This window comes from Ranitomeya variabilis, chromosome 2, assembly GCF_051348905.1.
Source record: "Ranitomeya variabilis isolate aRanVar5 chromosome 2, aRanVar5.hap1, whole genome shotgun sequence".
Classification (NCBI taxonomy): domain Eukaryota; kingdom Metazoa; phylum Chordata; class Amphibia; order Anura; family Dendrobatidae; genus Ranitomeya; species Ranitomeya variabilis.
In genome coordinates this window covers 885,605,125-885,669,243 of record NC_135233.1, presented here as the reverse complement: position 1 = coordinate 885,669,243, position 64,119 = coordinate 885,605,125, and the positions used below count along the sequence as shown (strand labels likewise).

Here is a 64,119-nt window from a genome sequence, read left to right as displayed (position 1 = left end):
TAATAAAATTGAAAATCTCTCCCTATCTCAGGAGCAACTCTCCCTACACTGCGTGATTCCGGAGCTGACTGTGGCAAGTATGGTGGCGACAGGTTTGATATAGGCCTGATGACGCTGTGTGGCCAGCCAATCACTGTAATGCCACAACCAACATGACTGTGGCATTACAGTCTGTTTCAGACAATCCCTGCATGTTGATTGGCGCTCTAAAGAGTGCAAAAAATGCAGGATTGTGACCCAAACTTCCGCCGAGCAAATCCGGAAATACTCGGCGAGTTCCGAGCATTTTTTTACTGTTTAACAGCTCAATTCACAGAACAATTTCACCACCACAAAATGATAAGGGATATGGCATGCTGTATCACGTTTAGCAACTGAAAAAAAAAGATTTGGAAAATCTACTCATGCATGGAGCAGAATAAAAGCAGTGCACAACACACTTCTATGCGCTGTTATAGTGACAAAATGGCGCTGAAACAAGATGTCGGCTCTTTATACAGAGAAGGACGTAATTTCAGCAGCCAATGACACAAGCCGTTGTGTCAGGACATTGTGCATGTTTCCTTTGCCCTGATTGGATAGCCTCATTGTGCACACATAGAGTGGGTACAGAAAGTATTCGGACCCCTTTTTAAACTTTTCACTCTTTCTTTCATTGCAGCCATTTGGTAAATTCAAAAAAGTTCATTTTTTTCACATTAATGTACACTCTGTACCCCATCATGACTAAAAAAAAAGCAGAAATGTAGAAAATATTGCAAATTTAATAGAAAAGAAAAACTGAAATATCACATGGTCATAAATATTCAGACCCTTTGTTTAGACACTCATATTTAAGTCACATGCTGTCCATTTTCTTATGTTTCTCCTTGAGATGGTTCTCCTCCTTCATTGGAGTCCAGCTGTGTTTAAATAAAATGATAGGACTTGATTTGTAAAGGCACACACCTATCTATATAAGACCTCACAGCGCATGCAATACCAAATGAGAATCATGAGGTTAAAGGAGCTGGCCAAGGAGCTCAGAGACAGAATTGTGGCAAGGCACAGATCTGGCCAAGGTTACAACAGAATTTCTGCAGTACTCAAGGTTCCTAAGGCCATGTGCACACGTTCAGTATTTTTCGCGTTTTTTTCGCGTTTTTTCGCTATAAAAACGTGATAAAAACGCGAAAAAAAACGCTTACATATGCCTCCCATTATTTTCAGTGTATTCCGCATTTTTTGTGCAAATGTAGCCTTTTTTTCCGCAAAAAAAACGCATCGCGGAAAAAAAAGCAACATGTTCATTAAAATGCGGAATTGCAGGGATTCCGCACACCTTGGAGTCCATTGATCTGCTTACTTCCCGCACGGGGCTGTGCACACCATGCGGGAAGTAAGCAGATTATGTGCGGTTGGTACCCAGGGTGGAGGAGAGGAGACTCTCCTCCACGGACTGGGCACCATATAATTGGTCAAAAAAAAAAGAATTAAAATAAAAAATAGTCCTATACTCACCTTCGATATCTTCCCGCCTCTCCACTGCACGCTGTCGCTTCGGTTCCTGTAGCTGGTGTGCGGTGAAGGACCTGCCGATGACGACGCCGTCTTGTGATTGGTCGAGACCGGTCATGTGACCGCGACGTCATGGAAGGTCCTGCGCGCACACACCATCTATACGGAACGGACGCCGGTGAGGAGATCAGCTGTCTGTGGGTGAGTATAAGCATTTTTTTATTTTTTTAATTATTTTTAAACATTCTATCTTTTACTACAGATGCTGCAAAAGCAGCATCTATAGTAAAAAGTTGGTCACACTTGTCAAACGCTATGTTTGACAAGTGTGACCAACCTGTCAGTCAGTTTTCCAAGCGATGCTACAGATCGCTTGGAAAACTTTAGCATTCTGCAAGCTAATTACGCTTGCAGAATGCTAAAAAAACCGCGAAAAAAATGGAAAAAAAACGCAAAAAAAAAATGCGGATTTCTTGCAGAAAATTTCCGGTTTTCTTCAGGAAATTTCTGCAAGAAATCCGGACGTGTGCACATACCCTTAGAGCACAGTGGCCTCCATAATCCTTAAATGGAAGAAGTTTGGGACCACCAGAAGTTTTCCTAGACCTGGCTGTCCAGCCAAACTGAACAATCGTGGGAGAAGAGCCTTGGTGAGAGAGGTAAGGAAGAACCCCTAGATCACTGTGGCTGAGCTCCAGAGATGCAGTAGGGAGATGGGAGAAGGTATCACAAATCAACTATCGCTGCAGCCCTCCACCAGTCGGGCCTTTATGGCAGAGTGGCCCAACGGAAGCCTCTCCTCAGTGCAAAACATATGAAAGCCCGCATAGAGTTTGCTAAAAAACACATGACTCCCAGACTATGAGAAATAAGATTCTCTGGTCTGATGAGATGAAGATAAACCTTTTTAGTGATAATTCTAAGCGGTATGTGAGGAGAAAACCAGGCACTGCTCATCACCTACCCAATACAATCCCAACAGTGAAACATGGTGGTGGTAGCATCATGCTATGTGGGTGTTTTTCAGCTGCAGGGACAGGACGACTGGTTGTCATTGAAGGAAACATGAATGCGGTCAAGTACAGAGATATCCTGGATGGAAACCTCTTCCAGAGTGCTCTGGATCTGAGACTTGGCCGAAGGTTCACCTTCCAACAAGACAATGCCCTGAAGCACACAGCTAAAATAACAAACATAGTTGATCCTGCTTGGGTTAGAACGTGCCGGTTTGATTGGTTTGCTCCTGGACGGCACTGTCTCCGGTACACTGAAGCTTGCTGACAGGCACAGCTGCTAGTATGGAAACCTGCTTGTTTGCGGCTCACCACTGGAGATAGTGAGTCACTTCCGGGGGAGAGGCTGAGAAACTTGGCGAGTCGCATTTCCTGTGCAGCCTCAAGTGCTGACACACACAGTTGCTGTTACCTTGGCGACTTGGTTTGTTTGTGGCCCAACCACCGGAGATATTGAATCATTCCTGGTGTGAGTGGCTGGGGAACTCGGCATGTCACGCTTCTAGGGCAGCTTCCATTGTTCATGTGAGATTGAATGCTGAGTCTTGATTGGTTCTAAGGGGTTTTTAAGGTCCGTTGTCTCTCTTCCCCAACACGCCCCCTGAAGAAGTGTGGACGAAAAACGCATCAAGGTGGAGGGACACGGTATCGACTCCACACAGCTAGTAAGTAATATCTAGTGACTTCATGCTTAAAATCTATAAGTTACGATTAGCAGTAATTGGCCTGTACAGGGTTTATTGCTCTCAAATTCAGGACTAACACTGGCCATTTGTTCCCGGTAGTGGTCTATGATAGTAGTAGAGATATACCCCCTTTTTTCAATTGGCACACGCACTTTAATATAGCATGAAGTTGCTTGAAGTATTATTTGACATGAGATGTTTATCATCCCTAGAACATAGTATTATATATTAACATATTATAATACATATCTCTTTTCAAAGGTGTTTAATGGAGTCCTTAGCCATGTCTGTCTCTCACATCAGAGGTCACTAGATGTTTTTAAATAAAATGTATTGGGTTTTGTATGTAAAAATAAATAAAAGCTTTTTGATTGTAACTCAAAAATTGTTTCAATTAGTGCTTATTCTGTTCACTCTATCTCCTACAACCATGGGGGATTATAGTGTAACGGACGGATCATGTATTGCTTGTTTAGCACTTGAATAAGTATTGGATCATTGGTTGATGTTATTGTGTATTGAGCAGTGACTTATAGTGTAATGGACGGATCATGTTTCAATACACAGTAAGCAGCTGTAAGCATTTTGATTAACAGCTCACTCGATAATAGTGCTTGGGGGTCTGATAAGTTCACTTTAAGCTGTGAATGCTCCAGGCTAATCTTGTTTCAATACTCAGAATACTTTCTTATACAATAAAGGGGTTTTCTGGGCTTAAAAATTAGTCTAAGTTACTGCAGCCTGGTGAATCTTGACAGTGTGGAATGAGCATACTGTTGCGATTTCCCTGCATTTTCAGCGTAAATGAGTGGTCCTGTGACTGCATGCATGTTGTCACATTTCAACTGGATTGTTAGCCGTTGCCTTCAATAGAACAGGCCACGGTAGTGATGTCACGTCTACAAGCACACATAACTGCTGATGCCAATCGTTGGCTCTTTGTAGCTTGGTCCAACTACTGCGGCATCACCGCTGAGCCCGGTGATTAACTTGTGTGGTGATCATCAGTCACCTGACCAGATGCTGTAAAATGTTTCACAGAGGTGGGTGCAGTATTCAAATAGAAAAATTCAGAATTGTGTGCTTTTAATGTCTTTTGTGGAGGGTTTTCTTCCAAATTACTCATGCCATACCCTGATGCTGTATTATGGAGATAGTCTCCTGCTTTGCATAGATTATAGGGGAGAATATCTCATTATCTGTTAAAGTAGACACTATATGGCAGGACAGAGTGCCTATAGCTCTGTAGCATGAAACCGCCTCTTAAATAGTATAAAAAAAACTATGGACCCTTTTTGTGTACATGGGAACTAAAAATGAAGTAATGTTGACACTTATGTTAACGATATTCAGATTAGGCTGTTATACAAAAGAGAGTGACAAAGGATGCTATTTATTTCACCAATTTTTATTTTCACTCATTTTAACATTTCCTCTGCTCTGGATTCTTGCAGCCATATTCTTGCTCTAAGTTACGCAAAAAGAAGATCCTTAATGACTTTGTTTAGCTCTACCAGTGGTTCCCCAGGGCATGTACTAAGTTTTGAATGTTCACTTGGAAATTCAACACTGTCATACTTTCCAAATTTTCCAGGGTGTTGTGGTTGTCCAGGGTGTTGTGGTTTTCCAGGGTGTTGTGGTTTTCCAGAGAATTGTGGTTTTCCAGGGTGTTGTGGTTTTCCAGGGTGTTGTGGTGGGGGAGGTAGGCGGAAAATAGAGGGAACTGGCACACTGTTTTCATCATCAGAAAGAAAGTGAAACTGAACTGACCCCTTTGATCTTTTCTTAAAATCTTTTGTTTCAGCATTTTCTTCGGATGAGCTGCCATCATCAAAAGAGGTATGATTGTGATGATGATGATGATGATGTGATGGATCATGACTGTGATTACCATTTTTATGATCATGATGATGGTGATGGTGATGATGGTGAGGACGGTGCCTTTGATGATGGTGAGGATGGTGATGGTGATGATGTCGGCATCCATGGTGTGGGCAGTGCCCATGCCTACGATGTTCACAGTCGCCAGGTGCATCTTTGCCTTGTCCTTCCTCTCCAGCACCTTCCTGTTTTACTTCTGTCTCTTCTGCCTTTGGGGCATCAGGTTTTTCTTGCTGCTTTCCAGGTTTTGAGCTGTCTGGTCCATGACCACATTGCCTGTGTCTATGACCATGATCATCTTTATCAGGCTAAAAAGGAGAAAGATATTCATATTGTTTATTAAAAAGCTTGTTCCAATTGAAAAACACTGTGTACATGAAAGCTGTTTTTCCGCTTTACCCTAGCTGGCATGTATGTAGCAATCAGGTTACCACCAAATCCAGTAGAGACAGCTTTCTGTATACATTGCATAGCACTTATTATGGCAGCCTAGACTGCAGGAGCAGTCATCGTTTGGGGGATAATAGGTTTTTATTTTCATCTAAATAACTTATCAACTGCAGTACTGCTGCTGGCGTCATCGCAACAGCTAGGCGCAGGAGTGCAGCTCATCTCAAGCTAAGCACTAGGTCCCTCATATATTGGGCTATTATTGCCTTTGATAGGCACCTAACCTCACCTTACAGCATCTACGTACCCCTTTGGGACTCCTTTGACCACACTTTCTCTTTAAGACCCTTCCTTTGGAAAAAAGCAACTCTATGATTTAAAGGGAACCTGTCACCGCCCTCAGGCATTTGTAACTAAAAGAGCCACCTTGTGCAGCACAAATGCTGCATTCTGACAAGGTGGCTCTTTTATTTATGCTCCCTGTACACGCTGAAATAATCACTTATAAAATGTGCCCCCTCTTACCCTGAAATCGCCAGGGAGGCAGGTCTTTCCTTTCAAATCAGACGCAGCACAGCCGATACTCCGGGCCTGTGCGCGCCGGGCGCCGCCTCCTCTTGCTGCATTATCGTCCCCGGCGCCTGCGCATTAAGTTTTTTTTTCGGGTGTGCTTTGTACTTACAGCGCAGGTGCCGGGGACGATAATGAAGCAAGAGGAGGAGGCGCCCGGCGCGCACAGACCCGGAGTGACGGCTGTGCTGCGTCTGATTAGGAAGGAAAGACCTGCCTTCGGGACGGTTTCAGGGTATGAGGGGGCACATTTTATAAGTGATTATTTCAGCGTGTGCAGGGAGCATAACTAAAAGAGCCACCCTGTCAGAATGCAGCATTTGTGCTGCACAAGGTGGCTCTTTTAGTTACAAACGCCTGAGGGGGGTGACAGGTTCCCTTTAAGATCCGGAAGGATCGAAACGTCATTTTAGTTTATTTGGTCGCTTTTTTGTGTTATTTTGCTTTATTTCTACTGATGTCTCGTCAATAAATACACCTTTTTGCATATATTCAAGAGAGTGTGCAGTGAATATTGACTTTTACATTTGATTTGATAAAGGACGCCTTGAGCGTTTGAAACGCTTTGCCGCATCCTTAATATGTGAACCTTTTCTACCATCTATTTTTAATGATTTTCAAAAAAATACATCTTGGATTTCAAGTAGTTGGAACGTCATCCTGTTTTTTCATGAATATCTTCCAATTGCAGATCTGATAACTGTATCAGAATTCTCTCTTATGTTAATTTGTTAAGCTGTGTATGGCTAGACAGTTTTTTTAAGCCTCTGTAGGTAAACAAGAGTATTCCAGTAATTGACAGGAATCAAAGCTCTTAAAAAAGTGCGGAATTAAAACACAAAAGGCCCGATCCATCAAGCATTGTACGCACCAGTCTTAAAGAACAGGACTGCTGGATTAAGATGTGCCTAAGGGTACTGTCACACAGTACCATTTTGATCGCTACGACGGTACGATTCGTGACGTTCTAGCGATATCGTTACGATATCGCAGTGTCTGACACGCAGCAGCGATCAGGGATCCTGCTGAGAATCGTACGTCGTAGCAGATCGTATGGAACTTTCTTTCGTCGCTTGATCACCCGCTGACATCGCTGGATCGTTGTGTGTGACAGCGATCCAGCGATGTGTTCGCTTGTAACCAGGGTAAACATCGGGTAACTAAGCGCAGGGCCGCGCTTAGTAACCCGATGTTTACCGTGGTTACCAGCGTAAACGTAAAAAAAACAAACAGTACATACTCACATTCCGGTGTCTGTCCTCCGGCGTCTCAGCTTCTCTGCACTGTGAGCGCCGGCCAGCCAGAAAGCGAGCACAGCGGTGACGTCTGACGTCACTGCTCTGCTTTCCGGCTATGGCGCTTACACAGTGGAGAGAAGCAGATCGCCGGGGACAGACACCGGAATGTAAGTATGTACTGTTTGTTTTTTTTACGTTTACGCTGGTAACCACGGTAAACATCGGGTTACTAAGCGCGGCCCTGCGCTTAGTTACCCGATGTTTACCCTGGTTACCGGGGACTTCGGCATCGCTCCAGCGCCGTGATTGCAACGTGTGACCGCAGTCTACGACGCTGGAGCGATAATCATACGACGCTTGTTGTGAATTTGGATTCTGGGCTCCCCCGGTGGCCGCTTGTGGAATTGGACTTGTCATCCTCTTTCCTGTTTCACCTGGTTCCATCAGTAGTGGGTGTCGCTATTTAAGCTCATTTCTCTGGTGGTTTCTTGCCGGTCAACAATGTTATCTGATGCCTCTCAGTGCTTGTTCCTGCTTCTAGACAACTACTAGATAAGTTGGACTTTTGTCCATGTTTTGTTTTGCCTATTTGTTCCAGTTCACAGCTGAAGTTTTGTTACTGTGTCTGGAAAGCTCTCGTTGATCAGGGATTGCTACTCTGGCGTTATGAGTTAATGCCAGAGTTTAAGGTAATCTCTGGATGGTGTTTTGTTAGTGTTTTTCTGCTGACCATGAAAGTATACTATCTGTCTTCTGCTATCTAGTAAGCGGACCTCAAATTTGCTAAGACTATTTTCCTGCTGCGTTTGTTGTTTCATCTGAACTCACCGTCATTATATGTGGGGGGCTACTGTCTTCTTTGGAATATTTCTCTAGAGGTGAGCCAGGTCTTATATTTCCCTCTGCTAGCTATTTAGGTCTTAGGCCAGAGCTGGGCATCTAGCGATAAATAGGAAATGCTACCTGGCTATTTCTAGTTGCGCGGCAGGCTTAGTTCATGGTCAGTATAGTTCCATCTTCCGAGAGCTTGTCCCTCTATAGGCTTGCTATGATCTCTGCCTGCAGAGATCATGACAGTTTGACCGGCCAATAAAGTGTTAAAGACCCAGGTTGAGAAAGGAGAGTTATAAGAAGTCTGCTGGAATTTTTTTTTTTTTTTTTTCCCTCCAGTCTGCCTTGCTGCAGTCTTTTTTCTCTCTCTCCTCCTAATCTCTGTATGGCTCTGTGTGCACCTGACAATAATGGATCTCCAGAGTGTAACTGCGGGTTTGAATAATCTCATCACGAAAGTACAACATTTACAAGATTTTGTGGTACATGCTCCGGTATCTGAGCCGAGAATTCCTTTGCCGGAGTTCTTCACAGGGAATAGAGCTAGCTTCCAGAATTTCCGAAATAATTGTAAGCTTTATTTGTCCCTGAAGTCTCGTTCAGCTGGAGACCCTGCTCAGCAGGTTAGGATTGTGATTTCCTTGCTCAGGGGTGACCCTCAAGATTGGGCCTTCTCATTGCCAGCAGGGGATCCTGCGTTACGCGATGTGGATGCGTTTTTTCTGGCCTTGGGCTTGCTTTATGAGGAACCTCATTTGGAACTTCAGGCAGAAAAAACTTTGATGGCACTATCTCAGGGGCAAGACGAAGCTGAAGTTTTCTGCCAAAAATTCCGTAAATGGTCTGTGCTTACTCAGTGGAATGAGTGCGCCTTGGCGGCAACTTTCAGAGAAGGTCTCTCTGATGCCGTTAAGGATGTTATGGTGGGGTTCCCTTTGCCTGCAGGTCTGAATGAGTCCATGACAATGGCTATTCAGATTGATAGGCGTCTGCGGGAGCGCAAACCGGTGCACCATCTGGCGGTGTCTATGGAAAAGACGCCAGAAAGTATGCAGTGTGATAGAATTCTGTCCAGGAGCGAGCGACAGAATTTTAGACGGAAGAATGGATTGTGTTTCTATTGTGGGGATTCTACTCATGTTATATCAGCATGCTCTAGGCGTACAAAGAAGCTTGATAAGTCTGTTTCCATTGGCACCATTCAGTCTAAGTTTATTTTGTCTGTAACCCTGATTTGCTCTTTGTCATCCATTGCCACGGACGCCTATGTTGACTCTGGCGCCGCTCTGAGTCTTATGGATTGGTCCTTTGCCAATCGTTGTGGTTTTGATTTAGAGCCTTTGGAGACTCTTATTCCTCTGAAGGGGATTGACTCCACCCCATTGGCTAATAATAAACCACAATACTGGACACAAGTAACCATGCGTATCAATCCGGATCACCAGGAGATTATTCGTTTCCTGGTGCTGTATAATTTACATGACGATTTGGTACTGGGATTGCCATGGTTGCAGTCTCACAACCCAGTCTTGGACTGGAGAGCAATATCTGTGTTGAGCTGGGGATGTAAGGGTATTCATGGGGACGTACCTTTGGTTTCTATTTCGTCGTCCATTCCCTCTGAAGTCCCTGAGTTCCTCTCTGATTATCAAGACGTCTTTGACGAACCCAAGCTTGGGTCGTTACCTCCGCACCGTGAGTGCGATTGTGCCATAGATTTGATACCGGGTTGTAAATATCCAAAGGGTCGTTTGTTTAATTTGTCTGTGCCGGAACATGCTGCTATGCGGGAATATATAAAGGAGTCTTTGGAAAAGGGACATATTCGTCCATCTTCTTCTCCCTTGGGAGCTGGGTTTTTCTTTGTCTCAAAAAAAGACGGCTCTTTGAGACCATGTATTGATTATCGGCTTCTGAATAAGATCACTGTTAAGTATCAATACCCATTGCCATTGCTTACTGATTTGTTTGCTCGTATAGAGGGTGCTAAGTGGTTCTCTAAAATTGATCTTCGTGGGGCGTATAATTTGGTGCGGATCAGGCAGGGGGATGAGTGGAAGACCGCATTTAATACGCCCGAGGGCCACTTTGAGTATTTGGTCATGCCTTTTGGTCTTTCTAATGCCCCTTCAGTTTTCCAGTCTTTTATGCATGATATTTTCCGCGATTTTCTGGATAAATTTATGATAATATATCTGGATGATATTCTGATTTTTTCTGATGACTGGGACTCTCATGTCCAGCAGGTCAGGAGAGTTTTTCAGGTTCTGCGGTCTAATTCTTTATGTGTGAAGGGGTCTAAGTGCGTTTTTGGGGTCCAGAAAATTTCCTTTTTGGGGTATATTTTTTCTCCCTCTTCCATTGAGATGGATCCCGTCAAGGTGCAAGCTATTTGTGACTGGACTCAGCCCTCCTCTCTTAAGGGTCTTCAGAGATTTTTGGGCTTTGCCAACTTTTACCGCAGATTTATTGCTGGTTTTTCGGATGTCGTTAAACCACTGACTGATTTGACCAGACAAGGCGCTGATGTTGCTAATTGGTCCCCTCATGCTGTAGAGGCCTTTCAGGAGCTTAAGCGCCGTTTTGCCTCTGCCCCTGTGTTGCGTCAGCCTGATGTGAATCTGCCTTTTCAGGTTGAGGTTGACGCTTCGGAGATCGGAGCTGGGGCAGTGTTGTCGCAGAAAGGTTCCGACTGCTCCGTCATTAGGCCTTGTGCCTTCTTTTCTCGCAAATTTTCGCCCGCAGAGCGGAATTATGATGTTGGGAATCGGGAGCTTTTGGCCATGAAGTGGGCGTTTGAGGAGTGGCGCCATTGGCTCGAGGGGGCTAGGCATCAGGTGGTGGTATTGACTGACCACAAAAATTTGATTTATCTTGAGACTGCCAGACGCCTGAATCCTAGACAGGCGCGCTGGTCTTTATTTTTTTCTCGCTTTAATTTTGTGGTGTCATACCTACCGGGTTCTAAGAATGTTAAGGCAGATGCCCTTTCTAGGAGTTTTGACCCGGACTCTCCTGGTAATTCTGAACCCACAGGTATCCTTAGGGAGGGAGTAATTTTGTCGGCCGTTTCTCCTGATCTGCGGCGGTCTTTGCAAGAGTTTCAGGCGGATAGACCGGATCGTTGTCCGCCTGATAGACTGTTTGTTCCGGATGATTGGACCAGCAGAGTCATCTCTGAGGTACATTCTTCTGCATTGGCAGGTCATCCCGGAATTTTTGGTACCAGGGATTTGGTGGCAAGATCCTTCTGGTGGCCTTCCCTGTCACGAGATGTGCGAGTCTTTGTGCAGTCATGTGACGTTTGTGCTCGGGCCAAGTCTTGTAGTTCTCGGGCTAGCGGACTGCTGTTGCCCTTGCCTATTCCTAAGAGGCCTTGGACACACATCTCGATGGATTTTATTTCAGATCTGCCTGTTTCCCAGAAGATGTCTGTCATCTGGGTGGTCTGTGACCGTTTCTCTAAAATGGTCCATTTGGTTCCTCTGCCCAAGTTGCCTTCTTCTTCTGAGTTGGTTCCTCTGTTTTTTCAGAATGTTGTCCGATTGCACGGTATTCCTGAGAATATTGTTTCTGACAGAGGTACCCAATTTGTGTCTAGATTTTGGCGGGCATTCTGTGCTAGGATGGGCATAGATTTGTCTTTTTCATCTGCTTTTCACCCTCAGACTAATGGCCAGACCGAGCGGACTAATCAGACCCTTGAGACATATCTGAGGTGTTTTGTCTCTGCTGACCAGGATGATTGGGTTGCTTTTTTGCCATTGGCAGAGTTCGCCCTCAATAATCGGGCCAGTTCTTCCACCTTGGTGTCCCCGTTTTTCTGTAATTCGGGGTTTCACCCTCGATTTTCCTCCGGTCAGGTGGAATCCTCGGATTGTCCTGGAGTGGATGCGGTGGTGGAGAGATTGCATCACATCTGGGGGCAGGTTATGGACAATTTGAAGTTGTCCCAGGAGAAGACTCAGCGTTTTGCCAACCGTCATCGTCGTGTTGGTTCTCGGCTTTGTGTTGGAGATTTAGTGTGGTTGTCTTCTCGTTTTGTCCCTATGAGGGTCTCTTCTCCTAAGTTTAAACCTCGGTTCATCGGCCCTTATAGAATATTGGAGATTCTTAATCCTGTTTCTTTCCGTTTGGACCTCCCTGCGTCCTTTTCCATTCATAACGTTTTTCATCGGTCGTTATTGCGCAGGTATGAGGTACCTGTTGTACCTTCAGTTGAGCCTCCTGCTCCGGTGTTGGTTGAGGGTGAGTTGGAGTACGTTGTGGAGAAAATTTTGGACTCTCGTGTTTCCAGACGGAAACTCCAGTATCTGGTCAACTGGAAGGGTTACGGCCAGGAGGATAATTCTTGGGTCAATGCATCTGATGTTCATGCTTCTGATCTTGTTCGTGCCTTCCATAGGGCTCATCCTGGTCGCCCTGGTGGATCTGGTGAGGGTTCGGTGCCCCCTCCTTGAGGGGGGGGTACTGTTGTGAATTTGGATTCTGGGCTCCCCCGGTGGCCGCTTGTGGAATTGGACTTGTCATCCTCTTTCCTGTTTCACCTGGTTCCATCAGTAGTGGGTGTCGCTATTTAAGCTCATTTCTCTGGTGGTTTCTTGCCGGTCAACAATGTTATCTGATGCCTCTCAGTGCTTGTTCCTGCTTCTAGACAACTACTAGATAAGTTGGACTTTTGTCCATGTTTTGTTTTGCCTATTTGTTCCAGTTCACAGCTGAAGTTTTGTTACTGTGTCTGGAAAGCTCTCGTTGATCAGGGATTGCTACTCTGGCGTTATGAGTTAATGCCAGAGTTTAAGGTAATCTCTGGATGGTGTTTTGTTAGTGTTTTTCTGCTGACCATGAAAGTATACTATCTGTCTTCTGCTATCTAGTAAGCGGACCTCAAATTTGCTAAGACTATTTTCCTGCTGCGTTTGTTGTTTCATCTGAACTCACCGTCATTATATGTGGGGGGCTACTGTCTTCTTTGGAATATTTCTCTAGAGGTGAGCCAGGTCTTATATTTCCCTCTGCTAGCTATTTAGGTCTTAGGCCAGAGCTGGGCATCTAGCGATAAATAGGAAATGCTACCTGGCTATTTCTAGTTGCGCGGCAGGCTTAGTTCATGGTCAGTATAGTTCCATCTTCCGAGAGCTTGTCCCTCTATAGGCTTGCTATGATCTCTGCCTGCAGAGATCATGACAGACGCTGCGACGTCACGGATCGTGCCGTCGTAGCGATTAAAATGGTACTGTGTGACAGTACCCTTATTCAATAAGATGGTCAAGTTATTTAAGAATTAGGCGCACTCTACAAATGCCGAGCACCGCCACTAGAAATGGTCTTTCAGTCAGTGACATTTCTGGCAAAATCTACACTACTAAAGTGTCAAATTGTGATAAATTAGATGGCCGGGCTTGGTCACTTCCCATCCCGCTGATACTCTGCCCATTTTGAAGAGGCTGACCTAGACTAGTGTATAAACATTAAAAGATGCAAACTTATTGCACAGTTTCAAGAGGTGATAAAGAAAGTGTCTAGCTCAAAATGTAATTGAATTCATAGTATTTCTGCAGCTCACCTGTGGGTCGTAGATGTCACAGGATCCCTTCACCTCTTCTGTGCGCTCAGGTGTGTAGTAAGAGTTACCATTACAGAAACCAACCTCCTGTGGAAAAGAACACCCACGTTAAGTTGGCTGTTTGAAAAGTGGAAAACAAGCATAGTTCAAAGTAGAAAAAAAAAAGGATGATGCAAAAGTTTGACAGTTGCGGAAAACCCCCCCATAAAATTGATAAAAGTGCTAATAGCTAATTCTTAATTAATTAACAAAATGTAAAGTGAATGAATAAAAGATTATCATAAATCAACTCAATATTTGGTATGACCACCCTTCGCCTTCAAAACAACAATTCTTTTAGATACACTTGCACAAAGTAAGGTTGTAGTCTGGTGTATGAGCAACCAAATATAGCTAATAGCTAGTAGGTGATAATGACCATCATTTTAAGATGTAGCTTGAAAAACATACAATAAAGAGAATCTGTTAGCAGCTTTTTGCTTTTTAATCTGAGAGCAGCATAATGTGGCACAAGACAGCCCGCTTTTAGGGATGTGTCACTTATTAGGCTGTGTGCTGTAGTTTCACTACAATCAATGCTTTATCAGCAGGAGATTATCACTAGAGAACTACATCTCATGTGCAGAGCAGTCAGGCTAATCTGTGTAACCCTGCCCCCACCACTGATTGCACAATATGAATTGTGAGCAATTGCCAAAGCAAGCTGCCAGTCAGGTGTGAGGGTGAGGTTGTAAGGGTGTGGACTGCCCTGTACCCTGAAAACGGCTTCATGTGATAATATTATGAGAATAGTTTTATGTGGCTTTACTGCGTTTTATTGTGCCATATGAAATGTAAATGGTGTCATGCGTTTTTTTTCAATAATGAAATATAACTAATATATAGTTTTGTAAGGTACTGATGCTGCAGTGTAAATACTGTAAAGGTAGTGCCTATTGTGAGTAACATGCACTCTGCTCAGGTGTACAGAAAGTTTAGGATATAGTTTAGAGTTCAGGACATAGAGCAGGTTAGACAGTGATAGGCATTGTAAGTATAATATGCTTAGTGCATACTGTTAGAAGATTGTGATTGAATTTAAGCAGGTGAAAGGTTAAGTTTGCCCAGCAACAAGGCTGCTGGGGCAGACAGAGTAAAGAGACAGTTAACGATTAGTCCAGCCCAAAGAGGGAGGGGTTAGGGCCAGTAAATGGCAACAACTTCCTGGTTTAGTCAGTTAGTGAGGAGAGTTCATTGGAGACAGTTGCTAGGGGGAGTTCAAAGTGCAGTGGGCTGCTAGCAGAAGCAAGTACAAGTTGTGCTGGGTGGTATGAGGCCTTACCAAACTCCCTGTGGATATTTCTACAACGTCCGGAGCTCAAGGCTCAAGTCGGTGGCTACTGAGAACACCGACAACCCTTCCATACAGAGGAAGTTGGAAGAGAGAACACGTGAGGGAAAGGTCTTGACAATACTGTGCAGCCTGATGGAAAATCTCTGGGGCTGACAGGAACTGTTACAGTAGGGATAGTCCAGGCAGAAACGAATATAAAGCAGGAAATGTACTGTGTTACTGAAACAAGAAATGGAGGGTGTTGTGCTCGATACTGCGTGACACAATCTGATGTTCTTCAACTGTCAAGTAAACTGTTAATTGTCTCTTGAGTTGTGTGCGGCCGTTCTTGAGTATGCAGAACTGAAGACAGCGGAGGCTTACGGCAAGCAAGCACCCTACACAAGATAGCACACTGAGACTTGGACACGATATATTTGTGGGGTGCCATAGCATGAAAATGCAGCCTGTCGACCATGACTACCACCAAGTGCACCTTACAAGGTTATACAGGTTATAGATAGAGCAGAAGACTTAGCTCTGCTACATCTATATCAGACAAAATAGGTATTTTGCCAAAACTGCACCAAGCAGTCCAGTAAGGCAACGTTCACATTAGCGTCATGCGACGCTGTCGGAAACGCACGCAAAAACGCACCATGTTTGACGCATGCGTCGAACGGATGCGTCGTAAAACGCAGCGTTTTTTTGTGCGTTTTTGTTGCGTTTTTCCAAAAAACGCAGCGTTTTACGACGCATGCGTTGTCAAACAATGATGTATCTTTCCACACAATTTGTCTAGACAAACACCACCAATGAATAGAAGAGGGTGGGTCTAGTGTCTAGACAATAGATAATGCCACCAATGGGTAGATGAGGGTGGGTATTAATGTTAATTGTTTGTTTTGTTTGTCTTGCCTCTAGATGCTGCAGCAGAAGTGACAAACAATCCAACATTTTCTTTAGATATGGGGGATGTTTTTATCACTGTTTGCACTGTCTAGACACTGTCTAGACACTTTTTTGTTTAATTTTATGTAACGACGCATGCGTCGCACAACGCACGCACGACGCACACGCGACGCAAGTGCGTTGTCAATAGGTTTCAATGGGAAATTGTAACGCAATGACGACGCACGAGCGACGCAAGTGCGACGCGTGCGTTTTTTTGACGCTAGAAAAATGCAACATGTAGCGTCTCCGACGCCACCCAGGTGCGGTGAAACGACGCATGCGTCGTGCCCCAATGATAAAGATAGGGGCGCATGACGCATGCGTTGTCGTGCGTCGACGACGCAGCGTCGCATGACGCTAATGTGAACGTAGCCTAAGTGATACATCACTGGTTGTAAGGCTTTCTTGCCCATATTATGCTGCTTTCAGATAGGTAAAACCTGATGACAGATTCAATTGAATTGAAACAGAAACAACTGTATAATAAGTGTAAAACTGAGTTGGGAACAGCCAAATTCAGCTACAAAGGTGAGGTTGTGGAAGACAGTTTCATGTCACAGCTCATACACAATGGAAAGATTAAGCAAAGCAAAAAGTCACAAAGTAATTGTGCTGCATCCCAAGGTCTCTTCCAGGCAACACTGTGGGTTCCAAGATGTGCTGTTCAAGCTCTTTAAAGAAGCACCAAGAATTTGACAACGTTGAGAACCGTAGACGCAGTGGCTTAATACTATTAATTATTATGAACTTGAAAAACTCTTGTGCATCTTGTACTTTTATATTAAATAAAAAAAATGCTGAACTTCAATGAAGAATTTAGGGAATTTGAAATAGTATAACTTACTGCCTCCGAGTCTTTAAGGAACTTGCAATTGGCAAGATTTACATTACTGTCTGTTTTCAAACACTCAGTTTCCTTTATGATGAAAGAGAAGATGTAAGATTGTCCTAACACATACTGTAAAGAAATGAGAAGGAAAAATGATCATCATCAGAAATGCAGCCATAATTTGATGTCCATTACTCTTTGTTGTATATCATAACTGCGTTTACCATAAATTGAATGGAATGCTCATCAATAATAGTAATAGACTTAAAGGGAACCTGTCTTCAGGAATAATGCTGTGAACCTGCAGATATGGGGTCAATCTGGAGGATAACAGCGCCATGATGCTGTCTGGCGCCTGCATGCAGTGGAGAGAAAATTAAATTTGTTCTCCCTGCCAGCATTTGGTATCCAGTCATAAGAACGGGGGCGGCACTGGTTTAGTCATCACTTTGAGTATACAGAGCATCTGCTGTAAACGCTCCCCCACACAGTAAGACACAGCCATTACACAGTACAAAGCAGGGTCACATTATTAATAGTGATGAGCGAATATACTCGTTACTCGAGATTTCCCGAGCATGCTCGGGTGTCCTCCCAGTATTTTTTAGTGTCCGGAGATTTAGTTTTCAATGCCGCAGCTGAATGATTTACATCTGTTAGCCAGCTTGATTACATGTGGGGATTCCCTAGCAACCAGGCAACCCCCACATGTACTTATGCTGGCTAACAGATGTAAATCATTCAGCTGCAGCAATGAAAACTAAATCTCCGAGCACTAAAAAAATACTTGGAGGACACCCGAGCATGCTCGGGAAATCTCGAGTAACGATATATATTGTATTCATATATATTGTATATTCGCTCAGCACTAATTATTAAGATTATCTCAGCACAGCAACATTTTTTTAAACATATCCAATTGTGGAACTTATTATTATTCCAAGGTATATTGATTAAAATCAACTTTTGCTTGTGTTTAAACCCCTTTAATAAGTGCAGAATATCTGCAAACTCAAAAACTCACCAAAAGTATATTTTGGGAATGCAGCCTTACAGTGCATGCACCACACGCTGTTTGGACTCTTCGATATTGCTGCCGAGGCCGGGTGGTCTTGTGAACATAAGTATGCATTTTCTATACTTCCTACCACATTCCGGCTAGACTTGCTCAATCGATGACATACTTGGCCAAGTGACCAGACGATCTCAGCAGCAATGCTGGAGAATACTGACAGCGTGCGGTACACATAGCATGACTACAGACTTTTAGAAGATGACCTGACAACTCCTTTATGGAATATTTATATGTGGACTTTCGGATGTTGATTTGTTTCTGCTGTTTTTTGTTGATTAGTGTAAAAGGACTAGGAAAAAAAATAGCAACAATACATGAAGTCACATGTAAATAGATGACAACATCCGTGATTGGTGGGTTCAATTCAGGCACAGCTTTATGTATTTCTGTTTTACCTGAGTTCTCACTCTTTCGATATGATCCACCTTGAAATAATTTGTCTCGTTGCTGTCTTGATTAAACTGTTGGGTTACCAGATCAGCCTTCTCTTGAATTTTAGGGCTGATATCCTTGACCAAGGAAGGGCAGTCTGGACATATCTGAACAAATGATCTAAGAGGAACTAATAATAATAATAGGGTCAATATTGATTGGCAATTACAGCCAACATCCTCGTACATGTAACCAAAACCATGCCTAAATGTTATCTCATGATGCTCTTACCTGGACTAATGGTGCAGTTGTAATTTATAAGTTTCACAATTCTCAATCGCTTAGCTATGAAAATGATGGCTTTACAGTGACCAAATACCTGGAGCACAAAACAAATAAAGTTTTTGGTTATTATACAAATTTTTATACAAATGGGATTGGATTATTTAGGAACGTGAACGTGCAGGGTGTGTTGTACATTTTGCTGCATTTTCAATAACCCATTTATTCTAGATATTCACTGCCTTGAAAAAGTATTCATACCCCCCACAAATCTTTCCACATTTTTTCACGTTACACTCACAAACTTAAATGTATTTTATTTGGATTGTATGTGACATACCAACACAAAGTAGCAAGTATTTGTAAAGTATAAAGGAGATTATGCATGATTTTCTAAATATTTTAAAATTATAAATCTTAAAATTATGACTCGGTGATTGACAACAGCCTGAGCATGCTCAGATCAGACTTCACTCTCATCTCGGCTTGGATACTGTTTTAAAGAGCTGTCCTTTCAGCTCACAAGCCCTGCGATGTGTTGATCATTGGAAAGTATATCACAAGGCTGACTTGTCAGCTGAAGGCACTCTCCTCTGATTGCTGCTTTTAAGTGCTGTGCCTTCAGCTTAGAAGCCCTATGATATACTTATCTTTCTCTATCAGATAATATATCTGATAAGATATATTACAAAGTTGCTGATTTTCATATGTACCATTGATCTAAAAAAAAAAATTGAAATAAAAATTAAAGCGACAGTTACTCTTTAAAAAGTAAGGGTACCGTCTCACAGTGGCACTTTGGTCGCTACGACGGCACGATCCGTGACGCTCCAGCGTCACTCCATTATCGCTCCAGCGTCGTATACTGCGGTCACACTTCGCAATGCACGGCGCTGGAGCGATAATTTCATGACATATTTGCGATGTAGAAGCCGTTGGTTACTGTGCGCACATTGTTTACAATATTGTGCACACCTTTGTTACACGATGCGATCTTGCCGCCACAGCGGGACACTTGACGACGAAAGAAAGTTTCAAACGATCTGCTACGACGTACGATTCTCAGCGGGGTCCCTGATCGCAGTAGCGTGTCAGACACAGCAAGATCGTAAGTATATCGCTGGATCGTCACGGATCGTGCCGTCGTAGCGACCAAAGTGCCACTGTGAGACGGTACCTTAAAGAGTCCTTTTAAGTGAGATTGCAGCAGAATTTCTGACGTTAACTGAAATTTAAACAATGGTTACTCTTTGACTACTTCTAGACCATTTATTTATTACCATGTTTATGTTTTGGATCACTGTATAAACAGCGGAAACCAAGTGCTTGTGTATACAGATTAGAAACCACTGACAGTGCTTCCTCCTCTGGACCCATTGAACATGTGATCACTGGGAACAGGGAGGAGGTAGGAGCTGCTGGTAGCTGCAAGAAGACCCAGTCAGCACTGCTTTGCAGGCAAGAGGCAGAAATTCACGTATAACTAGGACTAATAAACCAGTCCAAGTTACATGGTAAATTAGCAATAAAAATAATGTGTTAATATATTTAAGACCTTATGGTGGCACAGTGTGTAAAATAAATGGAATACATAAATAAAAAAGCAAAAATAAAATAGAAAAAAATAAATAAAACAAAACTGAAAAATGTAAAACTTTATTGCTGTTTATAGCCCTGCCTTATTGAAAAAAAATGTTCAAAATATAAAAATTATTCCTATGGAAAGGAGAATGCAATTTAAAATGTTTTTAGATATCCTTTGTGATTGTAAAACAATATATTATCCTCCAAGATCCAAAAAACAAGCAATATAAAAATGCCAAAAATTAAGCCCCATGCAATACAAAAGAAGTGTCAACAATTGGAATATCTGAACTAGAACATTTTTTGGGCACATATGATAAAACCCAGAAATGTGCTTAGTCAGAAATGCAGGGATAATGGCTCCATCATGAACTGGTTTTAGGGAAGTTATCACCAGAAAATGACTTTTTGTATCACATGTATTTAAAAAAATGTTGGCAATGTTTTTTTTTTTTTTTCATACTATGATCTTTATTTAAAAAAAATTATATAGATTATTAACAAAAATGAGTATTCTTAAAATTTTTACATTGGCAACAGGGGTGTTTTTACGCTGATAATTCCTGGCCTTTCAGAAATTGTTTACAGGAGTTTTCTTATCAGGAGAGGCATGATTACAATGACAGGTAACACCCCTATACACATCTTAAAAATAGGATCTATCAATTCACTTCCTTTCACAATGACCTTTGCACGGACTCAATAGGTGCCTCAGAACAAATGATAACAATGGGGTCAGACCATTGTGGGTGTTTCCTGAAGCAATGGGAAGCAAGGGGAAAGTCTAAAAAAATGACTCAGTGTCCAGTATGAAAATAGAAAGAGTTATATTTTTTATTTTTTATTCAGCTTGGGAAACAAAAAAGACATTGCCAAAAAAAACACCCAAACCTAAAAATCTGATTTAAACACTATGTGATTTTCTGATGACCGCTTCCCTTTTAGGGCTTGTATGTGGTGTTCTATGTTTTTTTGTTTTACTCTGGCAGCACGATGGCTCAGTGGTTAGCACTGTAGCCTTGCAGCGCTGGGGTCCTGGGTTTAAATCCTACAACATCAGCAAAGAAGTTTATATGTTCTCTGTGTGTTGTGTGGGTTTCCTCTGGTTTCCTCCCACACTCCAAAGACATACTGATAGGGAATTTATATTGTGAGCCCCAATGGGGACAGTGATGATAATTTATGTAAAGTGCAGTGGAATATGATGGTGCTATATAAGCAATACATAATAAATAAATCAATAAGTAGCTCTTATCACTTCATCTAAATTGTGACTGCCTCCCTGGTGGTATTCATGATAATACGTACAGTTTTATGGAACGGTATGTCATGGGCGCATTCTTTCCATGACTTCCCACTCAAGACATGGCAATCTGTCTCAATCACATCCAAATCCAAATAGTAGATCGAGCCTCCTGGTAGTTTCACGGACTGAAATTAGAAAATAGAAAAATGAGCAAATAATATTATTAGTAATGATTTCCAAACAAAATAAAAAGCTGAGAAGTATAAGTAATTCTGTCATTTAGCAATATCTTAGTTAGCTTTTCTGGATGTAACAAATATAAGTGACAACCAATATTACTGCCATTACAGTTGTCACTAAAGGCCCACATCCCATTCATTGAAAACTGAGTTGCTCTTAACATCGGGCGTTTTTCCAGCAGCAGAGTTGAAAAACATTGTGGATTTCTGGGCAGAGTTCTTTTGAAAACCATAAGGCTATGTGCCCACATTGCGGATTCGTGTGCGGATTTTTCTGCACCGTTTTTGTAAAATCCGCAGGTAAAACGCATTGCGTTTTACCTGCGGATTACCTGCGTATTTCCTGCGTTTTTTGTGTGTACTTCACCTGTGGATTCCTATTGAGGAGAAGGTGTAAAACGCTGCGGAATTCACACAAAGAATTGACATGCTGCGGAAAATACAACGCAGCATTTCCGCACTGTATTTTCCGCAGTAAGGGCCAAAACCAAGAGTGGAACAATTAGAGGAAAAATATAATAGAAACATATGCACCACTTCTGCATTTATCACCCACTCCTGGTTTTGGCTTTCACATCCTGATGTAAAATACTGACCAAATACTGATAGTGTGACGGCAGCCTAACTCTAATCAAATACCAGTGAGAATTGTAATAGCAATTGTTTCCTGCTGTCAAAAAGAAGTAAGAGTGCTTTCACACTGCGTTTTGGCACCCATTCGTAGATCCCGTTGGGGCTTTGGTCCAAACCCCCAGCAAAATGGAGTTTGGACTATAATGGTACCAACAGAGTGAACGTATGCTCTGTTATGCATTATTTGAGGCATGTATGCCTACTGGAGATGGACAACAAGACGCACTGATATAGCCTATGGCACCATCGGCGCATATACCCAAATCCCATTTCGATATCAGGGGTTTTTTTTGTTTGTGATAAAAAAAAATTCCAATTTTGCAGTTTGTAAAATTTAAATGACCAAATACAATTTCCTAGGTTAATAATGGTAACGTATCCATACAAACTGGATATTACACAGATGGGTTCCTTGTGTGATCCATGCTTTTTTACTCACTTTTTTACTCACTCTCATCCAAAATAAGACAATAGTGCATGCTGTGATTTTTTTTCACATGGACATTGTCTGTTATCTGAACAGCCATATGAATAATATTGCTCCTAGTGCTGTCCGTGTTGCTAGTTATTAATTATAAGGGGACCCTATGTCATTTTTTGGAGTGGTGTATTACCCCCTTCCCAAGCTATAAACATCTGCCCTCAGCTGTTCGCTTTCCCTTAGCTAGTTAACAAAATGTCGCCAATTTTTTAAGAAAATTAATCATTTATTAATTAAAAACAGGTATAATAAGCTACACAAGCACTGTACTCATTATATACCGTGTGTTACTGACATCTTTATATCTATCTATTCTATTCTGTTGGGTCACGCTGTGATTTTACTATATGCAGCTGATGAAATGTTTGGTTTTTAAGGACATGGGTTTGTTAAAAATGTCCAAATGCCGTGCAATTTTTTGATCACACCCATTGACTTGCATTGGCGAGTCTCATCTGCGATATGAGAACAATTGCAGCATGCTGCGATTTTTTTCTCAGTCCAACCTGAGCTGAGAAAAAATAGCAGATGAGCAGTGACTCATAGATTAACATTGGTCAGGGTGAAATCCAGTTTTTTTTAATCGGGTTGCACTCGTCCGTTTTTCTCGCAGATGAGTATGAGCCCGTAGGCTATGTTTCCACGGTCAGGAAACATAGCGCTTTGGACGCAGCGGATACCCTGCCCCGCCCAAAGCGCTGCCCCCTTTGTAAGTGCGGTGATTCCGCATGTGTTCATTGAACACATGCGGAATCACCACATCCTATCGATAGAGTGGGTTATTTATCTTGCGAAGACGGAGCGTCTCCGCAAGATAAATAGACATGCTGTGGTCTAGAAAGACACGCCGCATGTTCATAAACGCATGGCCGTCGGATGCGGCCGTGCGCACATAGTGGAGACGGGATTTAATAAAATCCCCTCCCCTATGCTGTAACATTTGGACGCTGCGGATGTATACAGTGTCCAATCCACAGCAAATCCTGAAGGAATACGCCATGTGGAAACATACCCTTATACTTTTCCTCTGATTGTTCCTATCTTGATTTTGGCTTATAAATATTGATGCATAATACTGATCAAATACTGAACGTGTGAACGTGGCCTTACTAGTAGGTCCTTGGTTCTGAATACATGTGAAAAAACAGACATCTTTTGAGCCCTCAGGCTATGTGCCCACATTGCAGATTCTTGTGTGGATTTACCGCGGATTCCACCTGCGGTTTTACACCTGCGAATTCCTATTGAGGAGCAGGTGTAAAACGCTGTGGAATCCGCACAAAAAGTTGACATGCTGCGGAAAATACAACACAGCGTTTCCGCGCGGTATTTTCCACAGCATGTGCACTGTGGATTTGGTTTTCCGTAGGTTTACATGGTACTGTACAACGCATGGAAAACTGCTGCGAATTCGCAGTGGCCAATCTGCTGCGGATCCGCAGGCAAATCCGCAACGTGTGCACATAGCCTCAACCATTGTTGAAAAATGCATGTAATTTTTAATTATTCTTCTGTTTACATTTTTCAAAATATTCAGTTATATTTTACCATTGCTTACCGTATACTTTTGCTTACTTTTAATAAGATGTAGCAGAGCAAATTTTGGTATTGTGCTGTGATATGGTTTTACATGGGATGAAAAGTTATCTTGGTAGGGTAAAAGTAACTCCTTAACCCCCGGAGCTTTTTCGGTTTTGCATTTTCGTTTTTCGCTCCCCTTCTTCCCAGAGCCATAACTTTTTTATTTTTCCATCAATATGGCCATGTGAGGGCTTGTTTTTTTTTCGGAACGAGTTATACTTTTGAACCACACCATTGGCTTTACCATGTTTTGTGCTAAAAAACGGGAAAAAAAATTCCAAGTGCGGTGAAATTGTGAAAAAGTGCAATCCCACACTTGTTTTCTGTTTGTTTGTTTTTACTAGGTCATTACGAGTTCATAGACACCAAACATGTCTAGGTTTTTTTTAATCTAAGTGGTGAAAAAAAATTTCAAACTTTGTTTAAAAAAAAATGATTTGAACTTTTATATATTTCTTATTTTTTTTATATTTTTAAAAACAAGAAGCTGCCATAGCCCGATTGTCTCTGCTACATACAGGCGATGATCAGATTGCCTGTATGTAGTAGAATTGCTGACTTGCTATGAGCGCCGACCACTGGGTGGTGCTCACAGCAATCCGGCACTGACAACCATAGAGGTCTCCAGGAGATTTTGGGTTGTCATGCCAACACACCGCGATAGCATGACGCAAGTCACCGGTGTGCGCATTTCTGGAAGCGCCATTTAAATACCGCTGTCAGAGTTTGACAGCGGCATTTAACTAGTTAATAGTTTTGGGTGGATCGCGATTTCACCCGCCGCTATTGCGGACACATGTCAGCTGTTCAAAACAGCTAATATGTCCTGGAAAAGATGTGGGGTTACCACCGGAACCCACATCAAAGGGATACCAACATCAGCATACTATTATGCCTGATGTCGGTAAAGGGTTAAATAACGAAAAATGGCCCACTTATGCTGATCAGACTCTGATCAAACTCTGATAAGTGTGGGATCCAATTTTCCCAGACATGGAGAGAAAAAAAACACTTCTCCACCTTCTCTATTATGTTAGTCCATGAAAATCGGACCGATTTTTTGCACGGATCCATACAGGCCAGTGCCGTCTGATTTTTGGAGGCAAATTGTGCATGCTGCTCAGCTCCATGTGCACGACCCCATAGAATAACATGGGTACAAGTGCTATCTGTTAAAACCATAGATGGCACTCGTCTGATTTAAACAGTGATTTAAACTGCGGAATGGTGTGCGGATTTTTCCGCACTGATTTTGGTAAATCCGCAGGAAATCCGCACTGCGGATTTACCGTGGTTTTTGTGCAGATTCTACTTGCGGTTTTACGCCTGTGGATTCCTATTGAGGAGCAGATGTAAACAGCTGCGGAGTCCGCACAAAGAATTGACATGCTGCGGAATAAGCCAATCCGCTGCGGATCCGCAGCAAAATCCACAGTGTGTGCACATAGCTAGAGGCTTCTCTAATTGTCTGATAAATCTCCCTCAGGCCTGTCCCACACGTCCAGATAATTCCGGTACCGGAAAAATCGGTACCGGAGTTATCCGTGTCCTTGTGTCCATGAGCTCATGTGGCACATCAGTGTGGCACACATGCGACAGCCGTGTGCCACACATGCGACAGCCGTGTGCCGCCCGTGTGCCAACTGGGTACCACACGGACCGTGCAGGAGACAGCGCTACAGTAAGCGCTGTCCCCTGCTTTGGGTGCTGAAGCCGCCATTCATTTCTTCTCTCCAGCAGCGTTCGCTGGAGAGAAGAAATGAAAAATCATTATATTTTGGGTTTTTTTTGCGGTAGAAATAAAGATCTTTGTTCCCCCCCCCTCCCACCCCCTGTGCGCCCCACCGCTGGAAGGAAAATACTCACCCGGCTCCCTCGAAGCGTCCTCACTGCGCCGCAGCTTCTTCCTGTATGAGCGGTCACGTGGTGCCGCCCATTACAGTGATGAATATGCGGCTCCACCTCCCATAGGTGCATTTACTAAGTGATACGTCTACTAGATACGTTGAAGTGTAACTATTATTAATAACAGTTAAAGGAGTATTCCAATCTCCAAGATCCTATCCCAATATGTAGTAGGTGTAATAATAATTAGTGATGAGCGAGTGTGCTCGTTACTTGGGTTTTCCGTGCATGCTCGGTGTTCTCCGAGTATTTTGGGCATGCTCGTAGATTATGTTAGAGTCGTCGCAGCTGCATGATTTGCGGCTGTTAGCCTGAATACATGTGGGGATTCCCTAACAAACAGGCAATCCCTGCATGTATTCAGGTTGTCTAAAAGCTGCAAATCATGCAGCTGCAGGGACACAAATATAAACTCTGAGAATGCCCAAAATACTCGCTCATCACTAATAATAATATTAGCAAATACCAACAATTTAGTATAGTTCTCCTTTTTGCTATGTTACTTACCCCATGTACAGGGCATTGCAGTAGCTTAGGTATCTATGGTTACGACCACTGACATAGTGACAGTTAGTTGCTAGTGGTCATAACCATGGATACCTAAGCTGCTGCAATGCCTGCAAATGGGGTAATCAACAAAGTGAAAAATAAGAACTATACTACATTTCTAATTGGAGTTATTTGCTAATATTATTATTACAACTACTACATATTCAAATAGGATGTTGGAGATGGGAATACCCCTTTAGCTTACACCCATATTTTTTGTTTGCTTTTTTTTTCAAAAACTTTTATCCTTAGGCTATATGCACACGTTGTGGATTTTGCTGCGGATCCGCAGCAGATTGGCGGCTGCGGATTTGCAGCAATTTTCCATGAGTTTACAGTACCATGTAAACCTATGGAAACCAAAATCCGCAGTGCACATTCTGCGGAAAAAAACGCGCTGAAACGTAGCGTTGTTTATTCCGCAGCATGTCAATTCTTTGTGCGGATTCCGCAGCGGTTTACACCTGCTCCATAATAGGAATCCGCAGGTAAAAAAACGCAGGTGGAATCCGCACAAAATCTGCAAAAAAAATCACGGTAAATCCATGGTAATTCCGCAGTGCGGTTTATCTGCGGAATTACCAAAATCAGTATGGAAAAATCCGCACCACTTTCCGCAACGTGTGCACGTGGCCTAATTGTTCAGAAGACTCATTAGTGTCAGCAAGAATCAGCCTCCCTATCATATTTTACTGCATATATTCAATATTTTTGACAAAAGAAATATGAGTAAACAAGTAAAATCCTATATAGTCGTACCCTAATACAAACACATAGGAAGGGTAATATGTGCAGGAGAAATTTAGGAGAAAATTCAGACATATTGTTGTATATGACAATTAAATAATTCATTTTGTTGTCATCATGAAATTGGTGCAAGGACCTGTGCACACGTTGCAGATTTGTCCTGTTTTTGTAGCAGTTTTTTCTGCACAGATTTGTCACAAAACCTGAAGTGTTTCTTGATGCCAGCAAAGTGAATGCGAATCCTGAAGTCTCATGCGCATGATGCTTATGTTTGACTCGTAGATTTAAATCCGCAGAATATAAATTCTTTCATGGTTTTTGCTGCAGATTTCACCCCTACTCATCAGTGTGGAAAAATCTGCACCAAAAACGCATGTAAAATAGCATCAAGAATGTGTCTATTTTAGGCAGCGTTCTTTTTTGCTGCAGAAATGGTGCAGAAATATCTGCACCAAATACTTAACGTGTGCACATACCCTAAAATGGTCACTTACCTCCTGCACAAAAACAGATTCAATTCGGGCTGGTCTTAACAGAAAGCCATCTTTCCGGTCTTCATTAATAAGGTCCAGTGCCAAATCTGCTTGTGCTTGTGTTGCGTTGCAGTCTAGCGAAATTAAACTGGGATTTGGAGGGCTTGTGGCAGAACACAGGGACACCAAAAAGGCTACTACAAGAATCCTCTCCATACTGACCAGGCACTGTTTGCCAGATCAACTAACTCTGAGCCTGGCATTATATATAGTCTTAATTATGGACCCTCGCTTTTCTCCTTGACCCTATTGTTAGAGAGGAACAAACAAAAGGTAAATGATTAGGAGGCTGCTTGGATTGACAAACACTGACACAATGCAGAGGGTCCTGTACTGGATGTTCATTTTATTATCTTTGGCAAATTGACGTGCACAACTAGATCCTTATCATTATGTAAATTGTCAACAAGGCCAAAAGCTGACCACAAAACTAAAATATCAGGCAAAGCTTGGGATGGTTGTGAAATATACACCTTACCCCTTAATATACAGTATATGAAAAAGACACTGTTGCCCCTGGATATTAAAAAAAATACACACTGTGCCATGGCCCCCGAATATATATAATAGATACAGTATTTTGTATGACCTCCATGATTTTTGGCACAGTACCAAGTCTTCTAGGCATGGAATGAAAATTGGCAATGTTATGCAACATCTATCTTTTTCTATTCTTAAACAATGACCTGCTATCTAGCCGTGATGCTGAATATCCTATAGATGTTCGCTTGGGTTCAGATTAGGAGACATACTTCACCACAGAATCACTTTCACCATGTTCTTCAAAAACTCATCAGATGTGTGTTTTGGATCATTGTCATGTTGAAAAAGTGCAATATAGGGCAATCTGTGAATTCATGACACCATTCATGAAATGTAGATCCCCTGATGCTAGCCCCACTTACGATAATTATACTGACACCTCCATATTTCACTGTAAACTAAGTACCATGCGTTTTTCAAAGTTCATTTTTCTAAATGAATAATTTTCAGAACTTTTTCTACCTTTAGGTTAGGTTCATTTTAGGGATGAGCGAACCAGAACTGTAAAGTTTGGGTTCTGTACCGGACACCTAGTACAGGTATGGACCCCGAACACAGACTTTTAACAGAATGTCCGGTTTGCTGTTCAGTTTTGGATACCTAACAAAGTTTGTTGGAAGGCCGTGGGCAATTCTGGCGGCATTAAATCCATGCCAAGTATGTATGTGAAGTCCCAGTCCTGTAATACAGTCATTTACCTTCATCACTCGCTCACTTCAGCAGCTGGGAATGCATCCTCTGGATGCACCACAAGCCACAGTTCTGTTCCAACGTTTGAACTTTTAATGAACATGAGGTAAACAACTCATGAGCTGTCCCTATTCAAAGATGCTGCTACATTGGCAACAGCAGCAGGAGTATCAGCTCCTAATCGGCTCCTGGGAGCTAACAGTCTCTTGGAGGGCACCTCCTTGTCCTAGTGCCCATTCCAGTCCTTTGGCATCATTTTCTCCCCTCCAGGGGTATATTATGCTCCCATCAGAGGAGCACGTCTTGCCACGGGCAAGCCTGCCCAGGCTCTGCTAGGGAGACAGTAACTTCTTGTCCCTTTGAGGCTGCTGACCCAGCCTCCTTTGGTTAACCAGTTCTGTCCCTAATCTACACATAGGCACAAATAACATATTGCAGTATACCTCACAGACATAGAATTAAAGGGAATTTCACACAGTACACATACAGCCATAACACAGTAAACAGTAGAACCATAGTAGACATATAGACACATTGATACATAGCCAACAATTAGAGCACCGCAGGAGGAACACATCCAGTATATACGGAAGGAGGGAGCAACCAAGGGTCTCCACCACCTCCTTACAAGAGTACAGTGCCAAAAAGCCATACCTTGGGAGTGCAACCATATCCTTGGGAGTGCTAAAAAATGCTATATGTACTCTGCATCCATATCTCTGGGAGTAGTGTGCCAAAAAGCCGCTGTGTGTACTCAGCACCCCTGCCTGTGGGAATACTGTGCAATTAAGCCTCTGTGTGTACTCTGCAACCCCACCTGTGGGAGTACTATGCCAAAAAGCTTGTATGCACTCTGCAATTCCACCAGTTGAGTGTAGTGCCTTTAAGCCTCTGTGTATACTGTGCAAGTTTGGCCCATATAAGATATGGCCACCGCCTTTCAGGGCTTATATACAGCATTCTATGATACTGTAGATAAGCCCCCGATGCGACCTGCAAGAGAAGAAAAATAACTTTTACTATACTTAACCGGGGGGGGCAGTCCAGTCCAATGGGAGTCTCAGGTCCGGGTCGCACTGCAGTACTTTGCTCTGCCCTCAACAGGGCAGATAAGTATGTCTGCGCAGGAGCGCAATGCCAGGGAGCAATGAAGTAAGCAGGAGGGTGGTGATCATAAGAAGATGGGAGGCCCTGGACCAGACCTGTAACACCCATCGGACCGGACCACCCTGCAAGTGAGTATAATAAAACTTACTTTTCTTATCTTTCAGGTCAGATCGGAGGCTTATCTGCAGCATTATAGAATGCTATAGATAAGCCCTGTAAGGCAGTGGCCCTATTTTATATCGGCCAAACCTGGTGACAAGTTTATTTTAAGCCTCTGTATGTACTCTGCACCCCCGCCTGTGGGAGTATTATGGCTTTAAGCCTCCATATGTACTCTGGTACCCTGCCTGTGGAAGTACTGTTCTTAAAAACCTCAGTGTAATCTGCAGCGATGTCTGTACGACTACTGTGCCAAAGCAATGTCTAAAATGCATTCTAGAATGCAGTCATCTCAATCCCATTTGTGGGCCAAAAAGCCTCTGGGAGTACTGTACCAAAAAGCATCTTGCAGTACTGTGCTAAAAAGCCTCTGTGTGTACTGTGCAAAAACACTCTGTCTGTACTGTGCCAAAAAGCCTCTGTTTGCACTGTACCAAAAGCCTCTGTTTGTACTGTGTCAAAAAATATCTGGGTATATTGTGACAATTTGCCTCTTTGTCTACTGTGCCAAAAAGCTTCTGTTTATACTGTACAAAAAAGCCTCTGGGATTACTATGCCAAAAAGCCTCTGTTTGTACTGTGCCAAAAAGCCTCTGCATGTACTGTGCCAAAACGTCTTTGTGTGTACTCTCCATTCCAGCCTATGGGCATCTGGGAGTACTGTGCCAAAAAGCTTATGTGTACACTGCAGCCATGTCTGTATGAGTAGTGTGCCTAAAAAATAATTATCGATGAAAAAGAAGAAAAACAGTGTCAGTGTCCACTTTTCCTCCCCCTGCATGCCCCTTTGAACCTGCACGTCGACATGTCGCTTGAACACACCGTGAAGGGTTTAATAAAGGACTGAATATTTGCTTTCAAACTGGTGAGTGATGCTGTTTTTCGTCTTTTTCATCGATCTTGGATGCATATAAATTTTTCTTCAGCTGAAGCACCATCTATTGATTGAATTTATTAAGGGGATCCACATCTATAACAGTGCTTGAAGCTATTGCTCTGGTGCGGTTCTGCTGTTTTCCTATGCCTGCACTTGTAAAAAATAATTATACTCTGCTGCAGTGTCTGTACAAGATGTGGTCCTAAAAAAGAGTTATACTCTGCAACAATGTCTGTCAGAATATAGTGCAAAAAAACTGAGTGAGTACGCTGAAAAAAAAAAAGCCTCTGTGGAGGGACTTTGCAAAGCAGTCTGTGTGGGTGTACTCTGCAAAACACCTGCTGTTTTTATTTGGGTAGACCCCAAAACATTGTGAATGCAAAATAGACTCCACCACTGGAGTTTGTTTGTTCTAACAATGGCTAGGTGTGTCCTGTGGGCTCCACATCTGGTTAACTTTAAGGGTATGTGCACACGTTGTGGATTTGCGTGTGGAATTTTCTGTGTGGATTCTGCATCTCTTGTCAGAAAATGCAGGTCAAAATCTGCGCTTTTTTAATGCGGATTTTGTGCGTTTTTGTTGCAAATTTAATTCGTTTTTACCCCTGCGGATTTCTATTATGGAATGGGTGCAGAAACGCTGCAGAACCGCACAAAGAATTGACATGCTCCTTCTTTTAATCCGCTGCATTTTCCGTGCGGAATTTTCCGCACCATTAGCACAGCATTTTTTTTTTGCCATTCATTTACATTGTACTGTAAATCACTTGCAGATCTGCAGCGTTTCTGCGCGGAAAAAAATGCTGCGGATCCGCAGGAAATCTGCAACGTGTGCACATAGCCTAATGAATGTGTATGTCGGGATACTCAAACAAAGCGTCATCAGTGGTCAGAGGCTGTGGTCACTGCTACAGCACCTGCACCCTCATCAGTGACACTCATTTCAGGGGCGAGGCCACTCCCTGTATGATGTGCACATTGACAGCACACTCTCTGTTGTTGGCTCAGATCAGTAGTAGTGAGCCAGCAATAGAATAGTGTCAGAATACCTGGCATGCATTGACCAGTGCCCAGGGCTGGTTTTAGACAAAGTGGGACCCTGGGCAAAAGTTTAAAGTGGAGCCCCAAATGCTCACATATTGCACCATCACACAGAAACATTCCTGTTGCATTTAAAAGCACTAAGTTCAGGCCGCTATACGAGCGCAATCAACAATATTGAAGTCATTTGACGCTTGTTTCCCGGCCTCTTTAGGGTAGGTGCACATGTTCAGTAATTGGCAGCGCTTTGGACGCAGCACATGTCCACTGCATCCAAAGCACTGCTGGCTATTGAATGCAGGTGATCCGCATGTGTTCATTGAACCATGCGGAATCACCATGTCCAATACATTGTATGGGTGAAATTTATCTTGCAGAGACTCGCGTCTTCATGAGATAAATAGACATGCTGCAGTCTTAAAAGACACGCCGCATGTCTGTCTCCACGGATGAGCTGCGGGTGTCTGTGGACGCATAGTGAGCATGGGATTTCTTGAAATCCCTCCACTATGCTGTAACATCTGGCCCTGCACAAGTACGCAGCATCCAACCCGCATCGTTTACTGACCGTGTGCACCTACCCCTACTCTGGCTGAGGAAGAATGACTGGTAGAGACAGTCCTCGATAGAGTATAATGCAGGTCCCATATAATACATATAGTATAATGCACTCCCCATGATCCTTGATAGAGTATAATGCAGCCCCCTCAGAGTATACTGCAGCCCCCTCAGAGAGTATAATGCAGCCCCCTTAGAGTATACTGCAACCCCCTCATGGAGTATAATGCAGCCCCCCTCATACGTACACTGCAGCCCCTCATAGAGTATAATGCAGCCCCCTCAGAGTATACTGCAGCCCCCCTTATAGAGTATGATGTAGTCCCCTCATCGAGCATAATGCAGCCCCTTCAGAGTATAACACAGCCCCCTAAGAGTATAATGCAGCACTCTCAGAGTATAGTGCAGCCCCACACTCTCTCAGTATAAAGCAGCCACCTCAAAGTGTAATGCAGCTCCTCCAGAGTAAAAAGCAGCCCCTCAGAATATAATGCTGCCCCACACACAGTATAAAGCAGCCCTCCCACACACAATATAATTCAGCCCCCCCCACAAGCACACTAACAGTATAATGCAGCCCCCCCACATACAGTATAATGCAGCACCCCCACACAGTATAGTGTAGTCCCCACACACAGTATAGTGTAGTCCCCACACACAGTATAGTGCAGCCCCCCCACACAGTATAATGCAGTCCTCCACACACAGTATAGTGCAGCCCCCCACACAGTATAATGCAGCCCCCACACACAGTATAGTGCAGCCCTGACACACACAGTATACTTACCTCTCCTCCTCATTCCCCTGCTGCTCTGGCTTCTGCAGAGCGTCTCAGCTCCCCTGCTTTCACACGCTGAGTCAGAGGCAGAGGGGGAGTGATGGGAGAGGAAGCGTCACATGATGCTCTCTCCTCCATCACTGCTTTCAACTCTATCGGCATCTATGATGCCGATTAGTTGAATACGCAAAGCAGGGGAGGGGTATCACCGGGCCCCTCTTACTCAGATGCTCCATAGTGGTGCTATTAATGGCACCCCACTAGCTCGGGGCCCCTGGAGGAGTGAGGACCCTACGTGGCTGCCTGGCCTGCCTGTCCCTAACTCCAGCCCTGCCAGTGCCGCTCTCGCAAGTGGCGTCACTGGTCTTTTTATGCCGGGAATTCTGACTTACTCTGTTGCTGGCTCATTATAGCTGATGTGAGTTGACAACAGAGAGTGAGCTGTCACTGTGCATATTGCACAGTGCACAGCATGCAGGGACTAGTTCAGCACCTGAAACTGAAGTCTCTGATGATGTTTTGCTTCATGGATAGGCCGAGGCTGCAGCAGTGACCTCAGCCTTTTCCCCGTCCGTCATGCATAAATTTAGGAAAATTCACGGGACACTCATGTCAATATGATGACGCTTTGTTTGAGTATCCCAGCATGCACAGGGATTGTCAAACTAAGCGTCCTCAAAAAAGAAGTGGAAAAAGAAATTAGAAAAGCAGATAGTGTAGTGAGGGAAGGGCATGGAATTATTAATGCAAGTATATTAGAAAATAGTTTAGATTATTGGAAACAAAATAGATAGGGATTAAGGGCTCGCTCAAACTGGTGCATAATATGGAGGAGTGCAATGCAAGAAAATGTTACATTGCACTCTGGCCAGTGTTATTCAATAAGGTCGGCGTCACACTGGCGAGTTTTACGGACGTAAGAGCGCAGAAACTACGTCCGTAAAACTCGCATAACATACGGCACAATTATTCTCAATGGGGCTGCTCCTATCAGCCGTATATTACGGTTCAGTATTATACGGCTTTCTACGGCCGTACAAAATCGCAGCATGCTGCGTTTGTCAGCGTATTGCGCAAAAAAATCGCCAATGAAAGTCTATGGGGGCGAGAAAAATACGGATTCCACACGGGCCAGCAGTGTGACTTGCAAGAAATACGCAGCGGTGTTAGTGAAAAGTCGGTAATTCAATTGCCGGCTTTTCATTTCTCCTTCACAAACCCGACAGGATATGAGACATGGTTTACATACAGTAAACCATCTCATATCCCCTTTTTTTTTGCATATTCCACACTACTAATGTTAGTAGTGTGTATGTGCAAAATTTCAGCGCTGTAGCTGCTAAAATAAAGGGTTAAATGGCGGAAAAAATTGGCGTGGGCTCCCGCGCAATTTTCTCCGCCAGAGTGGTAAAGCCAGTGACTGACGGCAGATATTAATAGCCAGGAGAGGGTCCATGGTTATTGGCCCCCCCGTGGCTAAAAACATCTGCCCCCAGCCACCCCAGAAAAGGCACATCTGGAAGATGCGCCTATTCTGGCACTTGGCCACTCTCTTCCCACTCCCTGTAGCGGTGGGATATGGGGTAATAAAGGGTTAATGCCACCTTGCTATTGTAAGGTGACATTAAGCCAGATTAATAATGGAGAGGCGTCAATGATGACACCAATCCATTATTAATCCAATTGTTTGAAAGGGTTAAAAAACACACACACACACACATGATTTAAAAGTATTTTAATGAAATAAACACAGCGGTTGTTTTAATAATTTATTGCTCTCTCAATCCATTTCCAGGCCCTCGCTTGGCAAAATAATAAACGCACAAGATACATACCCTCAGCTGAACCGTCACGTCCCACGAAGTAATCCATCTGAAGGGGTTAAAATATTTTACAGGCAGGAGCCCTGCTAATGCAGCGGTGTGCTCGTGCTTGTAATTCCCCGGCGAATGAATGAAATGTAGGTCATTGACCTACATTTCCTTCAGTCGCGGTGATGCGCCCCCTGGTGGATGTCCTCATATGACCTGGAGCGTGGGAAAAAGTTCCCAGGCTGCAGTTCATGAGAACATCCAGCAGGGGCGCATCACCGCGACTCAATATAAGTATAGATCACTCTGCTTTCCTTTCAGCACCCGGGGGATTACAGGCACGAGCGAGTGGTTTATCGCAGCTCGTGCCTGTAATATTAGTTAACCCCTTCAGATGGATTACCTCGTTGGACGGGATAGGACATCAGAAGGTATGTATCTTGTGCGTTTATTATTTTGCCAAGCGAGGGCCTGGAAATGGATTGAGAGAGCAATAAATTATTAAAACAACCGCTGTGTTTATTTCATTAAAATACTTTTAAATCATGTGTGTGTGTGTTTTTTAACCCTTTCAAACAATTGGATTAATAATGGATTGGTGTCATCATTGACGCCTCTCCATTATTAATCTGGCTTAATGTCACCTTACAATAGCAAGGTGGCATTAACCCTTCATTACCCCATATCCCACCGCTACAGGGAGTGGGAAGAGAGTGGCCAAGTGCCAGAATAGGCGCATCTTCCAGATGTGCCTTTTCTGGGGTGGCTGGGGGCAGATGTTTTTAGCCACGGGGGGGCCAATAACCATGGACCCTCTCCTGGCTATTAATATCTGCCCTCAGTCACTGGCTTTACCATTCTGGCGGAGAAAATTGTGCGGGAGCCCACGCCAATTTTTTCCGCCATTTAACCCTTTATTTTAGCAGCTACAGCGCTGAAATTTTGCACATACACACTACTAACATTAGTAGTGTGGAATATGCAAAAAAAAGGGGATATGAGATGGTTTACTATATGTAAACCATGTCTCATATCCTGTCGGGTTTGTGCAGGAGAAATGAAAAGCCGGCAATTGAATTACCGGCTTTTCACAGATATCGCGCTGAATGAAATCTAAATACAGAATATATATATATGTGTCTCAATGACATATATATATATATACTGTATATATGTTTTCCCGAACATTTGAGCACATAAATCCATTAGATGTCGGTTTTGCAAGCCTGCGCGAAAATCTCGCAGTACGGATGCCATACGGATTACATACGGAGGATGCCATGCGCAAAATACGCTGACACACCCTGACTACGGATCAATATTTTGGGAACATTTCTCCGTATTACGGCCGTAGTAAGGACGTATAATACGTGGCGTATTGTCTTTCGCCAAGTGTGACGCCGGCCTAAGGCAGAGCAAATCAGCCATTTTTTACTTTTGCCGATTCTGTAAGAGAAAAAATGCAGGATGGTGCAATTGGTAGCGTATCTCGCACGGTGCGTACCCATTCAAGTCAATGCGTGCAAAACATTGGACTGCACCCCGATGTCATCCAAGTTCAGTCCAATATTCCTCAAGACAGGCAAGGGAGAAGATGGAAAGATTATTCTCTCCTGCTTCTCCTCACTGATCCGATTCTTGCATGCACACTCACAGCAGAGTTTGAGCCAAGTGTCATTAGCATATTGCCTCCAATGCTTTCGCATCAGATGCTATATGCTAATGTGACCCAGGCCTTAGGAAAAAGTATCTTCGCATTTGGACCCCTAAATAATTTTTTTTCCCTTAAACCTCTGTGTATGTGCATGTAGAGTACTGTCACTGTATTACTATACACCTACCGTCATATTCCCCAATATCCAGCACCGTTCCAATCCTCTTCTCACTGATGTCACCCCTCTGCAGACTCTCTGCATCACCCTGCGCTTTGTGATCCAGAAGTGACTTTTAGGCCGAAGTCACACTACCGTAGAATACGACCTAGTACTATGTGAGAAAACATTGCATAATACTTGGCCCAGTGTTAATCTATGGGGCAGCTCACATCAGCGTTTATTTTCTCTATATTACATAGATAGATAGATGAAAAGCCAACAATTCAGCAGCCACGTAGTGTAAAAACACAGCAGGAGCTGACAGGATAGAAGAGATGGATTACATACAGTAAATGCACATAGAATAGATATATATACAGATGACTGTGACATATGCAGCGCCCCAGAGTCCTGGTCGTTGCAGTACTGTGGCTCCGCCGCTAAGGGGGGCTATGGTACGTCTGATGGCACTGAAGGAGTTCATCTGACCAGGTATCACAGACACCAATACACTTCACAGTCTGGCCTCCAGGGGGAGCTAAGGGTTCTATGTATTAGGCCACTCCTCACAATCTGGTAAAACTGGGGGTTAGGCAGGAAGTTAGGAGAGAAAGCTGACTGGGTTGGAACCAGGCAACACCTTGTGGCACCTTGTTGTAGGGGGAAGATTCAGAGGGGTCCCTGTCAGGGGTGGGATCCTGACAGAGGCCTAGCAACCAGAAAGAACGTTACGGGACCGCGCCTGCACGATATAGCGGCGGTACCCCAAGAAAGGACAAGAAGCGAGGTTTATTGTGCTGAGTGAGAAACGAGATCAACGCAACAAGGAGAATACCAGTAGGAGTCGTGCTGTAAGACGAGGCAACATCCTATTGAGGCGCATAACCGGTGGCCGGAACGCCGAGGAAGTATAGAGCTCCAAGCCAAACTTCAAACCTACGGCAGGACAGTCAGTTAGAGGCGGGCTGTCTCACCCAATCGACCTAGGAAGACACAGGGGGGGTAACAACAGGAGTGGGGCGACGCTAGAGTCCCGCAATAGCTCCGAGCCTCCCCGTCATACGGGTGCGTCCTAACCATAAGATCTGGGGGACGTGGAAGAACATCAGAATCGGGTTGTGAGGGAACACGAGAAACAGATACAACAGTTGTGAGGACTATCCCGTGGTGCTCAGCAGGGAAGGACTACAACACACAAGTGCTAGCAGGTAGGCACAGATTTCCACCTGCAAAGGGAACTCTGGAGGTGCCATCGGACCGACCAGGCTTGCGCAGCCCAGTTAACCGTAATCCGGATTGAGGACCCTGAAGCCTTCAGTAAAAAGGTAAAGAGACTGCAACCTGGTGTCCTCGTTATTTACTGCACCGCACCACCACCACCATCCACACCTATTATTTGGGCGCCCCTCAGCAGGGTCACGGACCGGGTCTAGCCACCGTGACAACCCCAGAACAGAGGCTCAGAGGCCCGGTACCGGGTACCCCCTCGGCCCTGCGACAGTGGGGGCGCTGCACATACAATTAGTGCAGTGCGTGTGTCGCTTACTGTACATATATTTAATTAATAAAAGATAATTTTTCTGCAAAAAATGGTGTGGGCTCCCGCATAATTTTCGTAACCAGCAGAAGGGAAGCCGATGGCTGGGGGCCAATGTTTCTAGCCTGGTAAGGGGGTAATACCCATGGAGCTTTACAGGCTATTAATATCAGCTCATGACTATATACTTAGCCTTTATTGGCTATTAAAATGGGGGACTCTAGAAAAAATGACGTAGGGTTCCCGTATAACTAATAACTAGCAAAGGCTATGCAGACAGCTATGGGCTGATATTAATAGCCTAGGAAGGGGCCATGGATACTGGTCCCCCAGGCTAAAAACATCAACAGTCAGCCACCCAAGAAAAGGCGCATCTCTAAAATGTGCCAATTCTGACACTTAGCTTTGCCCTTCCCACTTGCCCTGCAGTGGTGGCAAGTGGGGTGATTTCACCTTTGTTTTGTCAGGTGACATCAAGCCCCAAGGTTAGTAATGGAGTACGTCAATAAGATGCCCCTATTACTAACCCCATAGTCATGTTGTATGAACACACACACAGAATAAAGTCCTTTAATTAAAAGAATGACACAGACTCATTTAATAAATCTTAATTAAACTATACTTACTATCTCGCCCATTCCACCGATGCCCTTGTCATCTGCAAAAGAGTTAAAATAAAAAACAACAATATTCCTCACCTTTCTGCAGAGATGCTGCTAAACCATTTGTCTCATGACGGGTCTAGCTGTGCTACATCTAGAAGGCTGAGTGCATGGTTCCATGATACGACCATACAGCCTGCCATCCAGCAAAGACACTGAGCAGCGTGTGATCAGTGTCTCCCTGTAAACTCCTATTCCCTGTCTGAGCGCATCACGAGCGTGAGAAAGTTCTGCTGCTCGCAGTGCCGTCAGACAGGTCCTGGGAGTTCACAGCCAAAGAACTCACTTCACCTTTCTGACGTCAATGCGAGCGCCATGGGAGGACAGAAGAGAAGATGGAGGCTGTGGTGCTGGGAATCAGGATAAGGTGAGTATAAACTTCATTATTTTTTATAAGAACGGGCTGTGGAGCCATCATATTATGTATGTGGGGGAACTGGCGGCCATCATAATATATATGGGGTGAATTGGGACCATCATACTATATATATAGGGTGAACTGGGGTCATCATGCTATATACATGGGGAGAACTGGGGCCATCATACTATATATATGGGGAGAACTGGGGCCATCCTACTATATATATGGGGAACTGGGGCATTAAACTATATGTATGTGGGGCTAACTGGGGCCATCATACTTTATTTATGGGGGAACGGGGGCCATCATACTATATATATGGGGAACTGGGGCCATACTACTATATATATGGGGGAACTGGGGCCATTATACTATCTATATCTAACCACACTAGTAGGCCAAATGCAGTTTAATATCTGATAGTATAGGGCGAAAGCCAGAATGTGGAAGCTCAGCTTTGTTCAGTTGAGGACAACACCAGGGAGGGGCAGACACCTTTAGTAGGCCGGAAAAGCCTATTGCATTTTTTAAAATGGTAATTTGGAGCAGAAGGTTGAAGCTCAGCTTTATTTAGTTGAGGGCAACACCAGGGAGGGGCAGAAGCCGTTAGTAGGCCCTAACCACCATTTTTTTTTTTTAAAACCACTTAATGAGAGCCGGAAGGTTGAAGCTCAGCTTTATTTAGTTGAGGACAACACCAGGCAGGGGCACACAGACAGACACCTTTAGTAGGCCGGAAAAGCCTATTGCATTTTTTAAAATGGTAATTTGGAGCAGAAGGTTGAAGCTCAGCTTTATTTAGTTTAGGGCAACACCAGGGAGGGGCAGAAGCCGTTAGTAGGCCCTAACCACCCTTTTTTTTTTTTAAAACCACTTAATGAGAGCCGGAAGGTTGAAGCTCAGCTTTATTTAGTTGAGGACAACACCAGGCAGGGGCACACAGACAGACACCTTTAGTAGGCCGGAAAAGCCTATTGCATTTTTTAAAATGGTAATTTGGAGCAGAAGGTTGAAGCTCAGCTTTATTTAGTTGAGGACAACACCAGGCAGGGGCACACAGACAGACACCTTTAGTAGGCCGGAAAAGCCTATTGCATTTTTTAAAATGGTAATTTGGAGCAGAAGGTTGAAGCTCAGCTTTATTTAGTTGAGGACAACACCAGGCAGGGGCACACAGACAGACACCTTTAGTAGGCCGGAAAAGCCTATTGCATTTTTTAAAATGGTAATTTGGAGCAGAAGGTTGAAGCTCAGCTTTATTTAGTTGAGGACAACACCAGGCAGGGGCACACAGACAGACACCTTTAGTAGGCCGGAAAAGCCTATTGCATTTTTTAAAATGGTAATTTGGAGCAGAAGGTTGAAGCTCAGCTTTATTTAGTTGAGGGCAACACCAGGGAGGGGCAGAAGCCGTTAGTAGGCCCTAACCACCATTTTTTTTTTTTAAAACCACTTAATGAGAGCCGGAAGGTTGAAGCTCAGCTTTATTTAGTTGAGGACAACACCAGGCAGGGGCACACAGACAGACACCTTTAGTAGGCCGGAAAAGCCTATTGCATTTTTTAAAATGGTAATTTGGAGCAGAAGGTTGAAGCTCAGCTTTATTTAGTTGAGGGCAACACCAGGGAGGGGCAGAAGCCGTTAGTAGGCCCTAACCACCCTTTTTTTTTTTTAAAACCACTTAATGAGAGCCGGAAGGTTGAAGCTCAGCTTTATTTAGTTGAGGACAACACCAGGCAGGGGCACACAGACAGACACCTTTAGTAGGCCGGAAAAGCCTATTGCATTTTTTCAAATGGTAATTTGGAGCAGAAGGTTGAAGCTCAGCTTTATTTAGTTGAGGACAACACCAGGCAGGGGCACACAGACAGACACCTTTAGTAGGCCGGAAAAGCCTATTGCATTTTTTAAAATGGTAATTTGGAGCAGAAGGTTGAAGCTCAGCTTTATTTAGTTGAGGGCAACACCAGGGAGGGGCAGAAGCCGTTAGTAGGCCCTAACCACCATTTTTTTTTTTTAAAACCACTTAATGAGAGCCGGAAGGTTGAAGCTCAGCTTTATTTAGTTGAGGGCAACACCAGGGAGAGGCAGAAGCCGTTAGTAGGCCCTAACCAAAGTTGAAGGCCAAATGCAGTTTAATTTCTGATACTATAGGCCGAAAGCCAGAAGGTGGAAGCTCCGATTTAGATAGTGGAGGACAATTTGAATTAGGGACTGCAGACAGACTTAGTAGGCTGTCCCCTGTGGACCATGCCTCCACCACATTAACCCATTGCGCCGTAATGGACACGTAATCTTCCGTGGCCATGCCTACAGGTCCATGCATCTGTTGTCAGGTGCACCTTTGTACTCACAGATTGCCAGAGTGCATGGACAATGCGGTCTTCTACATGCTGGTGGAGGGTTGGGATGGCTTTTCTCGCAAAATAAGTGTCGACTGGTTAGCTTGTAGCGTGGTACAGCGTAGTCCATCATGGCCTTATTAATAGTAAATAAAATATATAACTAGGCTCTATGAACTTTTAAATAGGTTCCAGGGGTACACGGGCAGCATTGGTGTGGTCAGTGGAGGAGTATTGCAAGTAGGGGCTGCAGACAGGCTATCAAAGGCCTAAAATAACAAACAGTAGGCAGTCATGGCAGTTTTACATCGGTTACATGGATACACAGGCAGGCACTCCAGGCAGCATTGTGGTCAGTGGAGGAGTATTGCAAGTAGGGGCCGCAGACAGGCTATCAAAGGCCTAAAATAACAAACAATAGGCTCATTGCAGTTTTACAGCGGTTACATGGATAGACGGGCAGGCAGCTTGGTGGTGAGTGGAGGAGTATTTAAAGTAGGGACCGCAGACAGGCTATCAAAGGCCTAACATAACAAACAATAGGCTCATGGCAGTTTTACAGCGGTTACATGGATACACGGGCAGGCAGCTTGGTGGTCAGTGGAGGAGTATTTAAAGTAGGGACCGCAGACAGGCTTCAAAGGCCTAACATAACAAACAATAGGCTCATGGCAGTTTTACAGCGGTTACATGGATACACGGGCAGGCAGCTTGGTGGTCAGTGGAGGAGTATTTAAAGTAGGGACCGCAGACAGGCTTCAAAGGCCTAACATAAGAAAATGGGCTGGCTGTAGGCACTTTATAATTGGTTCCAGGGGTACACGGGCAGCAGTGGTCTGGCCAGTGGAGGACTAGTGGAAGGAGGGACCGCAGACAGGCTTCAAAGGCCTAAAATAACAAACAATAGGCTCATGGCAGTTTTACAGCGGTTACATGGATACACGGGCAGGCAGCTTGGTGGTCAGTGGAGGAGTATTTAAAGTAGGGACCGCAGACAGGCTTCAAAGGCCTAACATAAGAAAATGGGCTGGCTGTAGGCACTTTATAATTGGTTCCAGGGGTACACGGGCAGCAGTGGTCTGGTCAGTGGAGGACTAGTGGAAGGAGGGACCGCAGACAGGCTTCAAAGGCCTAACATAAAAAAATGGGCTGGCTGTAGGCACTTTATAATTGGTTCCAGGGGTACACGGGCAGCAGTGGTCTGGTCAGTGGAGGACTAGTGGAAGGAGGGACCGCAGACAGGTTTCAAAGGCCTAAAATAACAAACAATAGGCTCATGGCAGTTTTACAGCGGTTACATGGATACACGGGCAGGCAGCTTGGTGGTCAGTGGAGGAGTATTTAAAGTAGGGACCGCAGACAGGCTTCAAAGGCCTAACATAAGAAAATGGGCTGGCTGTAGGCACTTTATAATTGGTTCCAGGGGTACACGGGCAGCAGTGGTCTGGCCAGTGGAGGACTAGTGGAAGGAGGGACCGCAGACAGGCTTCAAAGGCCTAAAATAACAAACAATAGGCTCATGGCAGTTTTACAGCGGTTACATGGATACACGGGCAGGCAGCTTGGTGGTCAGTGGAGGAGTATTTAAAGTAGGGACCGCAGACAGGCTTCAAAGGCCTAACATAAGAAAATGGGCTGGCTGTAGGCACTTTATAATTGGTTCCAGGGGTACACGGGCAGCAGTGGTCTGGTCAGTGGAGGACTAGTGGAAGGAGGGACCGCAGACAGGCTTCAAAGGCCTAACATAAAAAAATGGGCTGGCTGTAGGCACTTTATAATTGGTTCCAGGGGTACACGGGCAGCAGTGGTCTGGTCAGTGGAGGACTAGTGGAAGGAGGGACCGCAGACAGGCTTCAAAGGCCTAAAATAACAAACAATAGGCTCATGGCAGTTTTACAGCGGTTACATGGATACACGGGCAGGCAGCTTGGTGGTCAGTGGAGGAGTATTTAAAGTAGGGACCGCAGACAGGCTTCAAAGGCCTAACATAAGAAAATGGGCTGGCTGTAGGCACTTTATAATTGGTTCCAGGGGTACACGGGCAGCAGTGGTCTGGCCAGTGGAGGACTAGTGGAAGGAGGGACCGCAGACAGGCTTCAAAGGCCTAAAATAACAAACAATAGGCTCATGGCAGTTTTACAGCGGTTACATGGATACACGGGCAGGCAGCTTGGTGGTCAGTGGAGGAGTATTTAAAGTAGGGACCGCAGACAGGCTTCAAAGGCCTAACATAAGAAAATGGGCTGGCTGTAGGCACTTTATAATTGGTTCCAGGGGTACACGGGCAGCAGTGGTCTGGTCAGTGGAGGACTAGTGGAAGGAGGGACCGCAGACAGGCTTCAAAGGCCTAACATAAAAAAATGGGCTGGCTGTAGGCACTTTATAATTGGTTCCAGGGGTACACGGGCAGCAGTGGTCTGGTCAGTGGAGGACTAGTGGAAGGAGGGACCGCAGACAGGCTTCAAAGGCCTAAAATAACAAACAATAGGCTCATGGCAGTTTTACAGCGGTTACATGGATACACGGGCAGGCAGCTTGGTGGTCAGTGGAGGAGTATTTAAAGTAGGGACCGCAGACAGGCTTCAAAGGCCTAACATAAGAAAATGGGCTGGCTGTAGGCACTTTATAATTGGTTCCAGGGGTACACGGGCAGCAGTGGTCTGGTCAGTGGAGGACTAGTGGAAGGAGGGACCGCAGACAGGCTTCAAAGGCCTAACATAAAAAAATGGGCTGGCTGTAGGCACTTTATAATTGGTTCCAGGGGTACACGGGCAGCAGTGGTCTGGTCAGTGGAGGACTAGTGGAAGGAGGGACCGCAGACAGGCTTCAAAGGCCTAAAATAACAAACAATAGGCTCATGGCAGTTTTACAGCGGTTACATGGATACACGGGCAGGCAGCTTGGTGGTCAGTGGAGGAGTATTTAAAGTAGGGACCGCAGACAGGCTTCAAAGGCCTAACATAAGAAAATGGGCTGGCTGTAGGCACTTTATAATTGGTTCCAGGGGTACACGGGCAGCAGTGGTCTGGTCAGTGGAGGACTAGTGGAAGGAGGGACCGCAGACAGGCTTCAAAGGCCTAACATAAAAAAATGGGCTGGCTGTAGGCACTTTATAATTGGTTCCAGGGGTACACGGGCAGCAGTGGTCTGGTCAGTGGAGGACTAGTGGAAGGAGGGACCGCAGACAGGCTTCAAAGGCCTAAAATAACAAACAATAGGCTCATGGCAGTTTTACAGCGGTTACATGGATACACGGGCAGGCAGCTTGGTGGTCAGTGGAGGAGTATTTAAAGTAGGGACCGCAGACAGGCTTCAAAGGCCTAACATAAGAAAATGGGCTGGCTGTAGGCACTTTATAATTGGTTCCAGGGGTACACGGGCAGCAGTGGTCTGGCCAGTGGAGGACTAGTGGAAGGAGGGACCGCAGACAGGCTTCAAAGGCCTAAAATAACAAACAATAGGCTCATGGCAGTTTTACAGCGGTTACATGGATACACGGGCAGGCAGCTTGGTGGTCAGTGGAGGAGTATTTAAAGTAGGGACCGCAGACAGGCTTCAAAGGCCTAACATAAGAAAATGGGCTGGCTGCAGGCACTTTATAATTGGTTCCAGGGGTACACGGGCAGCAGTGGTCTGGTCAGTGGAGGACTAGTGGAAGGAGGGACCGCAGACAGGCTTCAAAGGCCTAACATAAAAAAATGGGCTGGCTGTAGGCACTTTATAATTGGTTCCAGGGGTACACGGGCAGCAGTGGTCTGGTCAGTGGAGGACTAGTGGAAGGAGGGACCGCAGACAGGCTTCAAAGGCCTAAAATAACAAACAATAGGCTCATGGCAGTTTTACAGCGGTTACATGGATACACGGGCAGGCAGCTTGGTGGTCAGTGGAGGAGTATTTAAAGTAGGGACCGCAGACAGGCTTCAAAGGCCTAACATAAGAAAATGGGCTGGCTGTAGGCACTTTATAATTGGTTCCAGGGGTACACGGGCAGCAGTGGTCTGGTCAGTGGAGGACTAGTGGAAGGAGGGACCGCAGACAGGCTTCAAAGGCCTAACATAAAAAAATGGGCTGGCTGTAGGCACTTTATAATTGGTTCCAGGGGTACACGGGCAGCAGTGGTCTGGTCAGTGGAGGACTAGTGGAAGGAGGGACCGCAGACAGGCTTCAAAGGCCTAAAATAACAAACAATAGGCTCATGGCAGTTTTACAGCGGTTACATGGATACACGGGCAGGCAGCTTGGTGGTCAGTGGAGGAGTATTTAAAGTAGGGACCGCAGACAGGCTTCAAAGGCCTAACATAAGAAAATGGGCTGGCTGTAGGCACTTTATAATTGGTTCCAGGGGTACACGGGCAGCAGTGGTCTGGTCAGTGGAGGACTAGTGGAAGGAGGGACCGCAGACAGGCTTCAAAGGCCTAACATAAAAAAATGGGCTGGCTGTAGGCACTTTATAATTGGTTCCAGGGGTACACGGGCAGCAGTGGTCTGGTCAGTGGAGGACTAGTGGAAGGAGGGACCGCAGACAGGCTTCAAAGGCCTAAAATAACAAACAATAGGCTCATGGCAGTTTTACAGCGGTTACATGGATACACGGGCAGGCAGCTTGGTGGTCAGTGGAGGAGTATTTAAAGTAGGGACCGCAGACAGGCTTCAAAGGCCTAACATAAGAAAATGGGCTGGCTGTAGGCACTTTATAATTGGTTCCAGGGGTACACGGGCAGCAGTGGTCTGGTCAGTGGAGGACTAGTGGAAGGAGGGACCGCAGACAGGCTTCAAAGGCCTAACATAAAAAAATGGGCTGGCTGTAGGCACTTTATAATTGGTTCCAGGGGTACACGGGCAGCAGTGGTCTGGTCAGTGGAGGACTAGTGGAAGGAGGGACCGCAGACAGGCTTCAAAGGCCTAAAATAACAAACAATAGGCTCATGGCAGTTTTACAGCGGTTACATGGATACACGGGCAGGCAGCTTGGTGGTCAGTGGAGGAGTATTTAAAGTAGGGACCGCAGACAGGCTTCAAAGGCCTAACATAAGAAAATGGGCTGGCTGTAGGCACTTTATAATTGGTTCCAGGGGTACACGGGCAGCAGTGGTCTGGCCAGTGGAGGACTAGTGGAAGGAGGGACCGCAGACAGGCTTCAAAGGCCTAAAATAACAAACAATAGGCTCATGGCAGTTTTACAGCGGTTACATGGATACACGGGCAGGCAGCTTGGTGGTCAGTGGAGGAGTATTTAAAGTAGGGACCGCAGACAGGCTTCAAAGGCCTAACATAAGAAAATGGGCTGGCTGCAGGCACTTTATAATTGGTTCCAGGGGTACACGGGCAGCAGTGGTCTGGTCAGTGGAGGACTAGTGGAAGGAGGGACCGCAGACAGGCTTCAAAGGCCTAACATAAAAAAATGGGCTGGCTGTAGGCACTTTATAATTGGTTCCAGGGGTACACGGGCAGCAGTGGTCTGGTCAGTGGAGGACTAGTGGAAGGAGGGACCGCAGACAGGCTTCAAAGGCCTAAAATAACAAACAATAGGCTCATGGCAGTTTTACAGCGGTTACATGGATACACGGGCAGGCAGCTTGGTGGTCAGTGGAGGAGTATTTAAAGTAGGGAACGCAGACAGGCTTCAAAGGCCTAACATAAGAAAATGGGCTGGCTGTAGGCACTTTATAATTGGTTCCAGGGGTGCACGGGCAGCAGTGGTCTGGTCAGTGGAGGACTAGTGGAAGGAGGGACCGCAGACAGGCTTCAAAGGCCTAAAATAACAAACAATAGGCTCATGGCAGTTTTACAGCGGTTACATGGATACACGGGCAGGCAGCTTGGTGGTCAGTGGAGGAGTATTTAAAGTAGGGACCGCAGACAGGCTTCAAAGGCCTAACATAAGAAAATGGGCTGGCTGTAGGCACTTTATAATTGGTTCCAGGGGTACACGGGCAGCAGTGGTCTGGCCAGTGGAGGACTAGTGGAAGGAGGGACCGCAGACAGGCTTCAAAGGCCTAAAATAACAAACAATAGGCTCATGGCAGTTTTACAGCGGTTACATGGATACACGGGCAGGCAGCTTGGTGGTCAGTGGAGGAGTATTTAAAGTAGGGACCGCAGACAGGCTTCAAAGGCCTAACATAAGAAAATGGGCTGGCTGTAGGCACTTTATAATTGGTTCCAGGGGTACACGGGCAGCAGTGGTCTGGTCAGTGGAGGACTAGTGGAAGGAGGGACCGCAGACAGGCTTCAAAGGCCTAACATAAAAAAATGGGCTGGCTGTAGGCACTTTATAATTGGTTCCAGGGGTACACGGGCAGCAGTGGTCTGGTCAGTGGAGGACTAGTGGAAGGAGGGACCGCAGACAGGCTTCAAAGGCCTAAAATAACAAACAATAGGCTCATGGCAGTTTTACAGCGGTTACATGGATACACGGGCAGGCAGCTTGGTGGTCAGTGGAGGAGTATTTAAAGTAGGGACCGCAGACAGGCTTCAAAGGCCTAACATAAGAAAATGGGCTGGCTGTAGGCACTTTATAATTGGTTCCAGGGGTACACGGGCAGCAGTGGTCTGGCCAGTGGAGGACTAGTGGAAGGAGGGACCGCAGACAGGCTTCAAAGGCCTAAAATAACAAACAATAGGCTCATGGCAGTTTTACAGCGGTTACATGGATACACGGGCAGGCAGCTTGGTGGTCAGTGGAGGAGTATTTAAAGTAGGGACCGCAGACAGGCTTCAAAGGCCTAACATAAGAAAATGGGCTGGCTGTAGGCACTTTATAATTGGTTCCAGGGGTACACGGGCAGCAGTGGTCTGGTCAGTGGAGGACTAGTGGAAGGAGGGACCGCAGACAGGCTTCAAAGGCCTAACATAAAAAAATGGGCTGGCTGTAGGCACTTTATAATTGGTTCCAGGGGTACACGGGCAGCAGTGGTCTGGTCAGTGGAGGACTAGTGGAAGGAGGGACCGCAGACAGGCTTCAAAGGCCTAAAATAACAAACAATAGGCTCATGGCAGTTTTACAGCGGTTACATGGATACACGGGCAGGCAGCTTGGTGGTCAGTGGAGGAGTATTTAAAGTAGGGACCGCAGACAGGCTTCAAAGGCCTAACATAAGAAAATGGGCTGGCTGTAGGCACTTTATAATTGGTTCCAGGGGTACACGGGCAGCAGTGGTCTGGTCAGTGGAGGACTAGTGGAAGGAGGGACCGCAGACAGGCTTCAAAGGCCTAACATAAAAAAATGGGCTGGCTGTAGGCACTTTATAATTGGTTCCAGGGGTACACGGGCAGCAGTGGTCTGGTCAGTGGAGGACTAGTGGAAGGAGGGACCGCAGACAGGCTTCAAAGGCCTAAAATAACAAACAGTAGGCTCATGGCAGTTTTACAGCGGTTACATGGATACACGGGCAGGCAGCTTGGTGGTCAGTGGAGGAGTATTTAAAGTAGGGACCGCAGACAGGCTTCAAAGGCCTAACATAACAAACAATAGGCTCATGGCAGTTTTACAGCGGTTACATGGATACACGGGCAGGCAGCTTGGTGGTCAGTGGAGGAGTATTTAAAGTAGGGACCGCAGACAGGCTTCAAAGGCCTAACATAACAAACAATAGGCTCATGGCAGTTTTACAGCGGTTACATGGATACACGGGCAGGCAGCTTGGTGGTCAGTGGAGGAGTATTTAAAGTAGGGACCGCAGACAGGCTTCAAAGGCCTAACATAACAAACAATAGGCTCATGGCAGTTTTACAGCGGTTACATGGATACACGGGCAGGCAGCTTGGTGGTCAGTGGAGGAGTATTTAAAGTAGGGACCGCAGACAGGCTTCAAAGGCCTAACATAAGAAAATGGGCTGGCTGTAGGCACTTTATAATTGGTTCCAGGGGTACACGGGCAGCAGTGGTCTGGCCAGTGGAGGACTAGTGGAAGGAGGGACCGCAGACAGGCTTCAAAGGCCTAACATAAAAAAATGGGCTGGCTGTAGGCACTTTATAATTGGTTCCAGGGGTACACGGGCAGCAGTGGTCTGGTCAGTGGAGGACTAGTGGAAGGAGGGACCGCAGACAGGCTTCAAAGGCCTAACATAAAAAAATGGGCTGGCTGTAGGCACTTTATAATTGGTTCCAGGGGTACACGGGCAGCAGTGGTCTGGCCAGTGGAGGACTAGTGGAAGGAGGGACCGCAGACAGGCTTCAAAGGCCTAACATAAAAAAATGGGCTGGCTGTAGGCACTTTATAATTGGTTCCAGGGGTACACGGGCAGCAGTGGTCTGGTCAGTGGAGGACTAGTGGAAGGAGGGACCGCAGACAGGCTTCAAAGGCCTAAAATAACAAACAATAGGCTCATGGCAGTTTTACAGCGGTTACATGGATACACGGGCAGCTTGGTGGTGAGTGGAGGAGTAGTGCAAGGAGTGTCTGTCCCAGTACTCCCAAAATATAAATAGATGTTAATGTCTCGCAAAACAACCAAAACAAAAAAAAAGGTGGCATACTTAGGTACAGGGGTGGGCTCATCTGCTGAGTTTCTGACATAGTAATTTGGCAGTAACTATTTAATGGTGCCAATATAGGACACAGACACAGACTACTTTAAGTTGCATCGTAGATGTCTACAAATTTGTATTGTCAGTGCCAGACATTGAATGATGTCAGCGAATAGACTAAAGATTGGTGGAGCTGTGCGACATAATTTTGCATGTGGTAGAGCACATTTTGAGCTGGGGTAGGGGGGAACTCTCTAGAGGCCGGCGGGACCGCCCCAGGGCCCCTCATGTTACAACGGTGTGTCTGACGTTGGGTGTGCACCACCACCGCCAGAGACACTACATTGTACTATGAGGGACCCAGTAGCAATGCCGTCAACCAAAAGCGAGCACACCCACCTCTTCAGACAAACAGCAGTCTCACGGGTGCTTGCGCCAAGTCGCGATACCACGGCCCCGTGTGGGGAGTTTGGCCATTTAGGGAGGTGTAAACATGTCGTATGCTGTACAATCAGCTGCAGCAAATTAGACATTAGAAAAGTAATTCACAGGCAAGAGCCTTTCATAGGAAAGCTAGGTGTCGGCCGGGCAAGGTGGGGCAAAAGATTTCGAAATCCAGTTGTGGTTCATTTTAATGAATGTTAGATCGTCAACATTTTGGGTAGCCAGACGAGTCCTTTTTTCGGTTAATATTGAACCTGCAGCACTGAATACTCTTTCTGATAGGACACTTGCTGCCGGGCAAGCAAGCTCCTGCAATGCATATTCTGCCAATTCTGGCCAGGTGTCTAATTTGGAGGCCCAGTAATCAAATGGGAATGACGGTTGAGGGAGAACATCGATAAGGGATGAAAAATAGTTAGTAACCATACTGGACAAATGTTGTCTCCTGTCACTTTCAATTGATGCAGCAGTACCTGTCCTGTCTGCGGTCATAGCAAAATCACTCCACAACCTGGTCAGAAAACCCCTCTGTCCAACGCCACTTCTGATGTGTGCACCCCTAACACTCCTAGTCTGCTGCCCCCTGGAGCTCGTGTGAGAACGATCACGTGCGCTGTGTGCTGGGAATGCCTGAAGCAAACGGTCAACAAGAGTTGATTGTTTGGTTGCTAATATTAGTTCCAAGTTCTCATGTGGCATAATATTTTGCAATTTGCCTTTATAGCGTGGATCAAGGAGGCAGGCCAACCAGTAATCGTCATCGTTCATCATTTTCGTAATGCGTGTGTCCCTTTTTAGGATACGTAAGGCATAATCCGCCATGTGGGCCAAAGTTCCAGTTGTCAAATCTCCGGTTGTGATTGGTTGAGGGGCAGTTGCAGGCAAATCTACGTCACTTGTGTCCCTCAAAAAACCAGAACCCGGCCGTGACACGCAACCAATTTCCTGTGCCCCCGGGAAAGGTTCGGCATTAAAAATATACTCATCCCCATCATCCTCCTCGTCCTCCACCTCCTCTTCGCCCGCTACCTCGTCCTGTACACTGCCCTGACCAGACAATGGCTGACTGTCATCAAGGCTTTCCTCTTCCTCTGGTGCAGACGCCTGCTCCTTTATGTGCGTCAAACTTTGCATCAGCAGACGCATTAGGGGGATGCTCATGCTTATTACGGCGTTGTCTGCACTAACCAGCCGTGTGCATTCCTCAAAACACTGAAGGACTTGACACATGTCTTGTATCTTAGACCACTGCACACCTGACAACTCCATGTCTGCCATCCTACTGCCTGCCCGTGTATCCTCCCACAAATAAATAACAGCACGCCTCTGTTCGCACAGTCTCTGAAGCATGTGCAGTGTTGAGTTCCACCTTGTTGCAACGTCTATGATTAGGCGATGCTGGGGAAGGTTCAAAGACCGCTGATAGGTCTGCATACGGCTGGCGTGTACAGGCGAACGTCGGATATGTGAGCAAAGTGCACGCACTTTGAGGAGCAGGTCGGAGAACCCAGGATAAGTTTTCAATAAGCACTGCACCACCAGGTTTAAGGTGTGAGCCAGGCAAGGAATGTGTTTCAGTTGGGAAAGGGAGATGGCAGCCATGAAATTCCTTCCGTTATCACTCACTACCTTGCCTGCCTCAAGATCTACTGTGCCCAGCCACGACTGTGTTTCTTGTTGCAAGAACTCGGACAGAACTTCCGCGGTGTGTCTGTTGTCGCCCAAGCACTTCATAGCCAATACAGCCTGCTGACGCTTGGCAGTAGCTGGCCCATAATGGGACAACTGGTGTGCAACAGTGTCATCTGCCGATGGAGTGGTTGGCAGACTGCGTTCTGTGGAAGAGCTGTAGCTTCTGCAGGAGGACGAGGAGGAGGAGGAGGAGGGGGTGCGAACGCCTACAGCCAACTGTTTCCTAGACCGTGGGCTAGGCACAACTGTCCCTAAATTGATGTCGCCTGTGGACCCTGCATCCACCACATTCACCCAGTGTGCCGTGATGGACACATAACGTCCCTGGCCATGCCTACTGGTCCATGCATCTGTAGTCAGGTGCACCTTTGTACTCACAGATTGCCTGAGTGCATGGACGATGCGCTGTTTAACATGCTGGTGCAGGGCTGGGATGGCTTTTCTGGAAAAAAAGTGTCGACTGGGTAGCTCGTATCGTGGTTCAGCGTACTCCATCAGGGCTTTGAAAGCTTCGCTTTCAACTAACCGGTAGGGCATCATCTCTAACGAGATTAGTCTAGCTATGTGGGCGTTAAAACACTGTGTACGCGGATGCGAGGATAAGTACTTCCTTTTTCTAACCAGAGTCTCATGTAGGGTGAGCTGGACTGGAGAGCTGGAGATCGTGGAACTTTCGGGTGTGCCGGTGTACATGGCAGACTGAGAGACGGTTGGAGACGGTATTGTTTCCGCCGGTGCCCTAGATGCAATATTTCCTCCTACAAAACTGGTGATTCCCTGACCCTGACTGCTTTTGGCTGGCAAAGAAACCTGCACAGATACTGCCGGTGGTGCGGAAAATGGTGGCCTTACAGTGACGGAAGGGATGTTGCGTTGCTGACTAGCTTCATTGGCCGAGGGTGCTACAACCTTGAGGGACGTTTGGTAGTTAGTCCAGGCTTGAAAATGCATGGTGGTTAAGTGTCTATGCATGCAACTAGTATTTAGACTTTTCAGATTCTGACCTCTGCTTAAGCTAGTTGAACATTTTTGACAGATGACTTTGCGCTGATCAGTTGGATGTTGTTTAAAAAAATGCCAGACTGCACTCTTCCTAGACTCGGATCCCTTTTCAGGGATTGCAGACTGAGCTTTAACCGGATGGCAACGCTGTGCTCCAACAGGTTTTGGCTTTGACACGCGTTTTGGGCCAGATACGGGCCCGGCAGATGGAACCTGTTGCGATGTTGATGCCTGCTGCGGCCCCTCCTCCACCTCCGCTTCTGAACTACTGCCGCCTGCACCCTGTTCCCCCAATGGCTGCCAATCGGGGTCAATAACTGGGTCATCTATTACCTCCTCTTCGAGCTCATGTGCAACTTCGTCTGTGTCACTGTGTCGGTCGGTGGTATAGCGTTCGTGGCGGGGCAACATAGTCTCATCAGGGTCTGATTGTGGATCTGTACCCTGAGAGGGCAATGTGGTGGTCTGAGTCAAAGGAGCAGCATAGTACTCTGGCTGTGGCTGTGCATCAGTGCACTCCATGTCAGAATATACTTGTAATGGGCATGGCCTGTTAAATGTTTCACTTTCTAAGCCAGGGACGGTATGTGTAAAGAGCTCCATGGAGTGACCCGTTGTGTCGCCTGCTGCATCCTTCTCTCTTGTTGTAGTTTTTGCTGAGGAGGACAAGGAAGCGACTTGTCCCTGACCGTGAACATCCACAAGCGACGCGCTGCTTTTACATTTACCAGTTTCGGAAGAGGAGGCAAAAGAGCTAGAGGCTGAGTCTGCAATGTAAGCCAAAACTTGCTGTTGCTGCTCCGCCTTTAAAAGCGGTTTTCCTACTCCCAGAAAAGAGAGCGTTCGAGGCCTTGTGTAGCCTGACGACGAAACTGGCTCCACAGCTCCAGACTTAGGTGGAATATTTTTATCCCCACGACCACCTGATGCTCCACTACCACTACCATCATTACCAGCTGACAATGAACGCCCACGACGACCTCTTGCACCAGACTTCCTCATTGTTTTAAAATCTTAACCAAAGTAACTTTATTTGTTGCTGTCAAACAACTTACACGGTGAGCTATAACTTCAGTATGATTTCAATATCCCTTAACAGGTTGGTGAGACCACAAGGAAAATCAGGCACAATGTTACACACTCTGTTTTCTGTGGCACAAAATCACAGAGATGACACACACGCAGGACTGTCACTCAAGCACTAATGTCAATATTAATCTCCCACCTAATTTATTTATTTTTTTTTCTCAGGGAGACTTTAGAAACCAAATAATATTAAAAAAAAAAAAAAAAAAAAAAAGGCTTTCTATGGCCCACAATTAGAGGGAGAGAGGTGGCACACCCAGGAGTCAAGACTGGCGCACAAGCTGAAAGGGCAATATTACTCTCCCACTGTTTTTTTAAGTTTTTTTTTTATTTCAGGGAGACTTTAGAAACCAAATAATATTAAAAAAACCAAAAAAAAAAATAGCCTTTCTATGGCCCACTGAATGAGAGACAGAGGTGGCACACCCAGGAGTCAAGACTGGCACACAAGCTGAAAGGGCAATATTACTCTCCCACTGTTTTTTTATGTATTTTTTGTTTTTTAAGGGAGACTTTAGAAACCCAATAATATTTAAAAAAAAAAATAAATAGGCTTTCTATGGCCCACTGAATGAGAGGGAGAGAGGTGGCACACCCAGGAGTCAAGACTGGCACACAAGCTGAAAGGGCAATATTACTCTCCCACTGTTTTTTTTTTTTTTTTTTTTTTTTTTTTTCAGGGAGACTTTAGAAACCAAATAATAAGAAAAAAAATAAATAAATAAATAGGCTTTCTATAGCCCACTGAATGAGAGATAGCACACACAGCAGTGGCACACAAGCCCTGACTGAGGCCAATATTTTTCTCCCACTGATTGATGTAGTGTTTTTGTGTTGAGGTAGATTTTAGAACACAAATCAAGGAAAAAAAAAAAAATGCTTTCTATGGCCCACTGAATGAGAGAGAGGTGGCACACCCAGGAGTCAAGACTGGCACACAAGCTGAAAGGGCAATATTACTCTCCCACTGTTTTTTTATGTATTTTTTGTTTTTTAAGGGAGACTTTAGAAACCCAATAATATTAAAAAAAAAAAATAAATAGGCTTTCTATGGCCCACTGAATGAGAGGGAGAGAGGTGGCACACCCAGGAGTCAAGACTGGCACACAAGCTGAAAGGGCAATATTACTCTCCCACTGTTTTTTTATGTATTTTTTGTTTTTTAAGGGAGACTTTAGAAACCCAATAATATTTAAAAAAATAAATAAATAGGCTTTCTATGGCCCACTGAATGAGAGGGAGAGAGGTGGCACACCCAGGAGTCAAGCCTGGCACACAAGCTGAAAGGGCAATATTACTCTCCCACTGTTTTTTTATGTATTTTTTGTTTTTTAAGGGAGACTTTAGAAACCCAATAATATTTAAAAAAAAAAATAAATAGGCTTTCTATGGCCCACTGAATGAGAGGGAGAGAGGTGGCACACCCAGGAGTCAAGACTGGCACACAAGCTGAAAGGGCAATATTACTCTCCCACTGTTTTTTTATGTTTTTTTTTTTTTTTTCAGGGAGACTTTAGAAACCAAATAATAAGAAAAAAAATAAATAAATAAATAGGCTTTCTATAGCCCACTGAATGAGAGATAGCACACACAGCAGTGGCACACAAGCCCTGACTGAGGCCAATATTTTTCTCCCACTGATTGATGTAGTGTTTTTGTGTTGAGGTAGATTTTAGAACACAAATCAAGGAAAAAAAAAAAAAATGCTTTCTATGGCCCACTGAATGAGAGAGAGGTGGCACACCCAGGAGTCAAGACTGGCACACAAGCTGAAAGGGCAATATTAGTCTCCCACTGTTTTTTTATGTATTTTTTGTTTTTTAAGGGAGACTTTAGAAACCCAATAATATTTAAAAAAAAAATTAATAGGCTTTCTATGGCCCACTGAATGAGAGGGAGAGAGGTGGCACACCCAGGAGTCAAGCCTGGCACACAAGCTGAAAGGGCAATATTACTCTCCCACTGTTTTTTTATGTATTTTTTGTTTTTTAAGGGAGACTTTAGAAACCCAATAATATTTAAAAAAAAAAATAAATAGGCTTTCTATGGCCCACTGAATGAGAGGGAGAGAGGTGGCACACCCAGGAGTCAAGACTGGCACACAAGCTGAAAGGGCAATATTACTCTCCCACTGTTTTTTTATGTATTTTTTTTTTTCAGGGAGACTTTAGAAACCCAATAATATTTAAAAAAAAAAATAAATAGGCTTTCTATGGCCCACTGAATGAGAGGGAGAGAGGTGGCACACCCAGGAGTCAAGACTGGCACACAAGCTGAAAGGGCAATATTACTCTCCCACTGTTTTTTTAGGTTTTTTTTTTTTTTTCAGGGAGACTTTAGAAACCAAATAATATTAAAAAAAAAAAAAAAAAAAATAGGCTTGCTATAGCCCACTGAATGAGAGATAGCACACACAGCAGTGGCACACAAGCCCTGACTGAGGCCAATATTTTTCTCCCACTGATTGATGTAGTGTTTTTGTGTTGAGGTAGAATTTAGAACACAAATCACGGAAAAAATAAATAGGCTTTCTATGGCCCACTCAGTGAGAGATGGCACACACAGGGATGGCACTGTAGCAGAAATGCCAATCTTAATCTCCCACAAAAAAAACAAAAAAAAAACAGGGACTGTCCTACAATTACTATCTCCCTGCAGTAATGTAAGCCAGGTATGGCAGGCAGCAATAGGAGTGGACTGATGCACAAATTAAATAAAAAGTGTGGACAAACAAAAAAGATAGCTGTGCAGAAAGGAAGGAACAAGAGGATATGTGCTTTGAAAAAAGCAGTTGGTTTCCACAGTGGCGTACACACAGCAATACAGCTATCACGGAGCCTTCTAGGGCAGCCCAATGAGTTACAGCGCTGAGGGGAAAAAAAAAAAAAAATAGCTTCCACAGTCCCTGCACACCGAAGGTGGTGTTGGACAGTGGAAATCGCTGCAGCACAAGCGGTTTGGTGGTTAGTGGACCCTGCCTAACGCTCTCCCTGCTTCTGACGAAGCGGCAGCAACCTGTCCCTAAGCTCAGATCAGCAGCAGTAAGATGGCGGTCGGCGGGAACGCCCCTTTATAGCCCCTGTGACGCCGCAGACAGCAAGCCAATCACTGCAATGCCCTTCTCTAAGATGGTGGGGACCAGGATCTATGTCATCACGCTGCCCACACTCTGCGTTCACCTTCATTGGCTGAGAAATGGCGCTTTTCGCGTCATTGAAACGCGACTTTGGCGCGAAAGTCGCGTACCGCATGGCCGACAAGCACAGGGGTCGGATCGGGTTTCATGAGACGCCGACTTAGCCAAAAGTCGGCGACTTTTGAAAATGATCGACCCGTTTCGCTCAACCCTACTGCCCACTCTTCTTGGCAAAACGCCTCCAGTTCCTGTAATTTCCTGGGCTGTCTAGCATGAACTGCGCGCTTGAGATCTCCCCAGAGTGGCTCAATGATATTGAGGTTAGGAGACTGAGATGACCACTCCAGAACCTTCACTTTTTTCTGCTGTAGCCAATGACAGGTCGACTTGGCCTTGTGTTTTGGATCATTTTCATGTTGGAACGTCCAAGTACATCCCATGCGCAGCTTCCGGGCTGATGATTGCAAATTTGCCTCCAGTATTTGCTGATAACATCTTTCCTTCAACTTTGGCCAAGTTTCCCGTGCCTTTGTAGCTCACACATACCCAAAACATCAGTGATCCACCTCCGTGCTTTACAGTAGGAATGGTGTTCCTTTCATCATAGGCCTTGATGACCTCTCTCCAAATGTAACGTTTATGGTTGTGGCCAAAAAGTTCAATTTTGGTCTCATCACTCCAAATTTCCTTGTTCCAAAAGTTTTGAGGCTTGCCCTTGTGCTGTTTTGCGTATTGTAAGCGAGATACTTTGTGGCATTTGAGCAAAAATGGCTTTCTTCTGGCAACTTGACCATACAGCCCATTTTTCTTCAAGTGCCTCCTTATTGAAACAGCCACACCTTTAGGTTTCAGAGAGCCCAGCATTTCAGCTGATGTTATTTGTGGGTTTTACTTTGCATCCCAAACAATTTTCCTGGCTGTTGTGGACAAAATTTTTGTTGGTCTACCTGATCGTGGTTTTGTTTTTACAGAGCCCCTGATTTTCCATTTGTTAATCACAGTTTGAACGCTGCTGACTGTCATTATTAATTCCTTGGATATCTTTTTGTATACTTTTCCTGTTTTAAACAGTTCAACTACCATTTCCCGTAGATCCGTTGACAATTCTTTTGCTATCCTTATGACTCACAATCCAGAATTGTCAGTGGCTGGATGAAAGAGTGCAAAGTGCAAAGTGCCAAGCTGTAATCTGCTGTCCATAGGGGTAGCTGAGGAGCACCTTTAGCCAGGATACTCACCAATGTAAGTTTAATTTCTTTCCATTTATGTTATGGACAGCAGATTACAGCTAGGCACTTTGCATTTTACAATGCTGAACAGTGTGTTTAAAGCACCTTAAGAATTCTCAGGGCCCCACAAGGGGATGTTACCACGTAATTATATGTTTCACTCCAATTTAGCACTGTGCTGTATACCTTGGGTGGAAATAATTTAACCCCTTTCTGACATCGGACGTACTATCCCGTCGAGGTGGTATGGGCCCATATGACCACCGACGGGATAGTATGTCATCACAGATCAGCCAAGCTCACGGGGAGAGAGCGGCCGAAGGGGACCGGGTGTCAACTGACTATCGCAGCTGACATCCGGCACTATGTGCCAGGAGTGGTCACAGAGCGCTCCTGGCACATTAACCCTCGGCACACTGTGATCAAAGATGATCGCAGAGTTCCGCCAGCACAGGGAAGCATCGAGCAGGGAGGGGGCTCCCTGCATGCTTCCCTGAGACCCTCGGAGCAACACGATGTGATCGCGTTACTCCGAGGGTCTCCTACCTCCTCCTCCCTGCAGGCCCGGATCCAAAATGGCCACGGAGGGCCTTCTGGGTCCTGCAGGCAGGTGGCTTTCAAGCACCTGCTCAAAGGAGGCGCCGGAAAGCCTCCCTGCAGTGCCTGTGTGATCGCTGATCTTACACAGTGCACTGCAAAGTGTCAGATCAGCGATCTGACAATATAACATGATGTCCCCCCTGGGGCAATGTGATAAAGTAAAAAAAAAAATTTGCATATGTTAAAAAAAAAAAAAATCCTAAATAAAGAAAAAAAAAATATTGTTCCAATAAATACATTTCTTTAAATTAAAAAAAAAAACAATAAAACTACACATATTTAGTATCGCCGCATCCGAAACGACCTGACTTATAAAACTGTCCGACTAGTTAACCCCTTCAGTGAACACCATAAAAAAAAAACAGAGGCAAAAAACGACGCTTTATTATCATACTACCAAACAAAAAGTGGAATAACACGCGATCAAAAAAACGGATATAAATAACCATGGTACCGCTGAAAACGTCATCTTGTCCCACAAAAAACAAGCCACCACACAGCATCATCAAAGAAAAAACTAAAAAGTTGTCCTCAGAATAAAGCGATGCAAAAATAATTATTTTTTATATAAAATAGTTTTTATCGTATAAAAGCGCCAAAACATAAAAAATGATATAAATGAGGTATCGCTGTAATCGTACTGACCCAAAAATAAAACTGCTTTATCAATTTTACCAAACGTGGAACAGTATAAGTGCCCCCCCAAAAGAAATTCATGAATAGCTGGTTATTGTTCATTCTACCTCACAAATCATAATAAAAAAAAAGTCACGTGCCCGAAAATGGCACCAATAAAAATGTCAACTTGTCCTACAAAAAACAAAACCTCACATGACTCTGTGGACCAAAATATGGAAAAATTATAGCTCTCAAAATGTGGAGACGCAAAAACTATTTTTTGCAATAAAAAGCATCTTTTAGTGTGTGATGGCCGCCAATAATAAAAACCCGCTAAAAATCCCGCTATAAAAGTAAATCAAACCCTTCTTCATCACCCCTTAGTTAGGGAAAAATAATAAAATTTTAAAAAATGTGTTTATTTCCATTTTCGCATTAGGGTTAGGGTTGGGGCTAAAGTTAGGGTTGGGTTTAGGGATCGGGCTAAAGTTAGGGTTAGGGTTGGGGCTAAAATTAGGTTTGGGGTCGGGGTTGGAGTTAAGGTACCGTCACACTCAGCGACGCTGCAGCGATATAGACAACGATCCGACCTAAACTAGATCGCTGGAGCGTCGCTGTTTAGGTCGCTGTAGAGACGTCAAACACACCAACTCCCGAACGATGCAGGAGCGATCCAGTGACGTAACAGCGACTCACTTATCGTTCTCGCTGGTTGTTAGCTCCATGTCAAACAGCTAGAGTGTAACGATCGGACAAATTGCAGCATAGCCAGATAGGCGTGTTTCTCCACATGGAGACACCCAGGATGTGACGTCCTGGCGTCCTGGAATATAAACTGCGACTCTACAGCGATTCAGTCGTTCCATATTGTTTGAGAGCTGCGTCTTCACATTCTTCTCCCTTTCCAGCGTCCTGTCCGGAACGACCCTCCGCCAGCTACGATCCTCTTCTCCCGTGAGCGTTCTGTCCAGAACACTGTACTCAGTATACTGCAGGCGTCTTCATTGGTTCTTTTCTTGCTCATCTACGGTATGAAATATCTTTGAGTTGTTGTTTGTTTCTTCTGTGTATAGTGTATGGCTATGCAGCAATGCTTATCTACGTACACGGTAAAAGGATGTATAAAACATCTCTGGCAGCCATCTTGTGCATCTGGCAAGCGGACGCACAAGATGGAGGCACTTTAGGATGCGGTTAGCAACTCTTTTGCGCTGGCTGCCATTTTGTGCGCACACTATATGGAAAGGTAAACCAACTCTTTTGTGTCTGCCTTGGCTTGGCTGGCCCTGGCCTGCTCCGCTAGTTAATTAAAACAGCACACAACATAATGGTAATATGAAAAAAAAAATTTTTGATACAACTCGTAATATAAACTTTTTTTTTTTTTTAACAAATACAAAAATTTAAATCCTCCCACGGCGGTGGGCTAACATGTGTCGCAGCGTGCGGCCCTGCTGCTTCACTTGCTCCAGCAGGAGCGCTGCTGTCCTCTCCATTCTTTTCTGCTTCGCCAGCAGCTCTCTCACGGTGGGCGATTCTGTGGATAGAAGAGGTCGGAGAACGGACGGTGATTACGCTGCAAATGCGGCATGTGTGAACCTACCCTGAGATTTATTACACACTCAATTTGGTCCTGTCCCAGAGGGCGAGAACGTTTTTTTTTAGTCGTTTTTGTCGTTGTCAAATGTGACATCCCACCGATAACCCCTCCCACTGTCTGTATACTTACGGAGAAGGGACGCCGGTTGTTCATCCCCAGAAGAGGTGCTGCTGACCTCCCATCCCCTCGCTCGGGCCACAGCTGCCGCAGCTAAAAGGAAGCAAATACATATCTGGTTAACAATTGAACACGCTGTGGGGAAGCGCTCGCAGTTTTGGTCACCTACGAATGCTCGCCTCTGGGGAGAATGCCGCCGACCCGGGGGAGGAAGATGAGTGGCGGAAGGGAGGTGTTGTGGCTTGCGGTGGGGTGCTAGCGTGCCTGCGACTGGTCCTTACTGCGTCTGTAATGTATACAATATTTCAGCTCCCCTCTAATGTCCCGTATGCAGTAATAAAATTGCAAAGAATGATGGTTAACATATGTGATGTCCCGGGCTGTGGGCTGCCGCTGGTGGCGGATGAAGGCGTGCTGGCTGGTGCTGGTGCCTGTTGCCGGCGCCATCTCTCTACACAAACATTAACCCCTTAACGACCGCCGATACACCTTTTAACGGCGGCCGCTAAGGGTACTTAAACCACAGCGCCGTTAATTAACGGCGCTGTGGAAAAAGTGAATAGCGCCCCCCAGAGTCGGATTTTCTCTGGGGTCTCGGTTGCCGAGGGTAGCCGAGACCCCAGAGAACATGATTCGGGGGGTTTTTACCGATCCCCGAGTTGCGATCGCCGGTAATTAACCATTTACCGGCGGTCGCAACAAAAAAAACAAAAACGCGATTTGCCATTTAATTTCTCTGTCCTCCGATGTGATCGCACATCGGAGGACAGAGAAATAGTGTCCCCGATGGCCCCCAATAATCCCCCAATACTCACCTATCTCCCCTGGTGCTCCTCGTGTGTCCCGATGGGCGCCGCCATCTTTTTTCCAGGAAAAAATGGCGGGCGCATGCGCAGTGCGCCCGCCGCCCGGCACCCGGAAGATCTTTGGGGTCTCGGCTGCCGGGGGTAGCCGAGACCCCAAAGAACATGATCGGGGTCGGTTTTTACCGACCCCAGTTTTGCGATCGCCGGTAATTAACTGTTTACCGGCGACCGCAAAAAAAAAAAAAAAAGCGATCTGTAATTCTCTGTCCTCTGATGTGATCGCACATCAGAGGACAGAGAAATAGGGGGATTCGGGGACCCTATCATACTCACCTGGTGTCCCCGGGTCCTCCTGCATCTCCTCTTGCCAGCCGGCTTCTTCCTCTGCAAAGAAAATAGCGGGCGCATGCGCAGTGCGCCCGCCATCTGCTGCCATCTGCCGGCCGGCAGGAGAGACGAGTTGGGGCTAAAATTAGGGTTAGGGTTAGGGTTAGGGCTAGGGTTAGGGCTAGGGTTAGGGTTAGGGCTAGGGTTAGGGCTAGGGTTAGGGTTAGGGTTAGGGCTAGGGTTAGGGTTAGGGCTAGGGTTAGGGCTAGGGTTAGGGTTAGGGCTAGGGTTAGGGTTAGGGCTAGGGTTGGGGCTAAATTTAGGGTTAGGGTTAGGGTTAGGCTACTTTCACACTAGCGTTTTTTGGCTTCCGTCGCAATGCGTCGTTGGAGAAAAAACGCATCCTGCAAAAGTGCTTGCAGGATGCGTTTTTTTCTCCATTGACTTGCATTAGCGACACATTGTGACGGATTGCCACACGTTATATCCGTCGTGCGAGGGATGCGTCGTGCTTTGGCGGACCGTTGGCACAAAAAAACGCTACATGTAACTTTTTTTGTGCGACGTGTCCGCCATTTCTGACCGCGCATGAGTGGCCGGAACTCCGCCCCCGCCTCCCCGCACCTCACAATGGGGAAGCAGATGCGTTGAAAAAACAGCATCCTCTGCACCCGTTGTGCGGCGCTTACAACGCTAGCGTCGGTACGTCGGCCCGACA

General features: G+C 45.2%; 1 protein-coding gene across 1 annotated transcript; it reads right to left on the bottom strand.

Annotated features, from left to right (window-relative positions):
• Positions 1-4,583: 4,583 nt before the first annotated feature.
• Positions 4,584-28,314, bottom strand: LOC143808111 (alpha-2-HS-glycoprotein-like). Its single transcript, XM_077290415.1, has 7 exons — positions 27,956-28,314; positions 21,389-21,511; positions 18,506-18,593; positions 18,238-18,404; positions 16,783-16,896; positions 13,673-13,759; positions 4,584-5,385 (listed from the first exon to the last, which is right to left on the bottom strand). The coding sequence occupies exons 1-7, from the start codon at positions 28,148-28,150 to the stop codon at positions 4,669-4,671; spliced, it is 1,491 nt and encodes a 496-aa protein (XP_077146530.1). The 5' UTR covers positions 28,151-28,314; the 3' UTR covers positions 4,584-4,668.
• Between the last annotated feature and the right edge of the window lie 35,805 nt (positions 28,315-64,119).

Coding starts and splice junctions, on each gene's coding strand:
- LOC143808111 (XM_077290415.1), bottom strand. CDS start 28,150: ATGGAGAGGATTCTTGTAGTAGCCTTTTTGGTGTCCCTGTGTTCTGCC. Junction 18,405..18,505: donor CAACTGCACCATTAGTCCAG/GTAAGAGCATCA, acceptor TATTATTATTAG/TTCCTCTTAGATCATTTGTT. Junction 5,386..13,672: donor GTGACATCTACGACCCACAG/GTGAGCTGCAGA, acceptor TCTCCTTTTTAG/CCTGATAAAGATGATCATGG.